The 67,167-nt window shown below is 35.4% G+C and overlaps 1 protein-coding gene and 3 non-coding genes across 4 annotated transcripts; 3 read left to right on the forward strand and 1 right to left on the reverse strand.

Annotated features, from left to right (window-relative positions):
• Positions 1-7,086: 7,086 nt before the first annotated feature.
• Positions 7,087-7,194, forward strand: LOC112719454 (small nucleolar RNA R71). Its single transcript, XR_003161755.1, has one exon. It is a non-coding gene; the product is annotated as a small nucleolar RNA R71 (small nucleolar RNA).
• An 18,661-nt stretch (positions 7,195-25,855) lies between these two features.
• LOC112718269 (uncharacterized) lies at positions 25,856-26,700 on the forward strand. The gene is made up of 3 exons (XM_025770092.3): positions 25,856-26,126; positions 26,196-26,330; positions 26,433-26,700. The coding sequence occupies exons 1-3, from the start codon at positions 25,962-25,964 to the stop codon at positions 26,529-26,531; spliced, it is 399 nt and encodes a 132-aa protein (XP_025625877.1). The 5' UTR covers positions 25,856-25,961; the 3' UTR covers positions 26,532-26,700.
• Positions 26,701-46,960: 20,260 nt separating this feature from the next.
• On the reverse strand, positions 46,961-47,068 carry LOC112719414 (small nucleolar RNA R71). The gene has a single exon (XR_003161717.1). It is a non-coding gene; the product is annotated as a small nucleolar RNA R71 (small nucleolar RNA).
• Positions 47,069-60,445: 13,377 nt separating this feature from the next.
• Positions 60,446-60,549, forward strand: LOC112719479 (small nucleolar RNA R71). Its single transcript, XR_003161780.1, has one exon. It is a non-coding gene; the product is annotated as a small nucleolar RNA R71 (small nucleolar RNA).
• The last annotated feature ends 6,618 nt before the right edge of the window (positions 60,550-67,167 follow it).

Below are 67,167 nucleotides of genomic sequence, written 5' to 3' on the forward strand. Positions count from 1 at the left end.
ACACCAGTTTGGCTAAGAGCAAAAAAATATTTACTCAAACATTCAGAAAGATAGTCATGTACACAACTTAACCAAAAGCAGGCATAGGACTCGGAAGAAAATCAAGTTGCCTCATGTCAAAACAATTTCTAAGTTAAAGACAAAATAGGTAAGTTTTGAAAAAGAAAAGTCAATCAGGTTAAGGCCAAAACAATTTTCCGAAAATCCTGAAAGACATTTAGGTACTCAATAAAATAAAGGTATACAGTAAAATCGTAGCAGGGTTGGAAGAAAATCAAATGTTTGTTCAAAATTCTCAAGGTTTATATTCAAGCAAGCGTATATAAAAATTATAACAAACATGGAAGAAGAAGTTAAACTATATTTAGATAAGAAAATCCAAGGTAAAATTTTGCTTATAAGTCAGTAAAAGAAATAAGTGGTGCATTGCAAGCAGACATGTTTCTATTAAATAAGAAAGCTTTTCAAAACTTCATTTAAAATAGTGCATGCCAACTTCAGAACAACTTTATCAAAGTTTAGAGAATGGTTATGAATACAACCGAGTAAGAGAAAGGTTAGTTTTTGAAATTTCTTTAAAAAGAATCCAAAACTTCTTTAAAAAGGTTTGTATAAAAATTCCGAGTGTAACCTTAAAATTGTACCCTAACGAGGATACTCCGAATGCACTAGAAAGGAATTTGTAATTAAATTTAAAATTAGTTTATTAATTGAATTTAAAATTTAAAATAAAAAAGCAAGATACAAATGGCGACCAAATTATAAGTTAATTTTCATTTAACGAATTTGATAATTTGGAGTTTAGATACTAATTAATACTTCATTCATTCATTTTTTTTATCACTTTGCACTAAGAATCTTAGAATTATTAATGAAGAGATACAATTAGAATAATTTTTGATACTTTTATAAACTAAAAGCATAATGATACTTCAACAATAAATTAAAAGCATAATTCTTTCTTATGACCTGTGAATAGTACAATTAGATTATCAATTTGCAGATCAAGCATATACATAGAAAAAAAGACCAATATCCCATGAAAAATGAAGCCATTCCAATTTCATTATACATGCATATCAAAGAGAAGCTACCAAAAATACTTCTTTCATGGTAGTAGCAATATCAAGTTTCTATGCAATTCATTCAGTGAATTTTATAAAACCTTTGATGCCAAAATAATTTCACTGGGAACAATTTCAGCAGCTTGATCAGCATCATTTGGATATTCAATAGTCACAGCCTTAAGTGTTCTGGTATGAACAAAAACTCTTTAAAATAATGGAACATTGTTCATTTTGAAATCTTGAACGAGACATTCTTACATGTTGGTTGCGTGTGGTGCACGAAATTGTGATCTCAATGGTGCCAACAACTTGGTACGCACTATTGTAATATCACTCTTTTTCACAACTTCGCACAACTAACCAGTAAGTGCACTGGGTCGTCCAAGTAATAAACCTTACGTGAGTAAGGGTCGATCCCACGGAGATTGTCGGTCTGAAGCTAGCTATGGTCATCTTGTAAATCTCAGTCAGGCAGATTCTAATAGTTATAATGGTTTTCGAATATAAAGATAAATAAAACTTAAAGTAGAGATAGAGATACTTATGTAATCCATTGGTGGGAATTCCAGATAAGCGCATGAAGATACTGTGTTCCTTCTGAATCTCTGCTTTCCTACTGCTTTCATCCAATCATTCTTACTCCTTTCTATGGCAAGCTGTTTGTAGGGTGTCACCGTTGTCAATGGCTACTTCCCATCCTCTCAGTGAAAATAGTCCAAATGCGCTATCACAGCACGGTTAATCATCTGTCGGTTCTCGATCATGTTGGAATAGAATCCAGGAATTCTTTTGCTTCTATCGCTACGCCCAACATTGGCGAGTTTGAAGCTCGTCACAGTCATCCCATCTCAGATCCTACTCGGAATACCACAGACAAGGTTTAGACTTTCCGGATCTTAGGAATGGACGCCAATAATTATAGCTTATACCACGAAGACTCTGATCTCACAGAATCCAAGAGATATTCATTTAAGCTTATTTGCATGTAGAACGAAAGTAGTTTCAGGCACACGTTCATAAGTGAGAATGGTGATGAGCATCACATAATCATCACATTCATCAGGTTCTTGGGTGCGAATGGATATCTTAGAATAAGAATAAGCGTAAATTGAATAGAAGAACAATAGTACTTTGCATTAATACTCGAGGTACAGCAGAGCTCGACACCTTAATCTATGGTATGTAGAAACTCCACCGTTAAAAATACATAAGAATAAGGTCTAGGCATGGCCGAATGGCCAGCCTCCCCAAATGGCATATGAATTTGAAAATAGGGAATAAAGACTCCTTCCAAGATGATCTAAGGATATTCCAAAGATGTCTAATACAATAGTAGAAAGTTTTATTTATACTAGACTAGTTACTAGGGTTTACAGAAATAAGTCTAAGTGCAGAAATCCACTTTCGGGGCCCACTTTGGTGTGTGCTTGGGCTGAGCTTGAGCTTTACATATGCAGAGGTTTTTCTTGGTGTTAAACGCCAAGTTGTAACGTGTTTTTGGCGTTTAACTTTGGTTTGTGACGTGTTTCTGGCGTTTTACTCCAGAATGCAGCATGAAACTGGTGTTGAACACCAGTTTGCATCATATAAACTCGAATAAAGCATGGACTATTACCTATTGCTGGAAAGCCCTGGATGTCTACTTTCCAACGCACTTAAGAGCGCACCATTTGGAGTTCTGTAGCTCCAGAAAATCTATTTCGAGTGCAGGGAGGTCAGAATCCAACAGCATCAGCAGTCCTTTTTCAGCGTCCTATCAGATTTTTGCTCAGGTCCCTCAATTTCAGCCAGAAAATACCTGAAATCACAGAAAAACACACAAACTCATAGTAAAGTCTAGAAATGTGAATTTTGCATAAAAACTAATAAAAACATCCCTAAAAGTAGCTAGATCCTACTAAAAACTACCTACAAACAATGCCAAAAAGTGTACAAATTATCCGCTCATCACAACACCAAACTTAAATTGTTGCTTGTCCCCAAGCAACTGAAAATCAAATATGATAAAAAGAAGAGAATATACTATAAATCTCAAAATATCAATGAATATTAGTTCTAATTAGATGAGTGGGACTTGTAGCTTTTTGCTTCTGAACAGTTTTGGCATCTCACTTTATCCTTAGAAGTTTAGAATGATTGGCATCCATAGGAACTCAGAATTCAGATAGTGTTATTGATTCTCCTAGTTAAGTATGTTGATTCTTGAACACAGCTACTTTTATGAGTCTTGGCCGTGGCCCTAAGCACTTTGTTTTCCAGTTTTACCATCGGATACATAAATGCCACAGACACATAGCTGGGTGAATCTTTTCAGATTGTGACTCAGCTTTGCTAAAGTCTCCAGTTAGAGGTGTCCAGCGTTCTTAAGCACACTCTTTTTGCTTTGGATCACGACTTTAACCACTCAGTCTCAAGCTTTTCACTTGGACCTGCATGCCACAAGCACATGATTAGAGACATCTTGATTTAGCCGCTTAGGCCTGTATTTTATTTCCTTGGACCCTCCTATCCATTGATGCTCAAAGCCTTGGAATCTTTTTACCCTTGCCTTTTGGTTTTAAGGGCTATTGGCCTTTTTTGCTTCCTTTTTCTTTTTCATTCTTAAAATTTTTTCGCCACTTCTTTTTTTTCGCAAGCTTTATTCTTCACTGCTTTTTCTTGCTTGAAGAATCAATTTTATGATTTTTCAGATCATCAATAACATTTCTCTTTTTCATCATTCTTTCAAGAGCCAATAATTTTAACATTCATAAACAACAAGATAAAAAATATGCACTGTTCAAGCATTCATTCAGAAAACAAAAGGTATTGTCACCACATCAATATAATTAAACTAATTTCAAGGATGAATTCGAAACTCATGTACTTCTTGTTCTTTTGTATTAAAAACATTTTTCATTTAAGAAAGGTGAAGGATTCATGGAATTATTCATAGCCTTAAGACATAGTTACTAAATACTAATGATCATGAAGCTCAAAAACCAAAAACAGAAAATAAATAGACAAGGAGATTAAGGAATGAGTCCACCTTAGTGTGGGTGGCGTATTCCACTTGAAGAACTAATGGAGCGCCTAAGCTCCTTTATGTCTCTTCCTTGCCTTTGTTGCTCCATCCTTAGTGATTTTGGTGCTCCTATTCTTAGTTGCTCCCAATAGTTGTGTGGAGGAAAATGTATCCCTTGAGGCATCTCAGGGATTTCTTGACTTGTTAAGGTCTATGAGTGGGCTCTCTTGTTTGCTCCATCCTTTTCTTAGTGATGGGCTTGTCCTCTTCAATGAGGATGTCTTCCTCTATGACAATTCCAGCTGAATTGCATAGGGATCACCTTTTTCTTAGCCATAACTTCATAGAAGTGGTCTTGATGGACCTTTGAGATGAATCTTTCCATCTCCCATGACTCGGAGGTGGACGCTTTTGTCTTTTCTTTCCTCTTTCTAGAGATTTCTCCGGACTTAGGTGCCATAAATGGTTATGGAAAAACAAAAAAGCTATGCTTTTACCACACCAAACTTAGAATGTTGCTCGCTCTCGAGTAAAAGAAGAAAGAATAGAAGAAGAAGAAGAAGAAGATATGTAGGAGAGGGAGAGAGGTGTGGGTTTCGGCCAAGGAGGAGAAGAGAGGGTAGTGTTGTGTGAAAATGAAGAAGGATGGAAGGGTTTATATAGTGGAGGAAGAGGGGTTTTGGGTTCGGTCATTTAGGGTGGGTGTGGGTGGGAAAGAGATTTTGAATTTGAAGGTAGGTGGGGTTTATGGAGAAGAGTGGATGGATGTGATTGGTGAAGGGTATAGTGTTATTGGATTGTGTGAAGAAGAGAGAGGTGGGTTAGGTAGGGATCTTGTGGGGTCCACAGATCCTGAGGTGATCTTGTGGGGTCCACAGATCTTGAGGTGTCAATGATTTCTCTTTCCTGCACCTTTTAGGCGTGTAAAACGCCCTCTATATACAATTCTGGCGTTTAACGCAAGATTATAGCTTGTTTTTGGCATTAAATGCCCAAATGTAGCTTGTTTCTGGCGTTTAACGCCAGCCTGATGCTTGTTTCTGGCGTTAAACGCTAGCTTGGTGCTTGTTTCTGGCGTTAAACGCCAAACAGATGCTTGTTTCTGGCATTTAAACGCCAGACAGCTCTTCCTCTAGGGTGTGCTTTTTCTTCTGCTATTTTTGATTTTGTTTTTAATTTTTGTAATTGTTTTGTGACTCCACATTATCATAAACCTAATAAAACATAAAAGAACAATAGAAATATAGATAAATAAAAATAAAAATTTGGTTGCCTCCCAATAAGCGCTTCTTTAATGTTAATAGCTTGACAGTGAGCTCTCATGGAGCTTCACAGATGTTCAGAGCATTGTTGGGACCTCCCAACACCAAACTTAGAGTTTGAATGTGGGGGTTCAACACCAAACTTAGAGTTTGGTTGTGGCCTCCCAACACCAAACTTAGAGTTTGATTGTGGGGGTTTTGTTTGACCCTATATTGAGAGAAGCTTTTCATGCTTCCTCTTCATGGTTGCAGAGGAAGATCCTTGAGCTTTAAACACATGGTAGTCCCCATTCAATTGAAAGACTAGCTCTCCTCTGTCAACATCAATCACATCTCCTGCTGTGGCTAGGAAGGGTCTTCCAAGGATGATGCATTCATCCTCATCCTTCCCAGTATCTAGGATTATGAAATCAGCATGGATGTAAAGGCCTTTAACCTTCACTAACACGTCCTCTACCAATCCATAAGCTTGTTTTATTGACTTGTCTGCCATTTCTAATGAGATTCTTGCAACTTGTACCTCAAAGATCCCTAGTTTCTCCATTACAGAGAGTGGCATAAGATTTATACTTGACCCCAGGTCACACAAAGCCTTCTCAAAGGTCATGGTGCCTATGGTATAGCGTATTAAGAATTTACCAGGATCTTGTTTCTTTTGAGGTAAAGTTTGCTGAACCCATGTATTTAGTTCACTAATAAGCAAGGGAGGTTCATCTTTCCAAGTCTCATTACCAAATAACTTGGCATTCAGCTTCATGATGGCTCCTAGATATTGATCAACTTGCTCTTCAATTACATCTTCATCCTCTTCAGAGGAAGAATAGTTCTCAGAGCTCATAAATGGCAGAAGTAAGTTTAATGGAATCTCTATGGTCTCTATATGAGCCTCAGATTCCTTTAAGTCCTCAATAAGGAACTCCTTTCTGTTTGGGGGGCGTCCCATGAGGTCTTCCTCATTGGAATTCACGTCCTCCCCTTCCTCCTTGGATTCGGCCATTTTGATAATATCAATGGCCTTGCACTCTCTTTTTGGATTCTCTTCTGTATTGCTTAGGAGAGTACTAGGAGGAGTTTCAGTGATTTTCTTACTCAGCTGACCCACTTGTGCCTCCAAGTTTCTAATGGAGGACCTTGTTTCATTCATAAAACTTAAAGTGGCCTTAGATAAATCAGAGACTATGTTTGCTAAGCTAGAGGGGCTCTGCTCAGAATTCTCTGTCTGTTGCTGAGAAGATGATGGAAAAGGCTTGCTATTGCTAAGCCTGTTTCTTCCACCATTATTAAAGCCTTGTTGAGGCTTTTGTTGATCCTTCCATGAGAAATTTGGATGATTTCTCCATGAGGGATTATAGGTGTTTCCATTGGCTTCACCCATGTAATTCACCTCTGCCATTGCAGGGTTCTCATAAGCTTCTTCTTCAGAAGATGTCTCTTTAGTACTGTTGGATGCATTTTTTAATCCATTCAAACTCAGAGAAATCATGTTGACTTGCTGAGTTAATATTTTGTTCTGAGCCAATATGGTATTCAGAGCATCAATTTCAAGAACTCCCTTCTTCTGAGGCGTCCCATTACTCACAGGATTCCTCTCAGAGGTTTACATGAATTGGTTATTTGCAACCATGTCAATGAGTTCTTGAGCTTCTGCAGGTGTTTTCTTTAGGTGAATGGATCCATCTGCAAAATGGTCCAGTGACATCTTGGAAAACTCAGATAGACCATCATAGAATATATCCAAAATGGTCCACTTTGAAAGCATGACAGAAGGACACTTTTTAGTCAACTGCTTGTATCTTTCCCAAGCTTCATAGAGGGATTCACCATCTTTTTGCTTGAAGGTCTGAACATCCACTCTAAGCTTGCTCAGCTTTTGAGGAGGAAAGAACTTGGCCAAGAAGGCCGTGACCAGCTTATCCCAAGAGTCCAGGCTATCTTTAGGTTGTGAGTCCAACCATGTTCTAGCTCTGTCTCTTACAGCAAAAGGGAAAAGCATGAGCCTGTAGACTTCAGGATCTACTCTATTAGTCTTAACAGTATCACAGATCTGCAAGAATTCAGTTAAAAACTGATAGGAATCTTCTGATGAATGTCCATGAAACTTGCAGTTCTATTGCTTTAGAGCAACTAGTTGAGGTTTCAGCTCAAAATTGTTTGCTCCAATGGCATTGATTGAGATGCTTCTTCCATAAAAATTGGAAGTTTGTGTAGTATAATTACCAAGCATCCTCCTTGCATTATTATTGTTGTTATTATTTTTGGCTGCCATCTCTTCTTCTTTTTCAAAAATTTCTGTAAGGTTTTCTCTGGATTGTTATATTTTAGCTTCTCTTAGTTTCTTCTTCAAAGTCCTTTCAGGTTCAGGATCTGCTTCAACAAGAATGTTCTTGTCCTTGCTCCTGCTCATATGAAAAAGAAGGGAACAGAAAATAATAATAGGGATCCTCTTTACCACAGTAGAGAGATTCCTTTATGTGAGTAGAAGAAAATAAGAAGAAAATCCGAACACAGGTAGAATGGAGAAGAGGGTTCGAATTTTGAGTAGAAGAGAAGTGTTAGTAGATAAATAAATAAATAGAAGAAGATGAGAGAGAGAGAATTTTCGAAAATTATTTTTGAAAAATAGTTAGTGATTTTCGAAAATTAAGAGAAGAAATAAAATTAAAATTAAAATTTGAAGCAATTAGTTAATTAAAAGAAATTTGAAAAAGTGGATGGTAATTTTCGAAAATTAGAAAGAGAAAAGTGGTTAGGTGGTTTTGAAAAGGATAAGGAATAAACAAAAAGTTAATTAGTTAGTTAAAAAAGATTTGAAAATCAATTTTGAAAAGATAAGGAGTTAGAAAAGATTTTTGAAATTGATTTTGAAAAAGATATGATTTAAAAAATATATGATTAAAAAGATATGATTGAAAAGGTATTTTGTAAAAGATTTGAAAAGGAAATTAAAAAGATTTGATTTTTAAGATTAAAATTGATTACTTGACTAAAAAGAAACTAAAAGATATGATTCTAGAATTTAAAGATTGAATCTTTCTTAACAAGAAAGTAACAAACTTCAAATTTTTGAATCAATCACATTAATTGTTAGTAAAGTTTTCGAAATTTTGAAATGAAATTAAGAAAAAGATTTTGAAATCACTTTTTAAAATTTTTGAAAATAATAAAAAAATGAAAAAGATTTTATTTTGAAAAAGATTTTGAAAAGATAGGATTTTTAAAAATGAAATCTTGACTTGACTAACAAGAAACAACTTATTTTAAAAATTTTTGACTAAGTCAACCCAAAGATTTCGAAATTTATGAGAGAAATAAGGAAAAGATATTTTTTTGATTTTTTTGAATTTTTAATGTGGAAAGAGAAAAACAACAAAATGATTCAAGACATAAAAATTATGAATCAAAACAACTAATGCATGCAAGAACACTATGAATGTCAAGATGAACTCCAAGAACACTTTGAAGATCAAGATGAACATCAAGACTTATTTTTGAAAAGTTTTCAAGAGAGGAAAACATGCAGGACACCAAACTTAGAAATTTTTCATGCTTAGACACTATGAATACAAAAATGCATATGAAAAACAACAAAAGACACAAAACAAGAAAATATGAAGATCAAACAAGAAGACTTACCAAGAACAACTTGAAGATCATGAAGAACATCATGCATGAATTTTTTGAAAAAATGCATAAATTTTAAAAACATGCAATTGACACCAAACTTAAAAATTGACACTAGACTCGAACAAGAAACACAAAATATTTTTGATTTTATGATTTTATAATTTTTTGGATTTTTTTCAAAAATATCTTTTTGAAAAAAAACGAAAACAAATAAAAATTTTTGAAAGATTTTTGAAAATTTTTTTAAAAAGAAAATTACCTAATCTGAGCAACAAGATGAACCGTCAGTTGTCCAAACTCAAACAATTTCCGGCAACGGCGCCAAAAACTTGGTGCACGAAATTGTGATCTCAATGGTGCCAACAACTTGGTACGCACTATTGTAATATCACTCTTTTTCACAACTTTGCACAACTAACCAGCAAGTGCACTGGGTCGTCCAAGTAATAAACCTTACGTGAGTAAGGGTCGATCCCACGGATATTGTCGGTATGAAGCAAGCTATGGTCATCTTGTAAATCTCAGTCAGGCGGATTCTAATGGTTATAATGGTTTTTGAATATAAAGATAAATAAAACATAAAATAGAGATAGAGATACTTATGTAATTCATTGGTGGGAATTCCAGATAAGCGCATGAAGATACTGTGTTCCTTCTGAATCTCTGCTTTCCTACTGCTTTCATCCAATCATTCTTACTCCTTTCTATAGCAAGCTATATGTAGGGCGTCACCGTTGTCAATGGCTACTTCCCATCCTCTCAGTGAAAATAGTCCAAATGCGCTGTCACAGCACGGCTAGTCATCTGTTAGTTCTCGATCATGTTGGAATAGAATCCAGTGATTCTTTTGCGTCTGTCACTACGCCCAACACTCACGAGTTTGAAGCTCGTCACAGTCATCCCGTCTCAGATCCTACTCGGAATACCACAGATAAGGTTTAGACTTTCCGAATCTTAGGAATGGCCGCCAATAATTCTAGCTTATACCACGAAGACTCTGATCTCACAGAATCCAAGAGATATTCATTCAAGCTTATTTGCATGTAGAATGAAAGTGGTTGTCAGGCACACGTTCATAAGTGAGAATGGTGATGAGCGTCACATAATCATCACATTCATCAGGTTCTTGGGTGCGAATGGATATCTTAGAAAGAGAATAGGCGTGAATGGAATAGAAGAACAATAGTACTTTGCATTAATACTCGAGACACAGCAGAGCTCCACACCTTAATCTATGGTGTGTAGAAACTCCACCGTTGAAAATACATAAGAACAAGGTCTAGGCATGGCCGAATGGCCAGCCTCCCCAAATGGCATATGAATTCGAAAATAGGGAATAAAGACTCCTTCCAAGATGATCTAAGGATATTCCAAAGATGTCTAATACAATAGTAAAAAGTTCTATTTATACTAGACTAGTTACTAGGGTCTACAGAAATAAGTCTAAGTGCAGAAATCCACTTCTGGGGCCCACTTTGGTGTGTGCTTGGGCTGAGCTTGAGCTTTACAGGTGCAGAGGTTTCTCTTGGTGTTAAATGCCAAGTTGTAATGTGTTTTTGGCGTTTAACTCTGGTTTGTGACGTGTTTCTGGCGTTTTACTCCAGAATGCAGCATAGAACTGGCGTTGAATGCCAGTTTGCATCATCTAAACGCGAATAAAGCATGGACTATTATATATTGCTTGAAAGCCCTAGATGTCTATTTTCCAAAGCAGTTGAGAGCGCGCCATTTGGAGTTATGTAGCTCCAGAAAATTCATTTCGAGTGCAAAAAGGTTAGAATCTAACAACATCAGCAGTCCTTTTTCAGCATCCTATCAGATTTTTGCTCAGGTCCCTTAATTTCAGCTAGAAATATCTGAAATCACAGAAAAACACACAAACTCATAGTAAAGTCCAGAAATATGAATTTTGCATAAAAACTAATAAAAACATCCCTAAAAGTAGCTAGATCCTACTAAAAACTACCTAAAAACAATATCAAAAAGCGTATAAATTATCCGCTCATCAGCGTGCACAGATTAATGCACACAAAAGTACTCAGAAATTTGGCAATCATAGGCTAAAAGAACTCTTTCAAGCTTGTTCTCATGTAAATGGAAACTACCAATGTTAGTTTCTGAAAATTTGAAAGGGAAAGTACTTTTTAACCAATCACAATGTTAAACAACTAATATCAAAAATTGTTCAGGTGAAATTAGTAGTCTTTTGTAAGGATTTTCAGGTGAAAATCTCAATATATAAAGCTACTCATTCATCTAAAAACATGCAGCTACTATATGTTTAATATGCAGCTAGAATCTCCATCACTTAATCTTGAAACCCATTATCAACGAAAATTATCTGCAAAGTTTATGTGATAAAAAAAAAAGTGGGTTAACATAATAAAGAGGAGAATCATTTTAATAATGTTAATAGAATCATGTGATCATGCAATTACAGATAGAGATACACAAAATACACAAAAAAATAAGTGATCAAAACTCCAACAATTGCAAGATTACAATTCACAATTTATTCAAATCATCCATTTGCAAAATTCACTCATAAATCCTAAAAGAATCTCTTCCTCGCACAAAAAATGACCATGTAGATAGAAAACGGAGAACACGGAGTAAAAGGAGCATCTTTTTTTCCATAAATTGAGAAATTTTTTTATCTTTTAATTGAAAATATTAAAAGTTCTTTCTCTCCATCAATAAGTAGGACACAACTATAACCCATTAACCACAATTATTAGGAAGCTAAGGTAACATAACTATATAATGCTAGATCTACAGTTTATAGTTCAACCAACCAATAAAGCAAGCAAACAGCATAAGCATATGCAACGTTCTCAGCAACAAAAACAACAATTAAATTAAAATGAAAAGATAAAATGAAGCAAATCATCTTAAACAAATCAAAATAAAATTTTAGGTAAAGAAATAATAGTGCATTATATCCCATCAGCATAAGAAATGAGAAAAAGATATAAATGTACTTCTTTAGTGGCTTGCCTCTGCAAAGAGCTCCTGCTTTGATTTGACTTAAACCCAAAAACATAAACACGAAACATACTAAAAGAAGGGAAACAAATGTTTTGAAATGAAAATAGAAGAAAATTAGAAAAAAATACACAGTAGTTTTTTATTTTGAAATAAAAAAGCCTACCTTTGCCTTACAGCCGATAACATCTTCAATGGCAAGATATCCACCACCATTCTTCTCTTCCATCTACAACGGTGAATATCCACCAATTAGCTTTCAAGAGTCACCGAGCTGCTGCCTCTTCGCTGACAGTAGCAAGATTTAATGCATTTGAAACCGACAACGGTTAAGAAAAAAGAAACCTAAAAAGTTATATCCAAATTGGTTGAGCCTTCTAAATAAGAATAATATAGTGAAAGAGAATGATGACTGAGAAGCAGTAGAAGAAACACATACCGCAGTAACCATATTTGACATTGGCATGAGTGCTTCTTCTCCACTGTGAAAGCTTTGCTCGCCTCTGCTCTTGAAGCTCACTTCTCCTTGTCTGTCTCCTCTTCTCTCAGATCTTGCTCTCATCTTCTTCTCTTGTCTGCCTCCTCTGTCTCCTCTTCTCGATACGAACCAAGATGATAGAGACAACAAATCCGAGAGAGAGCACGAGAAAAGAGAGAGAGAGAGAGAAAATCAAGAAAAGATTTGATTTTTAAAATCCTGATTTAACATTTGTTCACTCTTGCTCTAGTTTCAATGCAAGTTCAAATCCTGATCCTAAAAAGGAAAAAACGCGCTCAATATGCAACTGATTTGCATTTACAGATTTACTTCTAATGCTTTTACAGGTGAGAGTTGTGCGGAAAAATTGCTATCTTGCTTGCTTTTTGTCTATATCTATTATTTACTATATTTTATGTTTGAATTTTGAATTAACAAGACACTTGTCAGCCATTCAAATAAAACACATATCTACTACAGAATATATCATTTGTTGATCAATTAGCCTATACACTTGTCAAATATTAAACCTATTACTACTCTCCTATTATATATTATAGATGTGTAGGAACAAATCCTCTCGTTTTTTTTCCTCTCCTAAAAGTGTAATTTTTTTAGCATACACCTTTTAAATAAGGGCAAAAAAAATATTTAAAAATATTAAATAATATTAAATCACACTTTATAAAAAAAATTTAAAAATTAAAAAAATTTATCTTTCTATATATGTGTATACCTATAAATGTTTGAATTAATTTATTTGAATAAAAAATATTTTTATTAAATTTTAAATATGTTCAAATATATTATTTAAAAAATATTTTTATTAAAAAATTAAGGATCAATTTAAATTAGCTTTTAAAAAAATATTTATAAATTTTTTAAAGAGAAATTTTAAATATAAAAAATACTTTTGATTTTATTTGGATAATACAAAAAATACTTTTTTATTTTATTTATATAAAATGATAAAATCAAAACATAAAACTGATAACTAACATCCACAACACTTTTTTTATATGTTTCAACTCTTACATGACATAATATGTCTCTCTAAAATATAAATCAGTATACAATCTCCCTTAATAATCTAATATCTTTTATATAGTCATGCATCCGTTTTCCTCAATTTGATTATATAAATAAAATAATACTAGATGACTAGTAAATATTATTATTTTTTTGTTAATATTTAATCAATAATAACTTATACTCATATTTATCAGAATTTTGCATATAAAAAATATATAATTTGTACCTATATTTACCAAAATTTATACACATAAATCAATACAGTTTGTATCTATATTTTTTAAAAATTTCATATATAAATTAATAAAATTTATTTATTAAAAATAATTTAATATTTATACTAGTCAAATAATAATAAAAAATACTAAAAATTACTAATCCCAAAAATTTTTTTATATAAGTAAAAAGAAATATAAATTGATACATATTCATAACTTATAAAATACTAACGACACATAAGTTGCAGTGATTATATATGATTTCTTAATTCCTTTGTCATTCTTACTTTTTCTTGAGTTAGTTCTTCTCACATAGTTCTACCATTATCATCAGCGTTATCGTTATCAACATTATCATCACCATCACATGTTCTTTTAATGTTTTTTGTCTTTGAGATATATATATCCTTAAATTGCTGAAGAATATTGACATTTTTTAAATATGTTCTTATATAATTGTGCACAGTAAAACAAGCTCATATGATTTGAAATTGAGTCTTGAACTTGAAATTAGTCATATTTTATAAAATCTTTCACCTTATTTTGCAAACTCAAAAATTCACTTAATAAGACTCTTCAGACTGAATGATAGAAATTAAAACCCTTATCACGTCATCAAAAAAAAGTATTTTGTGATCTATATGATTTCCTAAATTTAGGAAAGTGATACTCTATATTCTTATAAAGTCCTAAAAATTCTTTAAATACGCAGTATTCAAAATCAACAAAATAATATTTATCTATAAATATCAACAATAATAATAAATTAAATTGGTCAAAATACACTACAATAAGATTAAAATATTTTTAATGCAATGAAATTTCTTTTTTAAAATAAAATTTGCAAGAGGAAAAAAATTTGTAAATCTTACCTTCGCAAACTTCTATAAAAATTCTAGTATCATGTGTAATACCTTTTTTCAGGCTATGTAAATATAAAATATATATTAAAAGTCACAAACAGCTAAAATATTAATGCATCTATTGTCTCTTTTATAGAATCTCGTCCTAAACCAGTCTGATTCTCAACAAGCTTTGCCCAAAGAATAAAATAACTTTCTAGAGAATCCCACTTATTTCTTAATTTATTTTTATCATACGAAGGACTCGTAATATTCTTAAACTTAGTTATTATGTTCTTCCAACTTTTTCTATTAGAGTATATACGAGCTTGTTTTCAACAACAATTTTCTTCACATTCAGTAAAAAAAATTTCTGATCATTCTATCTAACTTCTTTAATCATTTGTATTTCGGTTATTTTTTTATTGGCTCTTCTAAAAATTAGTTTAGAGGCATGTTTTTTTGTGTAATCATAAAATAAGATAATATTAAAATTATATGTAATATTTACCAGTATTTTCAATAACACAAAACAAAAAAGTAAGAACCAACTAATCAATAAAATAAGTGTCATAAGAATCAAACTTATTAAAATACAAACAAATGGCTAATCAAACAAAAAATATTTAAAAAATTTAAAATTATAAGAGCAAAATAACTTGATAAAAATAAAATGCAAAAATATTAAAAAATAAATTTATAATTGACCACAAACAAATAATAAAAAAAAATAAAACTTTAAAATTATCTTAGATTAATCAACACTCTTAAAGCTTTGCGTTAATCTTTATGAATAAAACTTAAATTAGCTTAACAATATGTATATATCTTATATGATTAATTGAACGTGTAACAAAAATCAATAATAATATGCAAAAAGTATAGCAGCAGCTTGATGAGTCATTCCAACATAGTGATGGAAATTAGGAGGGGTACTAACAAATATAATAAAATTAAACTCTATTTTTTTGAATATTTGAAAATTTGATAAATTAATAAATAATTAATTAATAAATTAATTATGAGTTAAGGATATTAGAAAATTAAATTTTATAATTTGGAGAAGTAAAAATATTTAGAATAAGAATTAAAACACTAATTTTAAAAATTTTGACTTGAAATTAGACTAATGAACCAAATTGATTAAATCGGGTCCATATTGGGCCAGGGTTCATATAAAGAGAACTCAGCCACTCCTTCCCCTCATTATTACATTCCATGCTGAGTTGAAGAATGGAGAAGCAAACCCTTAACCCTTTATCACTTCCAAAATTCAATCCACCATAACTTTCAATTCGAAGTTTTGATTGACGAGCCGTTAGTAGCCATGCGTTTGTCTCATCGAGCTCTTCGATTCTAAGTGAACAAATTGGTAAGAATATCATATTTTGATGTCCAGTTCTCTGTTTCTCTCTTTCCACATTTTTGGTTTGGGTATTGAGAAATTTTGATGATTTTGGTGGTTTAGGTGCAATTTAACATTGGATAATTGCTAAATTTTATCCTAATTATCAATGGATAAGATAAGAAAAGTCTAAAACCTTGTGGGTTATCCAATTTTGTGAATCCTAGTACTAATTTTGATGAATTGTATGAATTAGATTGAAATTGTGTTGAATTTAGTGTTGAATCGGTGAATTGGAGTACTTGGAACTCAGCTTTGGGTGGCTGAAATTTATTGGGATTGATTTGGAGTCTTTGAAGCTTGAAGTTTGATGTCTTTGGCTTAGGGAGGAATCGGCTAAGGTATGATTTTGGTTTCTCATAGTTAATATATAATGTTGTGTGAAAATTTAGGTTAGTGGCCCTAAGATAGGTTGAAATTGTATAAATTGAATGATTGAATGTGCGTGTGTAATATATGTGGTGATTTTTGATTTGGAAGTTGAATTTGAGTATGTGTAGGAAGATGATAATGATGATGTGATATAAGTCTTGATTATGGTTGGTGATGTTATGATGCATAATGAGTATGATGATGAGTATGAGAAATTTTGGGCCGGAGGCCAGGACCAATAAGTATAGTAAATTGAGATTTATGTGGTTGTGTTTGGATTAGTGATTATTGAGTTGTGATGAATGATTGATAGAATGTGGATAGGCATATTGAGTGGGGTTAATAAATATTGAAAGAGATTGTGGAATGGAGGATAGAGTTAATGATGAACCGATACTGCTGAATGAGGTGATGATGATGAGGATTATGTGTGTGAGCATATCTATAAATATTGAGATGTTGAGTTATGATGGAGATAATTATGATGATGAGAATGATTGATTGTGATTATGAGTATAATGTGAATAATTATAAGATTGAGCTATGACGATGAACATGATTATGATTACGAATGGAGTTGATTGAGTGATAAGGAATTTAATATTAATGTTTGAGACACCTTGGCAGTAGTAAGGGTTGTTGTTCGTCCCACTTGCTCCGGGTTAGTAATTGAGATACCTGGGCAGTAAAAAGGGTTGTGGTTCATCCCACTTGCTCCGGGTCAGTGGTTGAGATATCTGGATAGTAGCAGCAGTAGTGATTTATTCCACTCGCTCTGGGTTGAGTTTGTAAACACCCACCTGGGTAGTACGCAGCAGTAGTGGATCATTCCACTTGCTTTGGGTTAAGTGGATAGTAGCAAGGGTTGTGGTTTAGTCCCACTTTCTCTATGTTATGGTGTTCTGTCCAGGGGTCGCTATTGGACATGTCGAGTTTGGCTATATAACCGACAGATGAAACTCATCGGCCATAGGGTAGACATACATCATGTGCATTTGTGTGATTTTTTTGAGTATACATATTTTGGCTTGCCTATTTGATTATCTGTATTTATCTGCTAACTGACTTAACTGTTGTATCTACTTCTTAATTGTGTTATCCTTGATTGTATTGTATGTGTTTGCAACTGAGAGACCCTTATATGGCAGAAATATGATGATGGTTGTTCTATATATGGTGGTTAAAAGGTTTAAAGGAGACAGAAAGTGAATAGTTAGATTAGAATTAGAATATCTTAAATAGATTATCAAAATTTCTAGTTTAGTATGAACTTTAAGTTTGATTTGGATTGTCAGAGTTCTAGGAATGCCTTTAGCTTTCTGGAGACCTTATATATTATCTATATGAGCACCTTAACCATACTGAGAACTCCCGGTTCTCATTCCATACATATTCTACTATTTTTAAATGTAGGTCGAGAGACACCTCGTTGAGCGTTTGGAGATCCTCTATGCAAGTGAAGATTATATTTTGGGTTGTTATGTTTTGTACTTAGGCTATGTATATATGTATATATATTTTTCACTGTATATTGTGTGCCTCTAAGAGGTTGACTTGGAGAAACAGGTGTTTTGTCTTATATTTTGGGTTATATATATGTGAATTCTACCCAATCCCCTCTAAAATAACATATAAGTTACCCTTTATGATGTGTCACACTTTAATTGGTCATTATCTTAACCATAGTTGGGTTATTTTGTAATTTATGGTTTGAGATGAGTAATGATATAATTTCTTAAAATATTAAAACTTCACTCCCGTTAATTGAAGCATATCTTCACTCCTCCATTCTTTTTTCATCATGTAACTTCCATCCTTCCAAGCATCGCCGTGGCGGTGGTGACAAGAAGCAGCGCCGTCGTTGCAATCTAGTGCCCTCTCACGCAATCTCTCTCTTCAATACATCATTCCTTAACGACGTTGTTGAATTTCCATTGCCCGTTCTTCTCCGTCACCGCTATCTCCTGTCGTCTCACTCTATCCCTTTGTTTATTGTGGATCACTTCTTACCAACATAATTAAGATTAATTTTTTTCATTAAAAAACATATTTTTATTTAATTACATAATAAAATATAAATTCATAGATAAAATATAATATAATAAAATAAATCTATTTAAAATACTTAGAAGTATAATTAAAATCATGAACATATAAATATAATAATAAATTTGTACTCTAAACAAGTAAACACATTTTTTATCATACATAAATTATTTAAAAATAAATATATTTTTAAAATTAATAATACAAATTTAAAATGATAAAATCCAATTTTCTTACCGTATTCTTTTTATAGCATTTTATTTTTTTTTAATTTTCAATTTATTAGTACTTTATTATTTAATTAATGATTAAAAAAATTATTTTTATGAGAAATTATTTTTTGTATTATCTTAAAGAAGAGACCAATATAACAGTTTAAAAAAAATCTAAAAATGATATTTTAAATAAAAAGTATTTAATATTAAAACTTTTAAATACAAAAATAAATTGTATAAATATTTAAGAGATAGATATAAAATATATGCCTAAAATAAATAAAACAGATAAAATGGAGTACTCATGAAAAATAATGAATTATTTTTGCCTGTTTTATTTATTTTAGACATACTCACGAGAAATAAAGAATTATTTTTATCTGTTTATTTATTTTAAACATGTATTTCATTTTATATCTTAAATATCTATACAATTTATTTTTGTATTTAAAATTTTTAATATTAACTATTTTTTATTTAAAATGTCATTTTTACATTATTTTTTAAACTGTTATATTGGTTTCTTTTTTAAGATAATACAAAAAATGATTTCTCATTAAAATCATTAATTAAATAATAAAGTACTAATAAATAAAAAATTAAAAGAATAAAAATACTATAAAAAATATTTGTAAGAAAGTCGAATTTTATCATTTTAAACTTGTGTTATTAATTTTAACAATTTATTTATTTTTTAAATAATTTATGTATGATAAAAGATATGTTTACTTGTTTAGAGTACAAATTTTATTATTATATTTGTATATTCCTCATTTTAATTATATTGTTAAGTACTCTGATTAGATTTATTTTATTTTATTATATTTTACATATAAATATATATTCTATCATATAATTAAATAAAGATATTTTTTAATGACAAAATTTAGTAACCAAACTAACCATTCTACGACAGAAAGAGGGATTGAGTGAGAGGAGTGAGAGGACCAGGAGATGACGTCAGCGCTGGCTATGTTGGGAAGGACGGCAAAATTACGGACGAAGGAAATTCAACGATGTCGTTAAGGATGATGCATTGAAGAAAGAGAAATTGCGTGATAGAGTAGTAGATGACGACTATCGCTTCTGGTCACAAACGTCGACGACATGCATGGAAGGATTCGGAGCTACGTAATGAAGAAAGAATGAAGGAGTTGGAAAGGTGCTTCAACGGGAATAGAGTTTTTGATATTTTAAGAAATTATACCATTACCCATCTCAAATAGTAATTACAAAATAATCCAACTACGGTTAAGATATGACCAATTACAGTGTGTGTATGTATATATATATATATATATATATATATATATATATATATATATATATATATATATATATATATATATATATATATATACTCTGGCTGGTCTTAACTTCACAGGTCGAGTCTAGAGCTTGATATTTTATATCATTTGGAACTTTGATCTATATATATGTTGTCCTTTCAATTTGATCTTGTTTATTTGCTTACCTGTATCCGGACAAGTGTGATGCGAGTTTCTGTTACGCTTTTGCTTAGCTTCTTTTCAAAGCTCCTAGTTATAATTTTTTTTTAACTATATTTAGATACGTCTTTTCTTTTAGAGGTTGTAATACCTTGCCACCTCTACTTTACGACTTAAGTATAAGGCTCTGTGGGGTTAGGTGTTACAAATATGATTATTTAATTTGGATTGAATAAAATAAAGATGATATACGAGCAAATCGAAAGGTGTAAAATTAGTAAAGAACACCTTTAGAATGTGTTTTTCCTAAATTAAAATGATGATAGATGTAAAAAATATTAAGAGAATATATAAATATAAATGTGGAAGAAAATTAGGATAGAAAATTTAGAATTTAGAGAAAAACTAGGATTTAAAGAGAAATTAAAAATTTGGAGGAAAAATTAGAATTAAGGGTATAAATTGTAATTACTAATTATAATAAAGGATATTTTTGGTAAAGAAATAATTAAAAGATGCTTTTGTTTTTACTTTTTTAAAAAACAATGTGTTGTTGGCTTTTAGAGAAAGCAAATTATTTGCTTTTTGAGACATGTATGATATTTTGGTTGTTGAGTTCATAGTTTATCATAAAAAGAGTAATAATTAACTTTTGAAGCCATTGTAGATGGCGATGTGGTTCCATCATCACAGGGAGATATGTTCGTTCGTGTAAAGGATATAGAGATGATGCTTCTTCAAGCATGCTCCATCCTCAAGATTGGGAACCCCGTGTTTGTCCCACAAAATGTTGCATTAGATGATATAGGTGTCGTGTTCCACTTTACGATATTTCTCCTGCATAACATCAAGGGGCTAAAGCTGGTGGCATAGGTCCCATATCGTTCGAGGAATGTCATGCTTGGTAGGAGGTTGCCTTTATGATATTGGAAAAACTGTTGAATGCAACTGGTTTTAAGATTTTGGACTACAATTATTAGATGATGGCTGAGATTCATCATGGAATGGAGCAAGCGACAATGGATGAACTCATGTCATTAATGGACAAGTGAAGAGGTTGGAGGTGGAGAATGATTATCTGAAAAAGCAAGTTGCATTGATTAAGCAGATGTTAGATGTAACACCCTTCCACACAGAGCTTTATGCCTAGGACGTAAATCAGAGGTGGTGAGGCGCTACGACCTCTAAAAATAAAAATACTTATATAATATAGTTGAATGAAATTGTAACTAGGAACCTTGAAAAAGAAGCTAAACAAAAAACAAGACCAGACAATTGTGTCACACTCGAAAAGCGTTATGATAGACGACTTATACAAAAATACCGAAGAGACATATATATAACTAGAGTTCCAAAAGATAGGTACATATCAAGTTCTAGACTCAACTTGCGAAGACAAGGCCAGCCAGAATATATATATACATACAACCCAAGATAAACCAAAAGACAATTACAAATCCTAATTCTCCAAAGTCAGACTTTAAAAGGGACAAAATATAATAGATACAAGGTGGAGAATCCATATACATATATAAACATAAACAAAATACAACATAAAGTCCCAAGAGTGCTTTGCTTACAAAGAGTCTCCAAAAGGCTCAAATGGGTGCCTCTTGACCTGCATATGAAAATAACAATATATATATATATATATATGGAATGAGAATTGGGGGTTCTCAACATGGTAAAAATGCCCATATAGATAATATATAAGGTCTTGGAAAAGTCAGCGGCATTCCTAGAACTCCAACACTCAGAATCAAATTAAAGGAATATACTAAACCAGAAATTAGGAAAATTATCTAATGTATTTAAGTTCTAAATCTAACTTTAACTCAGTACTTTACTTTCTGTCTCCTCTAACTCTTCAAAATCACTGGTGGAACTACCCTCAGCATCTCCACCGCTAGCATGAGGACAAACACATACAATACAATCAACAAAAATAAATAGATAACAGTTACAACAAATAGATCAGATAGCAAATAGTCACAGATAAACAATTAGACAAACCGAAACAAATGCAAACTCAAAGAAATCATACAAATGCACATGATGCATGCTTGTTCTATTGGCCGTGAGCTCACGTGTCGGTTATATTGCCAGAACCCAACACATTCGGTAGCTAACCCAAATACCGTCTCTTAATTGCTCATTTCTGTGAGGCATAAAATCAGAGCATTAGTATCCTACCACCTTCTCCTGGAGGCATACACCAGGGGAAATAAATCGGGAGATTAGTCCCCTACCACCTTTCCCTAATAAGGCCGTGCCATACCGGTCGGAGGATTAGTATCCTACCACCTTGCAGAGAGAGAGAGAGAGAGAGAGAGAGAGAGAGAGAGAGAGAGAGAGAGAGAGAGAGAGAGAGAGAGAGAGAGAGAGAGAGAGAGAGAGAATAAGAGGAAAAACGTTGGGGGATTAGTGCCCTACCACCTTCCTTACATCCCACAAAACACAATCAAAAGGAATGCAGAGGAACGAATCGAGGGATTAGCACCCTACCACCTTCTCCACATCCAACACAACACAATCACAGATAATGCGGGAGAAAGAAATCGAGGAATTAGCGCCCTACTGCCTTCCTCACATCCAACTCATCAATATCATCATTGTCATCATCATATCTCATCAAGTCAATCATTCTCTCTTTAATTCTCCTTCAACAACATTTTTACCTTCCCCAACATACTTACCCTTACTTAATAGCTTAAAAAACCTAGCTTCTGAACCTTAAACAGAGTTTTCAGAGGTTTGAAAAATTAAAGGAATTGTCAATATTTAAAAAATGGTGAATTTTCATCAAAACAGTGATTTCAGAGATTTACAAGCTTGCCGAAAAGATCAAACAGTGAAAAATAAAGTTTTAGTGTAAAACAGAGCATCGTGCGTATGCATCATAGTGTGCGTACGCACGCACTAGACAAGTTCTCCCATGCTTTTGCGTACGAATCATAGTGTGTGTATACACAACTTGCAAATTCTCAAGGTGTGCGCACGCATACCCCCTCATGCGTACGCACGAGCTTAGCCACATGCTCTGGTATGTGCATGTGCACGATAGCGTGTGTACGCATGCACACCAGAAATCCTGCAACTTAGAAAAATTCAGTTTTTTGCACCTAACTTCCGGTGTCTATAACTTCTACAAAACTTCGATTTCTTCAATCTTTAAATCGTTTTAAAGCTTTTGAAATTATCTTCATTTTGACATAAAATCCACTCATTTCCAAAATCCAAGGCTCAAGTTATGGACTATCGAAGTTGATTAAAAATCAAGTTTTACCAAAAACACCAAACCTCTATTTTTATCCAAAACCTCAATTCAAAACCAATGTGTGACACCCCAAAACAACATCATTTATATTCAAAACAATTTCACATCCAATCCACCTCTCTCACAACATACCGACACTCAATTTTTTATTACTTTCATCCCAAATAGCCCAACATTAAAAACCACACAATATATTATTCATCTATCTATCATCATCACAACACATTATCATCATCAATCATCATAAACATCATTGTCCAACACATTCTCATAATCTACTTCAATATTTTCACCAAAGCCACTAAACATTAATAAGTTCACATAGTTCAACTTATCCTATGATCAACTAGCCTAAGTTTTTACATAACATTACACATTATCTACGAGAAACCAAAACCATACCTTGGCCGATTCCTCTCTAAGCTCAGAACACCTCAAATTCCACCGTTTCTCAAGCTTTCACTTCACCAAGACCACATCAAAATTGGGTTCCTAGCCTCCAAGGTTCAAATCAACAACTCAACCACCAATTTAGACTTCAAATCAATATAATTCAATCTATTTCCACATTATATCACTATAATCAACACCAAAGCTTATTAATTCAATAATTTCATAAGAGTTAAAGACTTCTCACCTTACCAATGAAAGATTGGGGTAAAGCCTAATGATTTTCCAAAGTTAATTCACACCTAACATCACCAAAACACAAATTTTCTCAACATATATCACTCAAAATTACGAAACTAAAAGGGTAAGAATTGGGTACAAAATATCAATTTTCTTACCAAATTGTTTGATAAATTTTGTAGAGAATTCTGAGACGAACGTGTGGCCACTGACGGCTCATCAATCGGAGCACCGGATTAAAAGTTACGTGGAAATGAAATTTGAAAGAGGTTAGGGTTCTTGATTCTTGCCCCCTTTCCACAAAATGCAGCATGAATCCCTTTTTTTAAGGGAGAAGTGGCTGAAGCCATTAAGTAAGAGTGAATGGGTTGGGTCTTGGACTCAATATGGGCTCAGTTCAACCAGTTTGGTCCATTGGCTTAATTTTGAGCCAAAAACTTTAAAATTAGCGTTTAAATTCAAGTTTTAAATATTTTTATTTTTTTATATTATAAAATTTAATTTTCTAATTTCTTGGGATCATAATTAATTTATTAATAAATTAATTATTAGTTTTCATGGTTTTACATTAGAGGGGTAATGGTTGAGAGGTATTGGTTTGTATTTTGTAATAAACTAAGGATGATGGATCGATGGTACAGTTTAAGGTACTTGTTCAAGGTTTATTGTTGTCAAGTTTAAGATCAAGTGCAGTTTGAAAAAAAAAACACTAAAGATGTGGTAGACTAACAGAAGAATAGCATTATGAGGTTGATGGTCTGAAGGAGAAAAATAATATTTTCATAACTAAATCATAGGAAAAAGAACTATTTCACAAAGCATTAATAGAAATGGAAAGTTTTTTGTTAATTGAATAATAAAAGGGTGGGTTTTCTCTATGCATAATATTAATGATGATTTGATGTCATTAATAGATGCTAGGAGGATTAGAAAGAGAAAAAATTATATGTAGTTTCCAAGGTATTTACACCTTGGGTGGCTTTGGAGAGGTAGATTAGATAGGACTTTTGAATTAGACTATTATATCAAAAAACTTTTGAATTTTTATTTTAAGATGTAATTATTAATAAATTTTTTCTATTTTCTTTGAAGAAAATAGTTTTTAAAGAAAGACATATTAGAGTGGAGAAATAGTAATATAATTTTTTGAGGTTTTTTTAAGATGTAATTCTTAAGAATTTTTTCTATTTTCTTTGAGAAAAAAATTTAAAAAAATTATCTATTTTGTTGCAAAACCTTTTTTTTAACATTTTTAAATTATAAGCAGTACATTTGTAGAAGGTTAAAAGTCTAATGTCATGATTTAAACATCAAATCAATCAATAGTTTTTTAAAGGAATTTTCTAACAAGTTATCCTTGTGTAAAAAGAAAGGGTCATTTGTTAGTTTATTCATTAGTCAAACAATATATTTGGTGCTGGGGTGGAGATAGTAAACTAACCATGATTAATAAAAAACACAACTAGAATTTGGCCTAGATAGTACTCAGGCTATATTTTTCAATGGTCCCATATATTAGCGTCTAAGCTTTAAGTTGGGGAGATTTTTATTTTTTTTGGTATAAAGATATCATTTTTCAAGAAAAATACATAACTCCAACTTTCAGGTAACATCATGAGTGAGTCGAAGCAGGGTAAGGATTTGTAAAAAACCAAACTTTCGTCAGTGAGAGACTTTGTTATGGATTTCATTAGGTTTGTTAGTAGTCTGTACATGTAGTGATATTTTATTCTCGTTATGCAACAAAGACATTTTAAAGCTCAATATGAAGGACATTACTGGGGAAGAGGATGTCCTTGTTGCGATTTTTAATAGGCTCTGTGAGGTTAATATGTTGTTGGAGCTGTGACTATTTTTGTCATTAAGGAAAAGTTAGTTGTGATGATGTTTTAGACCAACACAACATCTACTTTTGAGAACAAAAAGAGCATGAGATCCATCTTTTAATCACAAGCAAAACAAAGGTAACATTAACTGACATCATTTTCGAGCATGAAAAGCTATTAAAGATAATGTGGATGCATCACGTGGAGAGGAAAAAGATAAACAAGAGGAAATGAAAACAAAGGCGGCCAATGTCTCCTCCAAGGCGAAGAATGCTCCTCCTTCCTACGCTGTGAAGATGCAAAGTGTTCGTACGGGGATTGATGTCGTTACTATTGACAACATAACGAAGAAGAACGGAGCCAAGAAACCTCACGAAGCATCACGCCTATTGAAGGTATGAAGATTGTGTTGTGTTCTTTTTTTTAAGGATTTCATGACTAAAGTAGTATGTCATCGGTCTTAGGCGAGGCGTTTAGACTTTGAGAGAGGAGATGAACCTGACCCAGAGTGTGACAAAAGAGGGCCTGATGTAGGCACAAAATCTATTGTTGTTGGAGGAATCAAGCTAGGCTACATGACTACTGAAGATTTTGCTATGGTAGTCACTTGATAAAATCTCATCCTTCTTTATTTTCTTGTTTGGACAGTCAACAGCTAAGTTTCTTACAACATATAGTTATATGTTTCTCTTTGTATGAAGCGTTTCAAAGTTGTCTTTCGCCTTCCAATAGGAATGCAGTTCTTGGCTACAAAGATGGTGCTTGGAACTTACATCTTTGCCAAAAGGCATGCACAATGAGGAAGTCTTGCTTCTCTCGGAGTGCTGTCAAAGGGACAGGGAGGCGTTCTAGACGCTATGCCCATAGAAAAAAGTGATTTATGATGTACAATATCATGTTTTATTCATTGTACAATAGTGTAGTTGAAGATTTTAGTTCTATCTATATGATGATTAATGTTTTGGTATATTACTAAGGAATTGTTTGGCATGTTCTCCGATGAAGTAGATTCTGAACTTGGTTGTGGCCATGTTGATGGATGAAAGGAGCGACTCGATATGGTGGTTGACCACAACATTATAGTAATGCACCAATATACTTGCTGAATGTTTGGTTCGAGTTTAGTTGATTATTTTGTTTTGTTTTTTTTTTTTTTTTGCTACTCCTAGAGTTGTAGCAAACAACCTTCAACTCCACAATATATTGCAAGAAAACGGTAAAGTTCATTCAAACAAGATCCATGTGATACGTGGATCAGACCTCTAAGATTTAAGAACAACTCCTTCATTATATCACTGATTAACAAAAAGTTTCTGTATTTCAAATTAGTAGACTTGTAACCTTTGAAATTTTACAACTTAGATTTATATTCCTCTAAACGAGAATCGCCACTGGTACCTTATGGTTGTGGACCTCTGAAAAGGCAAGTTAGTGTATTTCAACTTCACCAAGAATGTTGATGCACAGTAAGGAAGAGTGGAGCAAATGGATTATGTAGTACACATTGCCTTGTTTGTGGTTCATAATTTGTTTCATACATATGGCTGACTAGTTAATCATTGAAAGAAACTTACTTCGCCGAATTATGTTGCAAGCTTTCTTCATATGTGGATCATCCCATATGTAATACTTAGCATCACTTCTCGACTTTTCTTTTTTATGCTTCAAAAAATTTGGAGGAAAAATGTGTGCGACCAAATAATTAGCAATCGGGGGGTAAACCAAGGAGTGTTTTGGGAAATTGCATGCAAGGTGTCTAAAGGAAATGAATCATTCATAGGAGTAGGATCCAAGGCTAAATGCTCAAGCCGACTTAAATGGTCTGCCACTAAATTTTAGGATCCACTCCTATCCTTGATTTCCAAATCAAATTCTTGCAAGAGTAATATCCATCTAATCAACCTAGGCTTTGACTTTTTGTTCTTCAAGAGATACTTTAGAGCAGCATAGTCTAAATACACCACTACCTTGGAGCCTAGCAAATATGGTCGAAACTTATCAAATGCAAAAACAATAGCTAGGAGCTCCTTCTCAGTAGTAGTGTAATTCGACTGGGTCGAGTCTAAAGTTTTCGAAGCATAAGCAATAGTGTAAGGGACATCACGTGGTGCTAGGCGGCACCCACGGCATAATTTGAGGCGTCACACATGATTTCAAATGGACGACTCAAATCCAGGCCTCGCACAATAGGTGCTATGGTTAATGCACCCTTCAACTTGTCAAAAGCCTCTTTGCAATCCTCATCAAAATTGAATTCCACGTTATTCTGAAGTAAACGGGAGAGAATGAAAGTGACTTTGCTGAATTCTTTAATGAGACCGGTAGAAACCTGCATGAAAACGACTCAGCTCAATCAATAAAACTCACATAATCACCAAATATATTATTTGCATCAATATCAATTTATAATAATTCTTGAGAATAAAATAAGTTTAAGGAAAGTGCCCCAATCTCGATTGCAACTCAACTACATGACAAAACTCCGTTTTCTCTCGGCCCGCAGTGGCGGCAGCCACAGCTTCAACTCCAAACAACTTTTACAGTAACCACAGTAACTCTAATTGCAACATGTAATAACCGAAACTCAACCCTATTGCAATAACACCGTAAAAACCTCAACGACATATATTGAAATATCGACAAAAGGGGTTTTGTCAACGGTTGACTCTAGCGAGCTCCAGCAGCGGCGGTGGCTAATCTAACGGCGACCACCACGACGGCTGATAAACCACTATTTTATGGTTTATATTGTATTTAATTGAGTTGTTTTATCAAGCTTTTCACCCACTTATTCATATGATTTACATGATTTTACAATTCCTTCCTAGTTTAGTTCTATGATTGAAAACATGCTTCTTTGGTCTTAATTTAGCTAATCTTAATCTTCTCCTATTATCATTCGATGCCTTGATCTGTGTGTTAAGTGTTTCAGGCTTCATAGGGCAGGAATGGCTTAGAGAATAAAGAGGAAGCGTGCAAAAATCGAAGGAACACAAGAAATTGAGGAGATGACCAGCGAGAAGTCGCGTGGTCGCTTGGCTCACGCGACCACGTGAAATGGAAGAAATCAGAGTGACGCGATCGCGTGCCTGACGCGACCGCGCAGATTGGAAGCTGCACGAACGAAGCGAATGCGTGGATGACGCGCACGCGTGATACGAAAAACGCTGAGTGACGCGATCACGTGGACGACGCAGACGCGTGACGTGCGTGATCTGCAGAATTACAAAAGTCACTGGCAGAGATTCTGGGCTGCATTTCAACCCAATTTTTGGCCCAGAAACACAAATTAAAGTCAGGGAACATGCAGAGACTCAACATGCTCTCATAATTCATAATTTTAGTTTAAGATGTAGTTTTTAGAGAGAGAGAGGCTCTCCCCTCTCTCTTAGGATTTAGAAATTAGGATTTTTAGAAATTAGGATTTATTTCAACTCTTCATCAGGTTCAATAATTTATGTTTCCCTTCTACTTTTATTTACTCTGATGCTTTCATTTGCAGTTGATTTATATTGCCCAATTGGCTTATGAACTTTTTCATGTTAGGATTATACATTATTGAGATGTTTTCAGATTTATGATTTTAATTCAGCTTTTTACATTCTTGGCTTTGGTTAAGAAATTAGTAACTCTTGAGTTATCAAACTTAACATGATCGATAACCGCTATCTTTGCCAATTAGCTTGAACTTCTATGATCCCAATCGTTTTCTAGGAATTAACTAGGATTTAAAGATCAATCTAATTAGCCACTTGACCTTTCTTTGCACCAACAGAGGTTAACTAAGTGAAATTAAGATTCAATTTTCATCATCATTGATAAGGATAACTAGGATAGGACTTCCAATTTCTCATACCTTGTCAAAAGTTTATTTTACAGTCAATTATTTATTTTACTTGTCATTCATCATAATTGTTCCTCATTCTTAAAACTCCCAATTTACAAACTCATAACCAATAATAAGAACATACCTCCCTGCAATTCCTTGAGAAGATGACCCGAGGTTTAAATACTTCGGTTATAAATTTATTTAGGAATTTGTTACTTGTGACAACCAAAATGTTTGTAAGAAAGGTTGATTGTTTGGTTTAGTAACTATACTTACAACGAGAGTTTACTATACTTTCTAAACCATCAATCTTCAGTTCTTCAACGGCTCCTGCTCTCCTTCCTTGTAGCGGTTCTTCCTCCCCCACTGAATAGCGTCAACGACGATAGTGGTAGTGACTAGGGGTGGCAAGTAGGGAAGCTCGCCCCGCCCCGCCAGAAGCTCGCCCTTTGGCAGGCTGGTCCGCCCTGCGCCGCCTAGTGAGGTGATCTTAGAATCTCGCCCCGCCCCGCCTAACTACGGGCTAGCGGGCTAAGCCCGCCAAACCTCCTCTTTTTTTTACTATTAAGTACTAAATAATATGTATAATTTCACAACCATATTAATAAATTTATAATTTCTAAAGACATAAAAAACTATATTTTTTATATTCACACACATTAAAGTCTTTGTAATTATAAATATCTAATAAATATAATTATAAACCAAGTTTTCATCCAAAATATAATTATAAATATTGTCTCCAAAGCAAAATAAACATAATCCAAGCCATAATTATAAATATTATCTCCAAAGCAACATAAACATATCCAAAACACTCAATTTTCATCTTCATACTCTTGTAAGTTGGGTTGGGAGAAGTTGGATTTTGGCCAAAAACTTACAAAAATACACCCTTGCAAAAAAAAAAAACTAAGTCCGACGGAGAAGCCCGCTCTGCCCCCACCAAAACCTGCGATTTAAGCGGTGCGGGTTAGGCGGGCTTTTGCTCTTTGGCGGTCCCAATTTTCCATCCCGACCCACTTTTTTTGTTGAGTTACGCGGGCCGACCCAGTAGGTTTAGGCACGTTTATCACCCCTTAGTAGTGACACCCACCGCCGCTATCATCCTCTCCTCCTTGTCGTGTTTCTCTCTCTCTCTCTCTCTCTCTGAACCTGATTCCCAACGGCAGTGGATCTCTCTGCCTCTCGCTCGCTCTTGACTTCCAACGGTGATGGTGGATTGCAACGAGCTAAACGACGGCGACGCGGGCATGACTCGATGGCGACGGGAGGTGTAACACCCTAATATTCAAATCCTTATGCTCGAGTCATAAGTCAATGATATTATGGTGGTACGACTCTCAGGTGGATTTTTAATATTTAAACATAGGTAATTTCGAAAGGAGTATTAATCGAGAAGCCTGAAAAGAGTAGAAATAAAATCGCGAAGACGTATCACTCACGATTCGACAACGAAAAGATAAAACGTGAAGCCGAAAGCGATATATGGACAAGGCATAAAGGAGATTAAGAGATAGATAACAGATAGATATATATAACATAAGTAAATAGCCACTAGTCGCGACCCGCGAAGTTTAGGCCGGCTAGGGTACAGTATGAAAGTAGTTGACAACAGAACATCCTAATCTCTCCCAAAGGAAACATAAGAGCCTCTATAGGCAAGTTCCAAAAGAGTTCAACACATAATATAATATCTTCAAAACAAAGGTGGAGAGATTCTAAGCAAAACACAAAGTAGAGAAAATAAAGATCTTCGCCGGCTCTCAGACAAACCACAGCTCACTTCTGAGCACCTGGACCTGTATCTGAAAAACAAGAGATATATATGGAATGAGAACCCCGGGCCCATGGGTTCCCAGTACGGTAAAAGTGCCAAATAAATACAATGCACTGCAATAAAAACTCACTAAGCATCCTAAACTCCTTTTCACCAAGTATCCAGCCTAGATTCTCACTAATCCATAAATAGGCATCTGCCGTAAGGGGATACTAAATCTAGTTCATGTTACACATGTTTCCCCAACTCGCTGATTCTTACACGAATTAGACTCAGAATCATAAGCAAAACCATCACCAGTTGTTCTGTCTCAGCAACTCTATATCAATACATCATACCCTCGTCTGGAGCTAGTGAAATCACATCACTGCGTCTACCCAGGGGACTCAAATTATCTCATTCAAAAATCATCATCATCATCATGCAATCGCATTATCAATTCATCTCATCAAGAACAGCCACCAACATCCACTGACACCAACATGAGGGATCTCTCAGTTGTACAAACACAAGCAATACAGACAAGTAATACACAAATAAGGTACAAGTAGAACAAGTAGCACGTAATCAGGTAACATAGCATGTATGATATAGAAATCCAAAACAAATAGGCAAACCCAAACAATTCAAACATATGCAAATGATGTATGCCTGCCCTATGGCTGATGATATCATCTGTCGGTTATATAGCCAACCCGACATGTCCTGGTAGCTAACCATTGGACAGAAACACCCCTTGCGGAGCAAGTAGGTTTGAGCTACAACTCCCTTGCTACTACCCGCTCAGCCCAGAGCCAGTGGAACAACCACTACTGCGGCTACTACCCAGGCGGGTGTTTAACAGCTCAACCTGGAGCGAGTGGATTCACCACTACTGCCGCTACTACCCAGGCGTCACAATCTCTGACCTGGAGCAAGTGGGACGAACCACAACCCTTGCTACTACCCAGGTATCTTAAGCATTAACCCGGAGCAAGCGGGACGAACCACAACCCTTGCTACTGCCCAGGTATCTTAAGCATTAACCCGGAGCAAACGGGACGAACCACAACCCTTGCTACTGCCCAGGTATCTTAAACATATATTCATTCAATCTCAATTCATATTATCAATCTTCATCGTTATCAAATCTCAAACATTAACCTGGAGCAAGTGGGACGAACCCCAACCCTTACTACTGCCCAGGTATCAGAGTTACATTCATTCAAAACTCCATAATTAAACTCATTTATCATAAACATCCTTTTCCGTCTCACACCCGGAGCAAGTGGACAACGCCACTGCCTACTACCCGGGGTTACACATCACATTTCAACATCTTCCATTATTATCCATTTAACACATTCATTCATTAATCATATATGCAATTATTCTCAGCCATAATCAATAATGGCTTTGCCGTGACCTGGCAATAACTCAGCCATCCGGCTCATGGTCCAATCAAGAACCAGCCATTTATCAATAAATATAGCCCTTCAGCTCATGGCATACACGGTACTCCCATCGTCATCCTCCATATCTCATATAATCATCGTTGATCATCATTGATCATAACTTTTCCCCTTGCTTCACTCGCAAGTTACCACATCCCCTAGCTCCGTTCTCATTGCTAGGCATATCATAATGATTTAATACATAAGGGGTGAGATCGGAGGCTTAGAAGTATGAGATTTGGCTTTTAATACTCAAAAATCAACTTTGGGATGAAAACAGGGCCACGCGTACGCGTACTCCACGCGCACGCGTGGATGGCCACAAAACTCATCGGCGCATACGCGCCATTCACGCGGACGCGCGGATTGAGAAATAGATAACGACGCGTACGCGTCAGCCACGCGTACGCGTGGGTACACTTGCGCCCCAGGCACAAGACTGGCACAACTCTCGGGACTGGCACAACTCTCGAGAAAATGGCTGGGCAATGGGTGCAGCGCATCGACGCGCACGCGCACACCACGCGCACGCGTGGATGGTGCCTTCTCGAAGAACGACGCGTACGCGCCAAGTGCGCCTACGCGTGGAGGGTCATTCTGCTAAAAATTTTCTAAGTTAAAAGCTGTAGAATTTACAGATTCAACCCCCAATCTTCCGACGGACATAACTCTCTCATTTTAAATCGTTTTTTACCCGTTCTTCGAACGACATGGACATCCCGGATCCAATTTCATTTCTAAACAGATTTGGCACAAAACAGAGATCCGTAGTCCAAGTTATGTCCCGTCAAAGTATGTCCAAAAACCATATTTTTCATACAAAACCACAAAGTGCCATTTTCAAAACAAGTCATTTTCAACTCTTTTCAAAATCAACCAAAACATGCCAATTTTAACCCTTTTTGAAATCAATCAAAATATACCAAAATCAACATCAAGCCTCCTCAACTCATACATTAATACTTTCCCACGATTCACAGAACCGCCATATGACCATTTTTACCCATTTCAACAAATGGCAAAATTACAACACATTAACATGTCATGCATCCTTCCCTATCCCAATTTCCAACAATACTATTTCCAATTGGTCATCATTATACATAATCAATATCATACTCACTATCACGTGGTTTCACCCACAAATCAACCTTAATCATTCCTCAAGCATATATCACAACATACATATCTCTCATGCATCATCATATCCTCAAGGCATCAATAATCGTAATTACATATATGACCACATAATATATCTCAACCAAAACCAAACATACCTCATCTACATAATTTCACCCAAAATTACCAAATTCCACACTTCAACTCCTCAAACCTTATTATTCAATAACCAACCCAATCATTCATACATTCATTATTTAAAACTCATCCAATCACTTGTGTCATCATACAATGCACATATCAACTTACCTTCCTTACCTCTTCTCGGCCTCCGGCCCAAAATTCACGGCCTCCGGCCCAATTTCACAATTTAAAAGCATAAACCACAAATCAATACTCATTACCCCATACATTCAATTCTCAATACACCAAACATACAAGGCCACACAATTCTTAACCCAATCATTAATTCACATTACATACCACTATGCATATTAGCACCAACCATTTACACAATCCAAACTTAATCCTAGGGGCATCTAGCCTAGGAATTCTCATCACACCACACGGTACTTAAATGAAACTTAAACCGTACCTCTTGTAGCCAAATGAATTGAGCCTCTTCTTTGGGAGTCTCCACCAACCTTAGCTCTAAGCCTCACCAAAGCTCCTCAAGCAACACCAATCTCCCAATCGTGCACCAAAACCATCAAATGCACTAACATAACCAATATTACATACATACATCAACCTAGGGCTCATAAAGATGATAAATCACAAGGGTTTGAGCACTTCTTACCTCAGCCCATATGAAGTAGGGATAGAACCCACTTAGAATCCATGTTGGAGTATCCCTAAACACCCAAAATCACAAGATTTCAACACTAACTTCCCAAAAACGTGTAACAGTGGGGAATTTCGAAAACTGGGCAGAGATGAATGGAATACTCACCACAAAACTTAGATAGAATTGTAGAGGATGAGAAGAGCGACGCGTGACCGCAAACGGCTCGTCAATCAGAGCTCCGTAGCTCAAGTTATGGTGGTTTGAAGATCAAAGAGAGTTAGGTTTTCTCTCTTCTCTTCTCTCTTCTCAATTCAGCGCCCCACACACCTTTTTTAGGGCAAAATGAGCTGAAATGCTCATAACTAATGTTTATATATGTTGGGTCTTGGGCCCACTTAGACCCGGTTCACTTATTTTTGTCCGTTGGCCCAATTTTGGACCAAAACCTTTAAGATTAGCGCTCTAAATCGCACTTCAAATATTTCTACCTCCCCTAATTATAATCCCTCATTTCTTAATCTTATTTACTCATAATCAATTTTCTCAGCTGCAGTACTAGACAGGTCTCAGCCGGTACTGCCGGTCAAAATTCCACTGCGCGCTTTTACGCAGAAAACTATGTCTTCCGACTCGGAAAAATTCACTGAATCCAAAAATCATATTTAAATCATCAAATTCCAATTGCCAAATATTCCAACCATATTCGCTCCTACTTAACTTATTATTTAATTAATTTCGGTTAGATCGGGTATTACAGGAGGCACGAACGGTGGCGACTCCTCTGCAAACCCTCTATCTCTCTCTCTCCGACACATCTCTCCTCCGCGACGGGGCAGTTGACAGAGATAAGGACGAACGGCAGCAAAGTAGGTTACGAGTTCGGCGGCGACAAGCTGCGCTAACTCCCTCGCCCTCCTCTTCTCCCTTTCTACCTTCTCTTCCCTCTCCTTCTCTTCCCATTTCTTTCTTCCCCTTTCCCCTTTTCTTTTCCTTTTCTTTTCCGTTGGTGTGTGTGTGGTTTGTGGGTAGCGACAGTAAGAAAGGAAAATGTGAGGGTGAGTGTGTTGTGTTAGAATTAGGGTTATGGTTTGGGTAGTTTGGTAATTTAAATAAAATTAGAGATAATAGAGTAATAGAAGACCAATTTTAATCTAATACTAATATTTATAAAAATATTATTTAATTATTAATTTATAAATTATTTTTAAATAAATACTCTAATTCAATAATTAGAGATAATCAAATTAATTTCTCTTAAAATCATAAAATAAAGTTCAAAATATAATTATTCAAATTAAAACATATAAAATCCTCATTATTTTCGATTATTAAAGCTTTTAAATTAATAATAAAAAATACTTAATTAATATAAAAATTTCTATAAATATATTCTCAAATAAATCAAATAAATTATTAAATAATTTATTATTTATTTTTTAAAAATTCGAGGTCTTACATGTTTTGCAACTCATTTTGATATAATTTGGCACGATTTGAATTATATTGATATACTTTGATTTGTACGAATAATCTGATTTACTTGAAATAATTTAAAATTATAAATTTAAAATTAACAATTTAATTTAATTTCATAAAAATTACTAATATTATTGTTCTCGTATAATTAATTATATTTATTTGATTTTGAAAAAAATAATTGTTTAAAATCGTTAATTTTAAATTAAAAAATAAGCGTACTAGTATATTTTGAAATGATAACATTTTAAATGGATGTATTCGTTTTATTATAAAAAATTTTAATTTAAATGAACGTACTCGTATTATTTTTAAATTAAATTTTTTAAGTTTAAATATTTTAAATAAACGTATTCATATTAATTTTAAAATATTTAAATTGAGTTGTTTATTTTAAAATAAGTCGAGAATATTTATTTATTTGATTTAAAATTATCCATTTTAAACATTTAATTTTTTAAAATTAAATAAATATAGTTAATCATACAAAAATGATAATATGAGTATGTTTATTATTATTATTAAATTAAATTAAATCTTTGGTTTAAAAAATTTATAATTCTAAAATTAGAAATTATTTGAATAAAACTGCATTAATTGAAAAATAAAAATATTGTAATATGAACCAAAACATGCCAATTTATATCAAACAGACAGTTCACCTCATCACTGCGTAAACTGTATGGTTATTGAGCAGTTTGCCTTATCACTAGGTGAACTAGCATAGTTCGTCTGCTCATCAGACAAACTACATCCAATGTTAAAATATAAAAAATTATATCTCGCTAAATAATTATTTTTTATTTTCTTTTTGAAAATGATTTTTTTTATGTTATATGTTTTTGAAATATTAATTTTTTACTATTTCTTAAGCCTTTTCATTTGTGAATCATTTTCCATTTTCCGCATAATATGAAACATTATTATTTTCTCCTAAAATTAGACAAACTAATTTTCTCATTTTAATGTTACTTTATGACTTTTTAATTTGAATATAGATGCTGGATTAGAGTAGAACGGAGGTATGGGGAGTAGGGATGCTTAACAAGGGTGTGGTGTCCGTAAGGATGAAATCGGACAGTCCGTGTTGATAGTGAATAATTGGATAGTCCGATTTAAGCTACATAAATCGGACCGTCCGATTTGATCCTCCTGCCACGTGTCACACATGCAGCTAATCGAGATGATGATTCCCTTTAAACCAACAAAACCCACCTGAAGCCCCACTCTTCATTGTGTCCTTTTCCTCACTTCGTTCTCCATCCATCCAGCAACCAGTTTCCTCTATTTTACCACCTTCTTCAACCTTTGAAAAAAAATCAATTACAATATTAAAAAAGAAAAAACATAAAGATGTTGATCGTCCTAAATTTCATATTATCTACTACCTATACCATTCTGATTATGTAAGTTTGTTTTTAAATTTTTGTATATATCTAAAATATTATAAATAATGTTAAGAATGAAGATTGTTAATGATAGTTAGTGTAGTAGTTTAAAATATATATTTAAATTTAGTTAGTCAATATATTAGCTATTGAATCTGTTTAAATTAGACTAATATAGTAGATTGGTAAAAAATATATGTTTAGAAATATTTGTTATAATTTAAGAAATTATAATTAATTATTATTAGTTTTAGTTATTAATAGTTAGACTAATATATATATTTGGATTTAATTATTAATAAATTAGATTAATATATATTTAGATTTAGTTAGTAAATATTTTAGTAGATAATAATATTTGAATTAGACTAATATGATTGATTAGTTAAAAATATATGTTTAGAATTTTTCGTAATAATTTTTAGAATTATATGTTTAGAGTTATGTTAATTGTTTGTAATAATTTTGGAAATTATGGTTAATAGTTAGGTTTTATAAAATATAATATATTATATTTTACCGATAATAATAATTTATTTATTGTTAGATATTTAAATTGATATAAATATATTGTTGTGGTTGAGATTTTAATAAGTAAAACATGATTAGTTAAGTTAAATAAGAGTTGGATTTATTTAGTTATTAATTATTATTAATAGTTAGTTAGTAATTATGATTATTTGTGATGATATAAGAATTATTATTATTATCCGTTAAACTATGAATATATAAATAAATAATTATGTAAGAAACAATTGAATGAAAATTATTAATATTTGGAATTAAATTATTAGTAATAATATCTAGTTGTATTTATATGCATGCATGCTAGTTACTAAATTAGTATTAGTCTAATAAATTAGTTACTATTATTATGGAATTGTTAACTTTTAGTAGTGAATTAGTAATTATTATTAATTTACTAATAATTTGTTATGTTTTTGTAGAGTTTATAGAATTTGATATGTAACCACTTATTGCTTCTAGATCGGTACAATTATGCTGTGGAGGAGCATTTATGGTTAACTGGTTTTTATCATGTCTCCCAGATTAGAATAGTTTAATGCCAAAAATCACTGATAAATGTTTTAGTCGAGAGGTCGCACCCAAACACACATACGTTCCACCTTCTAGTTAGTGAGTGTGCCATGACACTGGAAGATGTGGCTTTGATTCTTGGTCGTCGGATAAACGGTCTTCCAGTGACAGGAGTGACTATGAGTAGTTACGAAGCCTTGGAGTGGGAGTGTTTGCACCAGTTTGGGGTTGCACCAAGAATGTTAGACTGTAGAGGAAGTTGCATAAAATTGACGTGGCTTCGGAATTTAAAAGAAAATTTATAGTGCATTGACGAAGACAGTATTCAGAGGTACGTGAAGTGCCACATTATATTGTTATTTGGTACTATCTTGTTTGGAGACAAATCAAGGGCAGCAGTCCACTGGAAGTCTCTGCCTTTGCTTCGTGATTTTGGTAGTATTGAACAATATAATTAGGGATCAGCATGTCTAGCACACATGTACAGGTTGTTATGCAGGGCTTCTCGTTTTGATTGCAAGAAAATCGACAGTCCACTAACACTTCTGCTAGCTTGGGCTTGGCTCCGTCTACCACATCTTGCGCCGGTTCCTAGGGAACCCTGCCCTTATTCGGGAACTTTTGGAGGGGTAGTATTTGGAGACTCTAGTAGGAGTGTGGGTGGTCGAGGAATTTTTAACAGCCAAAATCCACGACGTTGTTTCAATGGGTTTAATTGAAGAAAATACTAAGGCAATTGAGCATGAGACTAATCACTTTCTATTAGATGAACCAGATGATGAGCATGACGAATATGAGGATATGGATGATGATCAAGAATCCGAACACGACGATGCTGATCACGGTGATGATGTAGGTTTACTTTTGTAATGATTGGTTATTATGTTAGACTGATTATGTTAGATTCATGGTTAGAGGTGCTATTGAATGATTATGTTAGATTCATGGTTGGAGGTGTTGTTGATTGATTATGTTTACTACTTGGATGTCGTTGATTGATTATGTTATGTACAGGTGAAGCACGAACTCTAGATGAGACAAGTAAAGGCTACAATCTTAGGGTTGATCTGCCACTCGTAATGCTAATCGATACACCCCATTTGTGTTCGAAAAGGTCGCCAAGAAGTGCAAGAATTTTGTGAAAGATGTAAAGGCGTCCATGAGAAAGTAGTATTTGTGTACTTAACAAGTTATGTGTATCATTTAACTTTTCCATGTATGGTTTAAGTTTTGTTTGTATCATTACTATGTTTGTGAAAGAGTACTTGATAAAGTCGCAAATGTAATAGACTGGTTTTTATAAAATGTTATGTTTCTAATGTCATTGAGTGTTTGGATAAAACATAAGCAGGGTACACATTCATCGAGTACTGAATATAAGAATGTAAAATGTGTAACTCTACTGAGCATTATTTTCGGCATTTGCACCTCCTGATTGACGGCATCAACTACGGCTGTGGCCCTCGACCCCACATTGACTACATTGCCTAGGACCAGGTAACATTCATGTGTCCATCTCGTTAAAGAAACGCGTCATCCTTGGACGACCTTTGGTAACTCATCTAAGGAACGGATTTGGCATGAATCGAGGCCCGTTGTAAGCAGGCCATGTAGTAGGATTCCCCAGTGGCCTAAACCTAGCTCGGCATACCCGTCGAACTTGGTCCATTTTATAAACATCATGAACATACATTTGCCAATCTAGCCATTGATTCGCACAACATGCAAACACATGTCGACATGGAATTCAATCCACCTGGAACTCACTACGGTCACATCAGTGTCAACGGAGGTCGACGGCATACTCTATTCCACTTGACACCTCACGCACTTCAAAGACCTCATTTTGCCTGTCGAAGCAATTAACCTGGATGTTTTCTGATGCAAGTTGATTTGCATGCAATTTGGAGGTGACAATCTAAAAAAAACATGTCCAGCATTAATCCGAGCCTCCACCTCGACTCTTTTTCAGGTGAACAACTCATTAATCCTGTAGAATATTGCTTTGACATGTGCAGTGATAGGGAGATTGCATGCACCCTTTAAGACTGAGTTGATGCGTTTCACTAGGTTCGTAGTCATGTGACCCCATCGATAACCACCGTCGAATGCCATTGCATACTGTTCGCGGGGGATTCGGTTCAACCAGTTAGTGTAAGCCTCGCCCCGTTCTCGTAAACGCTGGTAACACAATTCGTACTCGCAAACCGTCCTTGAATAACCTATGGAATAAGAAAAAACAAAGAGAAAAAAATAGTTGAGAAGCACGGATTTTCATGAAAGATGACTCCTCAAACGAATTTTCAGTTGCCAATGCAATTGCCACGTCTGTCACATTTGCCTTCATAGTACCGTCACCTTACTCTTCGTCTCCGTCTAGACCAAAAACGTCGTAATTGCTCTCAAAATCTTCTTCACGGTCCCTATTGTAATCTTCTCATTCAATATTTTGGTCGGTTTCAGATTGTTCAAATTCAATATATAACTCAATGAACGACGACATCTAAGCGCGACTTTCAATATACATTGAAAGCATCTCTTGCATGCTCGCTTCATCAATTATATATTTGGTTTGAAATTGAACAAATCCGCCAAATATCGGTATAGGATACCTGTATAAAATACATGATATTTTCCTTGACATTTCAGAATCTATCTTCTCACAGATCACACCTTTTAGTTCTTCGAATAAGATTGTGAATGGAACAACAACATCTAACAAATTTTCACAAACAAATTTCACTCCTTCAGATGTTTGTAATGAAATCTGACCAAAATAACATATTTTCGATAAGACTCTATCATCCATATTTTTCACTCACATAAATATAAACTCTACTGTCAATTTTTTTGCACTCAAACAAAATAATGGAGATACAAGTGTGTGAAAGAGCTCAGGAAAGAAGAAGAAGAGCACGAAGGAGAAGATGAGATATGGAATCTCGTAACATACACAGCTATATATATACATATGAACATCACAAATCATACTCTCCGAGTTGTGTTTGTCTGTTGAAATCATATATATTATAATCAAATCGGACGGTCCGATTTGATTTTTTCAAATAAAAAAAAAATTTAACCCTATTGAAATCGGAGGTCCGATTTTCATTGCCAAATTTCAAAATTTTCCTCCACACAAATCAGACCATCCGATTTGTGAAGCCTGATTTCAATAACAAAGAAATTGAATGGTCTGATTTCTTCATGCCAATGTTCAGATAAAAATGTCCCACATTCCTGTATAACACCCCACAACTCCATATCCAAGCACAACACACACCCAGTTTCAATATAAAAAAATGAGCCTTACTTTATTCATCTACGGATATTAGTTTTTTGTGCTTTTAATTATTGTCTTCAAATACTGTTATGCAACGGTTGTTAATTGATATTTAAAAAAATTAATGTTGTCACTATTTATTGAAGAAAAGTAGAATAATTGTGGTAGATCGGTAGCAAGAAACTACTTTGCACCCATCATATGACAAACATGCACAAATCTGATGATGATCAATGGCAAATGTGAGAATGCCCACTCACATAACATGAAAGTTTTTATGCAATCTTAGATCGAAACATATAGCTTAATTACCGTATGATGGGTGAAACTTTAGTAGTAACAACTAACAACACCACATCAAGTAACGAGCAAATGCTATGAAGATCTATCAACATCTCTTATTGGTGCCATAGGGGTAACGCCTATAACCAGACAATAATGTGCTGCTATGGAATACCCACACTAAAATAAATATAGACTTTAGCAACATACTAAAATCTGCAATGCCTTAAAATTGTTCTCTTAGATGATTTTAGACAATAATTTTTTATAGTATTACTGTTGAAGTTCAATTTTTCATTATTTTATAGCAACAAAATAAAACCATTCTCTTTTACTATTTTAAAAAATGGTTTTAAAACCGTTACAATGATTTGTTTTAAGCAACAATTTTTTAATGTTGTTTAAATAATTGTACAAAGATATGCTTAAAAATCGTTCCCAAATTACTACACTTTAAAATCGTTCTATTAGATGTTTTTAGACAATGATTTTTATAGTGTTACTGTTGAAGTTCAATTTTTCATTATGTTATAACAATAAAATAAAATTGTTGTCTTTGACTATTTTAAAGAATGATTTTATAACTATTTCAACAATTTTTTTTATCAACCAGCAATTTTCTAATATTTAAATAATTATGCAAATTAAAAGATACACATAAAAATAGTTCTCTATAAATATTAAATTGGTATAACACTAAAAAATTATTGTTTTAAATAAATAAAAATATTATTTATCAAGGAAATAAATTTATAACATTATTTTTTGTTTCATTACCACTCTATCAATACCACTCTAAAATTTAATTTAACATATTTTTACACTTAAATAAATTTTTGAGAAACTCCCTTAAGAACAAAAACAGAGCTCTGGTTTTTTCCCTTCCTCTACTAGCCCTAACTCACCATAACGCACTCATCATCAAACCTGGCCATCATCGCACAAAATCAGCTTCATGTAGCCCTCACTATCTAGCCATATCCCACTGGCGAAGGAAGCAGTTCATGGGGTGCCATCACTGCATCTCCGCTCTCCTCGCAGCGTGGGTCGTCGCTTGATGAGCGGATAATTTATACTCTGTTTGGCATTGTTTTTATATAATTTTTAGTATGATTTAGTTAGTTTTTAGTATATTTTTATTAGTTTCTAAGCAAAATTCACATTTATGGACTTTACTATAAGTTTGTGTGTTTTTCTATGATTTCAGGTATTTTCTTGCTGAAATTGAGGGACCTGAGCAAAAATCTGATTCAGAGGCTGACAAAGGACTGCAGATGCTGTTGGATTCTGACCTCCCTGCATTCGAAGTAGATTTTCTGGAGCTATAGAAATCCAAATGGCGCGCTCTCAATTGTGTTAGAAAGTAGACATCCAGGGCTTTCCAGAAATATATAATAGTCTATACTTTGCGCGAGTTTTGACGACGTAAAATGGCATCAAAACGCTAGCTCTCTGTCCTTTTCTGGCGTCAAAACGCCAGAACTGGCATAAAAGTTGGAGTTAAACGCCCAAAATGGCACCAAAGCTGGTGTTTAACTCCAAGGAAGACCTCTACATGTGAAAGCTTCAATACTCAGCCCAAGCACACACCAAGTGGGTCCGGAAGTGGATTTCTGCATCACTTACTCATTTCTGTAAAGCCTAGTAACTAGTTTAGTATAAATAGAACTTTTTACTATTGTATTTTCATCTTGGAATCTTGGCATAGGTCTTTTTCCCTATTTTCAAATTCATATGCCAATTGGGGAGGCTGGCCATTCGGCCATGCCTGGACCTTGTTTTTATGTATTTTCAACGGTGGAGTTTCTACACACCATAGATTAAGGTGTGGAGCTCTGCTGTTCCTCGAGTATTAATGCAAGTACTACTGTTTTCTATTCAATTCAAGCTTATTCCTATTCTAAGATATTCGCTTACACTTCAACATGATGAATGTGATGATCCGTGATACTCATCACTATTCCCAACCTATGAACACGTGTCTGACAACCACTTCCGTTCTACCTTAGATCGAGCGTATATATATTAGCCTCCATTCCGAAAGATCGGAGTCTTCGTGGTATAAGCTAGAATTATTGGCAGCCATTCCTGAGATCTGAAAAGTCTAAACCTTGTCTGTGGTATTCCGAGTAGGATCTGGGAAGGGATGATTGTGACGAGCTTCAAACTCGTGAGTGTTGGGCGTAGTGACAGACGCAAAAAGATCACTGGATTCTATTCCAACATGATCGAGAACTGACAAATGATTAGCTGTGTGGTGACAGCGCATTTGGACCATTTTCACTAAGAGGACGGGAAGTAGCCATTGACAATGGTGATGCCCAACATACAACTTGCCATGGAAAGGAGTATGAAGGATTGGATGAATGCAGTAGGAAAGCAGAGATTCAAGAGGGATGAAGCATCTCCATACGCTTATCTGAAATTCCCACCAATGAATTACATAAGTATCTCTATCTTTATTTTATGTTTTATTTATCTTTTAATTATGAAAACTCCTTAACCCATTTGAATCCGCCTGACTGAGATTTACAAGGTGACCATAGCTTGCTTCAAGCCGACAATCTCCGTGGGATCGACCCTTACTCACGTAAGGTTTATTACTTGGACGACCCAGTGCACTTGCTGGTTAGTTGTGCGAAATTGTGAAAAAAGAGTTGAGATTACAATTGTGCGTACCAAGTTGTTGGCACCATTGTGTATCACAATTTCGTGCACCAAGTTTTTGGCACCGTTGCCGGGGCTTGTTCGAGTTTGGACAACTGACGGTTCATCTTGTTGCTCAGATTAGGTAATTTTCTTCTTGTTTTAACCATTATTTTATTCTCAAAAAGTTTTCAAAAATCTTTCAAAAATTTTTCTTCTTTTTCGTTTTTCCAAAATTATTTTCGAAAAATCCAAAAAAAATTAATAAAATCATAAAAACTCAAAAATATTTCATGGTTCTTGTTTGAACCTAGGGCCAAATTTTAATTTTGGTGTCAATTGCATGATTTTAAGTGTCTTGCAATTTTCGAAACACATGCATTGTGTTCTTAATGATCTTCAAGTCGTTCTTGATGAATTGCCTTGTTTGATCTTCATGATTTATTGATTTGCACTGCATGATGTTCTACATATGCATTCTTGCATTCACATGGCCCAAACATGAGAAAGTTCTAAGTTTGGTGTCCTCCATGTTTTCTTTCATTAAGAAAACTGAGTTCTTGATGTTCATCTTAAGCTTCAAGATTGTTCTTGGTGTTCATCTTGATGTTCATAATGTTCTTGCATATATCTTGTGTTTTGATCCAAGAATTATATGTTTTGACTCATTTTGTTGTTTTTCAAAATTGAAAACATATCTTCTTGAATAAAGGATTAAGCAAAATGAAGATCCAAGAACATAAAGCAGAGGAATTACAGTGAAAAAGCTGAGCGTTCAAAACGCCCAGTGAAGAAGGAAAACTGGCGTTTAAACGCCAGCCAGGGTACTTGGCTAGGTGTTTAAACGCCCAAACCATGCAGCAATTCAGCGTTAAACGCCCAAAACATGCAACTCTTGGGCGTTTAACGCCAGGATGACGCAAGGAGAGGAATTTTGTTTTCAAATCAAATCTTTTTCAAATCTTCATAGTTTTTTTCAAAATCAAATCTTTTTCAAATCAAATATTTTCAATCATATCTTTTTCAAAATCATATCTTTTCAAACATATCTTTTTCAAAAATCAAATCTTTTCCTCATATTTTAAAAAATCTTGATTCAAAAATTTCAAATTTGTTATTTTCTTGTTAAGAGAGCTTCCATATTTGAAATTTAGAATCATATCTTTTAGTTTCTTATTAATTAAGTCATTAATTTTAAAAATCAAATCTTTTTAATTTGTTTTTCAAAAATATCTTTTTTTAAATCATATCTTCTTTTTAAAAATCCTTGATTTCAAAATCTTGCTCTAACTTCTTATCTTTTTCAAATTTATTTCTTATCTTTTTCAAAACCACCTTTTCACTCTTAATTTTCGAAAAACATTTAACTTTTTTTAAATCCCTTTTAATTAACTAATTATTTTAAAATCTTAATTTTCAAAAATTTCTTCCCCTCTCTCATCTTTTTCTATTTAAACACTAAGATTCCTCCTCTATTGTCAATTCGAACTCCATCTCTCTTTGAGTGTTTGAATTCTTTCTTACCTACCTCATCCTTCCATTCTTGTTTTCCTCTGACACCTCAAGAAATCTCTATACTGTGACATAGAGGATTCTATATTTTCTTTGTTTTCTTCTCTTTCATATGAGCAGGAACAAAGATAAAGGCATACTTGTTGAAGCTGATCCTGAACCTGAAAGGACTCTGAAGAGGAAGCTAAGAGCAGCTAAAGCACAAAACTTTTAAGAGGAACTCACTGAAATTTTTGAAAAGGAAGCAGCAAAAAAAAATAATTATGGCCGAACCAAATAATAATGCAAGGAAGATGCTTGGTGATTTTACTACACCAACTTCCAACTTCTATGGAAGAAGCATCTCAATCCCTGCCATAGGAGCAAACAATTTTGAGCTAAAGGCTCAATTAGTTTCTCTACTACAACAGAATTGCAAGTTTCATGGACTTCCATCAGAAGACCCTTATCAGTTCTTAACTGAGTTCTTGCAGATCTGTAATACTGTTAAGACCAATGGAGTTGATCCTGAGGTCTACAAGCTTATGCTTTTCCCTTTTGATGTAAGAGACAGAGCTAGAACATAGTTGAACTCACAACCTAGAGATAGCCTGGACTCTTGGGATAAGTTGGTCACGGCTTTCTTAGCCAAGTTCTTTCCTCTTCAAAAGCTGAGCAAGCTTAGAGTGGATGTTCAGACTTTCAGACAAAAAGATGGTGAGTCCCTCTATGAAGCTTGGGAATGATACAAGCAACTAACCAAAAACTGTCCTTCTGACATGCTTTCAGAATGGACCACATTAGATATATTATATGATGGTCTGTTCTCAATTTTCCAAGATGTCACTGGACCATTCTGTAAGTGGATCCATTCACCTAAAGAAAATGCCCGCAGAAGCTCAGGAACTTATTGAAATGGTTACAAATAACCAGTTCATGTATACCTCTGAGAGGAATCCTGTGAGTAATGGGACACCTCAAAAGAGAGGAGTTCTTGAAATTGACGCTCTGAATGCCATACTGGCTCAAAACAAAATATTGACCCAACAAGTCAATGTGATCTCTCAGAGTCTGAATGGATTACAAAACGCATCCAACAGTACTAAAGAAGCATCTTCTGAAGAAGAAGCTTATGATCCTGAGAACTCTGCAATGGCAGAGGTGAATTACATGGGTGAAGCCATTGGCAACACCTATAATCCTTCATGGAAAAATCATCCAAATTTTTCATGGAAGGATTAACAGAAGCAAGGTTTTAATAATAACAATGGTGGAAGAAACAGGTTTAGCAATAGCAAACCTTTTCCATCATCATCTCAGCAACAGATAGAGCATTCTGAGCATAATCCTTCTAGCTTAGTAAACATAGTCTCTGATCTATCTAAAGCTACTCTTAGTTTCATGACTGAAACAAGATCCTCCATTAGAAATTTGGAGGCCCAAGTGGGCCAACTGAGTAAAAGGGTTACTGAAACTCCTCCTAGCACTCTCCCAAGCAATACAGAAGAAAATCCCAAAGGAGAGTGCAAGGCCATTGATATAATCAACATGGCCGAAACCTTAGAGGAGGAGGAGGACGTGAATCCCAATGAGGAAGACCTCAGGGAACGTCCAATGGTCAATAAGGAATACCCTAATGAGGAACCAAAGGAATCTAAGGCTCATACAGAGACAATAGAGATTTCCTTGGACCTTCTTTTACCATTCATGAGCGTTGATAACTATTCATCTTCTGAAGAGGATGAAGACATTGTTGAAGGGCAATTTGCCCAATATTTAGGAGCAATCATGAAGCTGAATGCCAAGTTATTTGGTAATGAGACTTGGGAGGAAGAGCCTCTCTTGCTCACCAATGAACTAAATACATTGGTTCAGCAAAATTTACCTCAAAAGAAACAGGATCCTGGTAAATTCTTAATACCCTGTACCATAGGCACCATGACCTTTGAAAAAGCTCTGTGTGACCTGGGGTCAGGGATAAACATGATGCCACTCTCTGTAATGGAGAAACTGGAAATCTATGAGGTACAGGCTGCCAAATTCTCATTGGAGATGGCAGATAAATCTATGAAAAAGGTTTATGGACTAGTAGAGGACGTGCTAGTAAAGGTTGAAGGCCTTTACTTCCCTGCCGATTTCATAATCCTAGACACTGGGAGGGATGAGGATGAATCCATCATCCTTGGAAGACCCTTCTTAGCCACAGCAAGAGCTGTGATTGATGTTGACAGAGGAGAGTTGATCCTTCATGTGAATGAAGAATGCCTTGTAGTAAAGACTCAAGGTTCTCCATCTGTAACCATGGAGAGTAAGCATGAAGAGCTTCTCCCAATACAGAGTCAAACAGAGCCCCAACATTCAAACTCTAAGTTTGGTGTTGGGAGGCCACAGCCAAACTCTAAGTTTGGTGTTAAGAGATCTAAACCATACTCTGATCATCTGTGAAGCTCCATGAGAGCTCACTGTCAAGCTATTGACATTAAAGAAGCGCTTATTAGGACGCAACCCAATTTTATTTTAATTTTATCTATATTATTTTGTTTTCTTTTAGGTTAATGATTGATGAGCGGATAATTTATACGCTTTTTGGCATTGTTTTTAGGTAGTTTTTTAATAGGATATAGTTACTTTTAGGGATGTTTTCATTAGTTTTTATGCTAAATTCACATTTCTGGACTTTACTATGAGTTTGTGTGTTTTTCTGTGATTTCAGGTATTTTCTGGCTGAAATTGAGGGACCTGAGCAAAACTTTGATAAAAGGCTGACAAAGGACTGCTGATGTTGTTGGATTCTGACCTCCCAGCACTCAAAATGGATTTTCTGGAGTTACAGAACTCCAAATGGCGCGCTCTCAATGGCGTTGGAAATTAGACATCCAGAGCTTTCCAGAAATATATAATAGTTTATACTTTATTCGTGATTAGACGACGTAAACTGGCACTCAACGCCAGTTCCATGCTGCATTCTGGAGTCAAACGCCAGAAACACATCACAAACCAGAGTTGAACGCCAAAAACACGTTACAACTTGGCGTTCAACTCCAAAAGAAGCCTCTGCACGTGTAAAGCTCAAGCTTAGCCCAAGCACACACCAAGTGGGCCCCGGAAGTGGATTTCTGCTTCAATTACTTACTTATGTAAACCCTAGTAGCTAGTCTAGTATAAATAGAACATTTTACTATTGTATTCAGTGTCTTTTGACCACGTTACATCTTTGGTCTCGGTTTTATTCCATTATTCATCTTAGGAGACTATTGATCACGTTTTGGGGGCTGGCCATTCGGCCATGCCTGAACCCCTTTCACTTATGTATTTTCAACGGTGGAGTTTTTACACACCATAGATTAAGGATGTGGAGCTCTGCTGTACCTCGAGTTTTAATGCGATTACTACTATTTTCTATTCAAATTCAATCTTATTTCCGTTCTAAGATACTACTCGTACTTCAACCTGATGGATGTGATGATCCGTGACACTCATCATCATCCGTCCCTATGAACGCGTGCCTGACAACCACTTCCGTTCTAAAAGCGAAAGCTAGGGTGTGTATCTCTTGGATTCCTGATGCATGACGCATGGTTGCCCTCGCCTGACAACTAAGCCTTCCATTCCATGAGATCAGAGTCTTCGTGGTATAAGCTAGAATTGATGGCGGCATTCATGAGAACCCGGAAAGTCTAAACCTTGTTTGTGGTATTCCAGTAGGATTCGGGGATCGAATGACTGTGACGAGCTTCAAACTCGCGATTGTTGGGCGTGATGACAAACGCAAAAGAATCAATGGATTCTACTCCGACATGATCGAGAACCGACAGATGATTAGCCGTGCCGTGACAGAGCATTTGGACCTTTTTCACTGAGAGGATGAGATGTAGCCATTGACAACGGTGATGCCCTACATATAGCTTGCCATGAAAAGGAGTAAGAAGGATTAGATGAAGGCAGTAGGAAAGCAGAGATTCAGAAGGAGCACAGTATCTTCATACGCCTATCTGAAATTTCCATCGATGATCTACATAAGTATTTATATCTTTATTTTCAGTTTATTTATTATTATTATTCAAAAACTCTATAACCATTTATTATCTGCTTGACTGAGATTTACAAGATGACCATAGCTTGCTTCATACCAACAATCTCCGTGGGATCGACCCTTACTCACGTAAGGTTTATTACTTGGACGACCCAGTGCACTTGCTGGTTAGTTGTGCGAGGTTGTGAAGAAAGTGCTGAGTTAGTAAATGCGCACACCAAGTTGAATGCCATTATAAGAGATCACAATTTTGTGCACCAAGTTTTTGGCGCCGTTGCCGGGGATTGTTCGAGTTTGGACAACTGACGGTTCATCTTGTTGCTCAAATTAGGTAATTTTCTTTTTGTTTTGTTTTAAAAAAATTTTCAAAAAAAATTTATCCCTATTTTTGAAAAAAAAATTAATTAAAAATAAATCATTCTATGGCTTCAGAATTTTTAAGAATGGACTCTAGAGTTTCATGAAGCATGTTGAATCCTAGCTGGCTGTAAAGCCATATCCAAATCCTTTTGGAATGAGACTTCAACTAATCACCTCAATGCATGTAATGCCATCCTAAAGCTGGCTGGCTATTAAGCCATGTCCAACCCTTGGATTGGAGCTTTAGGCTAACATGGAAAGATTCCTGAAATTCTTCTTAAAAAATTTTGAATTTCTTATTTTCTTTTTCCTATATATTTTTTGAAAATAATAAAAGAAAACACAAAAAAATCATAAAATTATAAAAACCAAAAATATTTTGTGATTCTTGTTTGAGTCTTGTGTCATGTTTTAAGTTTGGTGTCAATTGCATATTCATCTTGTTCTTGCATTTTTCGAAAATTCATGTATTCATAGTGTTCTTCATGATCTTCAAGTTGTTCTCGGTAAGTCTTCTTGTTTGATCTTTAAATTTTCTTGTTTTGTGTTGTATGATGTTTTTCATGTGCATTTTTGCATTCATAGTGTCTAAGCATTAAAGATTTCTAAGTTTGGTGTCTTGCATGTTTTCTTTGCATAAAAAATTTTTCAAAAATATATTCTTGATGTTCATCATGATCTTCAAAATGTTCTTGGTGTTCATTTTGACATTCATAGTGTTCTTGCATGCATCATATGTTTTGATCCAAAATTTTCATGTTTTGGGTCATAATTGTGTTTTTCTCTCTCATCATTAAAAATTCAAAAAAAATAAAAAATATATCTTTTCCCTTTTTTTCTCAAAATTTCAAAAATTTGAGTTGACTTAGTCAAAAAAATTTTTAAAATTAGTTGTTTCTTATAAGTCAAGTCAAATTTTCAAATTTAAAAATCTTATCTTTTTCAAAACTTTTTCAAAAATCAAATCTTTTTCATTTTTCTTTTATGATTTTCGAAAATTTCAAAAATTATTTTCAAAATCTTTTCTTAATTTTATTTCAAAATTTTCGAAACTTAACTAACAAGTAATGTGATTAGTTCAAAAATTTGAAGTTTGTTACTTTCTTGTTAAGAAAGGTTCAATCTTTAAATTCTAGAATCATATTTTTTAGTTCGTTGTTAGTCAAGTAATTAATTTTAATTTTAAAAAAAATTAATTAAATATTTTCCAACCATATCTTTTTAATCATATCTTTTTCAAAATTTTATCTTTTTCAAAAATTTGATTTCAAAATATCTTCTTATCTTCTTATCTTTTCAAAAATTGATTTTCAAATATTTTTTCAACTAACTATTTGATTTTTTTTGTTTATTTCTTATCTTTTTCAAAATCACCTAACAACTTTTCTCTCTCTAATTTTCGAAAATACCTCCCTCTTTTTCAAAAATTCTTTTTAATTAATTAATTGTTTTAAATTTTAATTTTAATTTTATTTCTTATCTCAATTTTCGAAAACCATTAACTCCTTTTTAAAATTATTTTCGAAAACTTCTTTCTCTCATCTTATTCTATTTATTTATTCATTTACTAACACTTCTCTTCATCTCAAATCATTGCCCCTATCCTCACCCTTGTGTTTGGATTATTCATTCTTCTTCACTCTTATTCCCTTTCTTCTTCTACTAACATAAAAGAATCTCTATACTGTGACATAGAGGATTCCTCTTCCTTTTCTGTTCTCTTCTTTCTCATATGAGCAGGAACAAGGAAAAATGTATTCTTGTTGAAGCTAATCCTGAACCTGAAAGGACTCTGAAGAGGAAACTAAGAGAAGCTAAATTACAATAATCCAAAGACAACCTTACTGAAATTTTCGAACAAGAAAAGGATATGGCAGCCGAACCCAACAACAACAATGCAAGGAGGATGCTTGGTGATTATACTACACCTACTTCCAAGTTTGATGGAAGAAGCATCTCAATTCCTGCCATTGGAGCAAACAATTTTGAGCTGAAACCTCAACTAGTTGCTCTAATGCAACAAAACTACAAGTTTCATGGACTTCCATCAGAAGATCCCTACCAATTTTTAACTGAGTTCTTGCAGATCTGTGAGACTGTTAAGACTAATGGAGTAGATCCTGAAGTCTACAGGCTCATGCTTTTCCCTTTTGCTGTAAGAGACAAAGCTAGAACATGGTTGGACTCACAACCTAAAGATAGCCTGGACTCTTGGGGGCCTTCTTGGTTAAATTCTTTCCTCCTCAAAAGCTGAGCAAGCTTAGAGTGGATGTTCACACCTTCAAGCAAAAAGATGGTGAATCCCTCTATGAAACTTGGGAAAGATACAAGCAGATGACGAAAAAGTGTTCTTCTGACATGTTTTCAAAATGGACCATGATAGATATATTCTATTATGGTCTGTCTGAGTTCTCTAAGATGTCACTGGACCATTCTGCAGGTGGATCCATTCACCTAAAGAAAACACCTGCAGAAGCTCAGGAACTTATTGAAATGGTTGCAAATAACCAATTCATGTACACTTCTGAGAGGAATTCCGTGAATAATGGGACACCTTAGAGGAAAGGAGTTCTTGAAATTGATGCTCTGGATGCCATATTGGCTCAGAACAAAATGTTGACTCAGCAAGTCAACATGATTTCTCAAAGTCTGAATGGATGGAAAAATGCATCCAACAGTACTAAAGAGGCATCTTCTGAAGAAGAAGCTTATGATCCTGAAAACCCTGCAATGGCAGAGGTAAATTACGTAGGTGAACCTTATGGAAACACCTATAATTCTTCATGGAGAAATCATCCAAATTTCTCATGGAGGGATCAACAAAAGCCTCAACAAGGCTTTAATAATGGTGGAAGAAACAGGCTCAGCAATAGCAAGCCTTTTTCATCATCTTCTCAGCAACAGACAGAGAATTCTGAGCAAAATACCTCTAACTTAGCAAATATAGTCTCTGATCTGTCCAAGGCCACTTTAAGTTTCATGAGTGAAACAAGGTCCTCCATCAGAAATCTAAAGGCACAAGTGGGCCAGCTGAGTAAGAAAGTCACTGAAACTCCTCCTAGTACTCTCCCAAGTAATACTGAAGAGAATCCAAAAAGAGAGTGCAAGGCCATTGATATAATCAACATGGCCGAACCTAGAGAGGAAGGAGAGGACGTGAATCCTAATGAGGAATACCTCATGGGACGCCTCTCAAGCAAGAAGGAGTTCTCTATTGAGGACCTAAAGGAATCTGAGGCTCATATAGAGACCATAGAGATTCCATTAAACCTCCTTCTGCCATTCATGAGCTCTGAAGACTATTCTTTCTCTGAAGATGATGAAGATGTAACTGGAGAGCAAGTTGCTCAATATTTAGGAGCTATCATGAAGCTAAATGCCAAGTTATTTGGGAATGAGACTTGGGAAGGTGAACCTCCCTTGCTCATTAGTGAACTAGATACATGGGTTCAGCAAACTTTACCTCAAAAGAGACACGATCCTGGCAAATTCGTAATACCCTGCACCATAGGCACCATGATCTTTGAAAAAGTTCTGTATGACCTAGGGTCAGGTATAAATCTTATGCCACTCTCTGTAATGGAGAAGTTGGGGATCATTGAGGTACAACCTGTCATATTCTCATTACAAATGGCAGACAAGTCAGTAAGACAAGCTTATGGATTAGTAGAGAACGTGTTAGTGAAGGTTAAAGGCCTTTACATCCCTGCTAATTTCATAATCTTAGACACTAGGAAGGAGGAGGATGAATGCATCATCCTTGGAAGACCTTTCCTAGCCACAGCAGGAGCTGTGATAGATGTTAACAGAGGAGAATTAGTCCTTCAATTGAATGGGGACTACCTTGTGTTTAAGACTCAATGGTGTTCTTCTGTATACATGGAGAGGAAGCATGAAAAGCTTCTCTTAGTACAGAGTCAAACAAAGCCCCCACAATCAAGCTCTAAGTTTGGTGTTGGGAGGTGGTGGACGAAATTGTGATCTACGTTCTTTGGATTTTGAATGAAAACTTTATTATGGCACTGGTTGGATTCACAATTCCGTTCAACTAACCAGCAAGTGTACTGGGTCGTCCAAGTAATAAACCTTACGTGAGTAAGGGTCGATCCCACAGAGATTGTTGGTATGAAGCAAGCTATGGTCACCTTGTAAATCTCAGTTAGGCAGATTAAAGGGTAATTGTGATTATTGGAATAAATAATAAAAAGGAATAATAAAAGGGGTAGAATACTTATGCAGATTCATTGGTGGGAATTTCAGATAAGCGGATGGAGATGCTGTAGAGCCCAAGGACGCCTGCTCTCCTACTGCTTCTACTCAATCCTTCTTACTCCTTTCCATGGCAAGCTTTGTATAGGGGTTCACCATCAACTGTGGCTACTTTCATCCTCTCGGGAAAATGATCCTATGCGGTTGTCAGTCGCACGGCTAATCGTCTGGAGGCATCACCCATGGCTGATGGCTACATCCCATCCTCGCAGTGAAAACTAATGCTCACGCACTCTGTCACAGTACGGCTAATCACCGGTTGGTTCCCGCTCCTACTGGAATAGAATCCCTTGATTCTTTTGCATCTGTCACTAACGCCCAGCAGGTTACAAGTTTGAAGCACGTCACAGTCATTCATTACCGGAATCCTACTCGGAATACCACAAACAAGGTTAGACTTTCCGGATTCCCAGGATCCTACTCGGAATACCACAGACAAGGTGAGACTTTCCGGATCCTCATAAATGCCGCCATCCATCTAGCTTATACCACGAAGATTCTGTTGGGAAATCTAAGAGATACGCATTCAAGCTCTGTTGCATGTAGAACGGAAGTGGTTGTCAATCACGCGCGTTCATAAGTGAGAATGAGAATGAGGGTAATCTGACTCATAACATTCATCATGTTCTTGGGTACGAATGAATATCTTGGAATAAGAATAAGAGAGATTTGAATAAAAGATAATAGAATTTCATTAATACTTGAGGTACAGCAGAGCTCCACACCCTTAATCTATGGTGTGCAGAAACTCCACCGTTGAAAATACATAAGCAAAGGGTTCAGACATGGCCGAATGGCCAGCCTCCCTAACGTGATCAATGATCTCCTAGGATGAAGAATAAAACAAAACTGAGACCAAAGATGAAACTTGGTCAAAAGACGACTAATACAATAGATAAATGTTCTATATATACTTAGACTAGCTCCTAGGGTTTACATGAGTAAGTTATTGATGCATAAATCCACTTCCGGGGCCCACTTGGTGTATGTTTGGGCTGAGCTTGATCAATCCACGAGCTGAGGCTTCTCTTGGAGTTGAACTCCGAGTTATGACGTGTTTTGGGCGTTCAACTCCGGATCATGACGTTTTTCTGGCGTTTAACTCCAGACAGCAGCATGAACTTGGCGTTCAACGCCAAGTTACGTCGTCATTCTTCGAATAACGTATGGACTATCATATATTGCTGGAAAGCCCTGGATGTCTACTTTCCAACGCCGTTGAGAGCGCGCCAATTGGGGTTCTGTAGCTCCAGAAAATCCATTTCGAGTGCAGGGAGGTCAGATTCCAACAGCATCAGCAGTCCTTTTGTCAGCCTTCTTCAGAGTTTTGCTCAAATCCCTCAATTTCAGTCAGAATTTACCTGAAATCACAGAAAAACACACAAACTCATAGTAAAGTCCAGAAATGTGAATTTATCATAAAAACTAGTGAAAACATCCCTAAAAGTAGCTTAAACTTACTAAAAACTATATAAAAACAATGCCAAAAAGCGTATAAATTATCCGCTCATCACAACACCAAACTTAAATTGTTGCTTGTCCCCAAGCAACTGAAAATCAAATAGGATAAAAAGAAGAGAATATACTATAAAGTCCAAAATATCAATGAATATTAATTTAATTACATGAGCGGGACTTGTAGCTTTTTACTTCTGAACAGTTTTGGCATCTCACTTTTTCCTTTGAAGTTTAGAGTGATTGGCTTCTCTAGGAACTTAAAATTTCGGATAGTGTTATTGACTTTCCTATTTAAGCATGTTGATTCTTGAACACAGCTACTTATGAGTCTTGGCTGTGGCCCTAAGCACTTTGTCTTCCAGTATTACCACCGGATACACAAATGCCACAGACACATAACTGGGTGAACCTTTTCAGATTGTGACTCAGCTTTGCTAAAGTCCCCAGTTAGTGGTGTCCAGAGCTCTTAAGCACACTCTTTTGCTTTGGATCACGACTTTAACCACTCAGTCTCAAGCTTTTCACTTGGACCTTCATGACACAAGCACATGGTTAGGGACAGCTTGATTCAGCCGCTTAGGCCTGGATTTGATTTCCTTGGGCCCTCCTATCCATTGATGCTCAAAGCCTTGGATCCTTTTTACCTTTGCCTTTTGGTTTTAAGGGCTATTGGCTTTTTCTACTGCTCCTTCTTTTTCTTTCTATTTTTTTTTTCGCACAAGCTTTTGCTTTTCACTGCTTTTTCTTGCTTCAAGAATCAATTTCATGATTTTTTTTTCAGATCATCAATAACATTTCTCTTTGTTCATCATTCTTTCAAGAGCCAACAATTTTAACACTCATAAACAACAATATCAAAAGACATATGCACTGTTCAATCATTCATTCAGAAAACAAAAAGTATTGTCACCACATCAATATAATTAAATTAAATTCAATAATAATTTCGAAATTTATGTACTTCTTGTTCTTTTGAATTAAAACATTTTTCATTTAAGAGAAGTGAAGGACTAACGGATTTTATTCATAGCTTTAAGGCATGGTTACACACTAATGATCATGAAATAAAGACACAAAACATAGATAAACACCATACTAAAAACCGAAAAACAGAAAGAAATAAAGAACAAGGAATGAATCCACCTTTAGTGGCGTCTTCTTCTTGAAGGACCAATGATGTTCTTCAACTCTTCTATGTCCCTTCCTTGCCTTTGTTGCTCCTCCCTCATTGCTCTTTGATCTTCTCTTATTTCTTGGAGAATGATGGAGTGCTCATGATGTTCCACCCTTAATTGCTTCCAATATTTGTGTGGAGGACAACTTATCCCCTGAGGTATCTCAGGGATCTCTTGATTTGCAGCCACATGTTCTAACCAACTGAGCTATTCCAGCTTATATATAAGTCTTTCCATCTCCCAAGACTCAGAGGTGGAAGCTTTTTGTCTTCCCTTTGAGGTTTCTTTGGCTTTAGGTGCCATTAATGGTAATGGAAAAGCAAAAAGCTATGCTTTTACCACACCAAACTTAAAATATTGCTCGCCCTCGAGCAAGAAAAGAAAGAAGAGAAGAAGAAGAAGATGGAGGTGAGTGAGGGGAGATGGATTCGGCTATATGGGTGGGGTTGGGTGGGAAAGAGGAGGTTGATGTGAATGGTGAATGGGGTGATTGGGAAGAGGATTTGAGGTGATTGATGAAGAAGATTGGGAATTGTGACATGGGGAATTCAAATCACAAAAATAGGATTAGGAGGGAAGGTGGGAATATGGTGGGTGGGGATCCTGTGGGGTCCACAGATCCTGAGGTGGGGATCCTGTGGGGTCCACAGATCCTGAGGTGAAAAGAAATACCATTCCTTCACCATATAGGCATGAAAAATGCCTTCATGCAGCATTCTGGCGTTCAAACGCCCATTGGTGCATGTTCTGGGCGTTCAACGCCCATGTGATGCATGTTTCTGGCGTTGAACGCCAGTTTCATGCTTGTTCCTGGCGTTCAGCGCCAGTTTGTCCTCTCTGTGCACCATCCTGGCATTTAACGCCAGGTTGTTGCTTGTTTTGGGCGTTCAGCGCCAGAATGGTGCTCTGTTCTGGCGTTAAACGCCGGCCAGATGCACCTTCTGGGCGTTGAACGCCAGCCCGTGCGTCCTCCAGGGTGAAAAATTTTTTCTTCTGTTTTTGACTCTGTTTTTAATTTTTTTGATTTTTTCGTGACTCCTCATGATCATGTACCTAATTAAACACAAAAATAACAAAGAAACAAAATAAAATAAAATTAGATAAATAAAATTGGGTTGCCTCCCAACAAGCGCTTCTTTAATGTCAATAGCTTGACAGTGGCTCTCATGGAGCCACAAGGTGATCAGGTCAATGTTAGTGTAGTCCCAACACCAAACTTAGAGTTTGGATATGGGGTCTTAACACCAAACTTAGAGTTTGGTTGTGGCCTCACAACACCAAACTTAGAGTTTGACTGTGTGGGCTCTTCTTGACTCTGAACTGAGAGAAGTTCTTCATGCTTACTCTCTTCTGTCACAGAGGGATGACCATGTGCCTTAAACACAAGGTAGGCCCCATTCAATTGAAGGACTAACTCACCTCTGTTGACATCTATCACAGCTTCTGCTGTGGCTAGGAAAGGTCTTCCTAGGATGATGGATTCATCATCTTCCTTCCTAGTGTCTAGGATTATGAAATCAGCAGGGATGTAAAGGCCTTCAACCTTTACTAACACGTCCTCTACTGTCCCATAAGCTTGTCTTACTGACTTATCTGCCAATTGCAATGAGAACAAGGCAGGTTGTACCTCAATGATCCCCAGTTTCTCCATTACAGAGAGTGGCATAAGATTTATCCCTGACCCCAGATCACATAGAGCTTTTTCAAAGCTCATGGTGCCAATGGTACAAGGTATTAAGAATTTGCCAGGATCTTGTTGCTTTTGAGGTAGAGTTTTCTGAATCCAAGTATCTAGTTCACTAATGAGCAAGGGAGGTTCACTTTCCCAAGTCTCATTACCAAACAGCTTGGCATTCAGCTTCATGATAGCTCCTAAATATTGAGCAACTTGCTCTTCAGTCACATCTTCATCCTCTTCAGAGGAAGAATAGTCTTCAGAGCTCATGAATGGCAAGAGGAGATTTAATGGAATCTCTATGGTCTCTGTATGAGCCTCAGATTCCTCAGGATCCTTAATAGGAAACTCCTTCTTGCTTGAAGGACGTCCCAGGAGGTCTTCCTCACTGGGATTTTCGTCCTCCTCCTCCTTAGTGCATTCGGCCACTTTGATTAAATCAATGGCTTTGCACTCTCCTTTTGGATTCTCTTCTGTGTTGCTTGGGAGAATACTGGGAGGAGTTTCAATAACTTTCTTACTCAGCTGGCCCACTTGTGCCTCCAAATTTCTAATGGAGGATCTTGTTTCATTCATGAAACTGAAAGTTGCCTTTGACAGATCAGAGACTATATTGGCTAAATTAGAAGTGTTTTGTTCAGAATTCTCTGTCTGTTGCTGAGAAGATGATGGATATGGCTTACTATTGTTCAGCCTATTGCGTCCACCATTGTTAAAGCCTTGTTGAGGCTTTTGTTGATCCTTCCAGGAGAAATTTGGATGATTTCTCCATGATGGGTTATAGGTGTTTCCATATGGTTCACCCATGTAATTAACCTCTGCCATGGCAGGGTTCTCAGGATCATAAGCTTCTTCAGAAGCTGCCTCTCTAGTACTGTTGGATGCATGTTGCAATCCATTCAAATTTTGAGAGATCATGTTGACCTGTTGAGTCAACACTTTGTTCTGAGCCAATATGGCATTCAGAGCATCAATTTCAAGAACTCCTTTCTTCTGAGGTACCCCATTATTCACGGAATTCCTCTCAGAGGTATACATGAACTGGTTGTTTGCAACCATGTCAATGAGTTCTTGAGCCTCTTCAGGCGTTTTCTTCAGGTGAATAGATCCACCTGCAGAATGGTCCAGTGACATTTTCGAAAATTCAGAGAGACCATAATAGAATATATCTAACATGGTCCATTCTGAAAACATGTCAGATGGACATCTTTTGGTCAACTGCTTGTATCTTTCCCAAGCTTCATAGAGGGATTCACCATCTTTTTGTTTGAAGGTTTGAACATCCACTCTCAGCTTGCTCAGCTTTTGAGGAGGAAAGAATTTATCCAAGAAGGCAGTGACCAGCTTATCCCAGGAGTCCAGGCTATCCTTAGGTTGTGAATCCAACCATATTCTAGCTCTGTCTCTTACTGCAAAAGGGAAAAGCATGAGTCTGTAGACTTCAGGATCAACTCCATTCGTCTTTACAGTCTCACAGATCTGCAAGAATTCAGTTAAAAACTGATAAGGATCTTCAGATGGAAGTCCATAAAACTTGCAGTTTTGTTGCATTAAAGCAACTAGTTGAGGCTTAAGCTCAAAGTTATTGGCTCCAATGGCAGGAATGGAGATGCTTCTTCCATCAAACTTGGATGTTGGCTTTGTGAAGTCACCAAGCATTCTCCTTGCATTATTATTATTATTATTTTCGGCTGCCATGTCCTTCTCTTGTTCGAAAATTTCTGAAAGGTTGTTTCTGGATTGTTGTAATTTAGCTTCTCTTAATTTTCTCTTCAGAGTCCTTTCAGGTTCTGGATCAATTTCAACAAGAGTGCCTTTTTCCCTGTTCCTGCTCATATGAAAGAGAAGAAAACAAGAAAAGAAAGAGGAATCCTCTATGTCACAGTATAGAGATTCCTTTATGTTAGTAGAAGAAGATAGGGGTATAAGGAAGAAGAGGGAAGGATTCGGATTTTTGGATGAAGAAAGGTGAAGAGAAGTGTTAGTAATTAAATAATTGAATAGAAGAAGAGAGGAGAAGAAAAAAATTCGAAAATAATTTTTTTGAAAAAGAGTTAGTGATTTTCGAAAATTAGAGACAAAATATAATTAAAATTAAAATTTAAAACAAAAAGAATTTTTGAAAAAGAGAGGGAGAATTTTCGAAAATTAGAGAGGGAAAAGTAGTTAGGTGGTTTTGAAAAAGATAAGAAACAAACAAAGAGTTAGTTAGTTGATTGAAAAAGATTTGAAATCAAATTTTGAAAAAGATAAGAAGATAAGAAAAAGATAAGATATTTTGAAATCAAATTTTGAAAAAGATAAAATTTTTGAAAAAGATAAGATAAAAGATAAAAAGATATATTTGAAAAAGGATATTTTGAAAAAGATTTCATTTTAAAATTGACTTAACTAACAAGAAATTACAAGATAAGATTCTAGAACTTAAAGATTGAATCTTTCTTAACAAGAAAGTAACAAACTTCAAATTTTTGAACCAATCACATTAATTGTTAGCTAATTTTTGAAAATTTGATATAAAGATAAGAAAAAGATTTTTGAAAATATTTTGAAAAATAATTTTGAAATTTTCGAAAATTATATAAAAAATGAAAAAGATATGATTTTTGAAAAAGATGTTGAAAAGATAAGATTTTTAAAATTGAAATTTTGACTTGACTTGTAAGAAACAACTAATTTTAAAAATTTTTGACCAAGTCAACCCAAAATTTCGAAAATTTGGAGGAAAATAAGGAAAAGATATTTTTTTGATTTTTGAATTTTTTAAAGAAAAACACAAAATGACCCAAAACATGAAAATTTTGGATCAAGACACAAGATGCATGCAAGAATGCTATGAATGTCAAGATGAACACCAAGAACACTATGAAGATCATGATGAACACCAAGAACATAATTTTGAAAAATTTTTTTTGATGCAAAGAAAACATGCAAGACACCAAACTTAAAAATCTTTAATGCATGAAAAATATGAATGCAAAAATGCACATGAAAAACAACAAAAGACACAAAACAAGAAATCATCAAGATCAAACAAGAAGACTTGTCAAGAACAACTTGAAGATCATGAAGAACACTATGAATGCATGGAATTTCGAAAAATGCAAGAAAAAAAATTTTTAAAGCATGCAATTGACACCAAACTTAAAAATTGACTCTAGACTCAAACAAGAAACACAAAATATTTTTTATTTTTATGATTTTCTAATTTTTTTGTATTTTTATTATTTTTTTTTCGAAAATATTTTTTGGAAAAACGAAAAATAAAAGAAAAAATTTTGAAAAAGATTTTTGAAAAGAAAATTACCTAATCTGAGCAACAAGATGAACCGTCAGTTGTCCATACTCGAACAATCCCCGGCAACGGCGCCAAAAACTTGGTGGACGAAATTGTGATCTACGTTCTTTGGATTTTGAATGAAAACTTTATTATGGCACTGGTTGGATTCACAATTCCGTTTAACTAACCAGCAAGTGTACTGGGTCGTCCAAGTAATAAACCTTACGTGAGTAAGGGTCGATCCCACAGAGATTGTTGGTATGAAGTAAGCTATGGTCACCTTGTAAATCTCAGTTAGGCAGATTAAAGGGTAATTGTGATTATTGGAATAAATAATAAAAAGGAATAATAAAAGGGGTAGAATACTTATGCAGATTCATTGGTGGGAATTTCAGATAAGCGGATGGAGATGCTGTAGAGCCCAAGGACGCCTGCTCTCCTACTGCTTCTACTCAATCCTTCTTACTCCTTTCCATGGCAAGCTTTGTATAGGGGTTCACCATCAACTGTGGCTACTTTCATCCTCTCGGGAAAATGATCCTATGCGGTTGTCAGTCGCACGGCTAATCGTCTGGAGGCATCACCCATGGCTGATGGCTACATCCCATCCTCGCAGTGAAAACTAATGCTCACGCACTCTGTCACAGTACGGCTAATCACCGGTTGGTTCCCGCTCCTACTGGAATAGAATCCCTTGATTCTTTTGCGTCTGTCACTAACGCCCAGCAGGTTACAAGTTTGAAGCACGTCACAGTCATTCATTACCGGAATCCTACTCGGAATACCACAGACAAGGTTAGAATTTCCGGATTCCCAGGATCCTACTCGGAATACCACAGACAAGGTGAGACTTTCCGGATCCTCATAAATGCCGCCATCCATCTAGCTTATACCACGAAGATTCTGTTGGGAAATCTAAGATATACGCATTCAAGCTCTGTTGCATGTAGAACGGAAGTGGTTGTCAATCACGCGCGTTCATAAGTGAGAATGAGAATGAGGGTAATCTGACTCATAACATTCATCATGTTCTTGGGTACGAATGAATATCTTGGAATAAGAATAAGAGAGATTTGAATAAAAGATAATAGAATTTCATTAATACTTGAGGTACAGCAGAGCTCCACACCCTTAATCTATGGTGTGCAGAAACTCCACCGTTGAAAATACATAAGCAAAGGGTTCAGACATGGCCGAATGGCCAGCCTCCCTAACGTGATCAATGATCTCCTAGGATGAAGAATAAAACAAAACTGAGACCAAAGATGAAACGTGGTCAAAAGACGACTAATACAATAGATAAATGTTCTATATATACTTAGACTAGCTCCTAGGGTTTACATGAGTAAGTTATTGATGCATAAATCCACTTCCGGGGCCCACTTGGTGTATGTTTGGGCTGAGCTTGATCAATCCACGAGCTGAGGCTTCTCTTGGAGTTGAACTCCGAGTTATGACGTGTTTTGGGCGTTCAACTCCGGATCATGACGTTTTTCTGGCGTTTAACTCCAGACAGCAGCATGAACTTGGCGTTCAACGCCAAGTTACGTCGTCATTCTTCGAATAAAGTATGGACTATCATATATTGCTGGAAAGCCCTGGATGTCTACTTTCCAACGCCGTTGAGAGCGCGCCAATTGGAGTTCTGTAGCTCCAGAAAATCCATTTCGAGTGCAGGGAGGTCAGATTCCAACAGCATCAGCAGTCCTTTTGTCAGCCTTCTTCAGAGTTTTGCTCAAATCCCTCAATTTCAGTCAGAATTTACCTGAAATCACAGAAAAACACACAAACTCATAGTAAAGTCCAGAAATGTGAATTTATCATAAAAACTAGTGAAAACATCCCTAAAAGTAGCTTAAACTTACTAAAAACTATATAAAAACAATGCCAAAAAGCGTATAAATTATCCGCTCATCAGGAGGCCACAGCCAAACTCTAAGTTTGGTGTTGAATCCCCACATCCAAACTCTATGTTTGGTGTTGGGAGTCTACAACATTGACCTGATCAACTGTGTGGCTCCATGAGAGCCCACTGTCAAGCTATTGACATTAAAGAAGCGCTTATTGGGAGGCAACCCAATTTTTATTTATCTAATTTTATTTTATTTTTATTGTTCTTTTATGTTTTATTAGGTTCATGATCATGTGGAGTCACGAAAAAAAATACTAAAATTAAAAATAGAATAAAAAAATAGCAGAAGAAAATCACACCCTGGAGGAAGGACTTACTGGCGTTTAAACGCCAGTAAGGAGCATCTGGCTGGCGTTCAATGCCAAAACAGAGCATATATCTGGCATTGAACACCAGAAACAAGCAGCATCCTGGCGTTTGAACGCCAGGAATATACCCTGAGGAGAGCTTGCGCGAACGCCAGAAACAAGCATGGAACTGGCGTTCAACGCCAGAAACATGCTGCAATTGGGCATTGAACGCCCAACATAAGCATCACTTCGGTGTTTAAACGCCAGAATTGTATGCAAAGGCATTTTACAAGCCTAATTGGTGCAGGGATGTAAATCCTTGACACCTCAGGATCTATGGACCCCACAGGATCATCCCAGGATCTGTGGACCCCACAAGATCATCCCAGGATCTGTGGACCCCACAAGATCCCCACCTACCTCCACTCACCTTCTCTCCTCTTCTTCACATTCATCCTCTCTTCCCCATAAAAACCCTTCACCAATCACCTCAATCTCTCTTTCCAATTACTTTCCTTCACCACTCACATCCATCCACTCTTTCCCATAAACCCCACCTACCTTCAAAATTCAAAATTTCTTTCCCACCCAAACCCACCCTAAATAGCCGAACTACTCCCTCTCCTCTCACTATATAAACCCCTCCATCCTTCTTCATTTTCACACAATACAACCCCCTCTTCTACACCTTAGCCGAATACACCTTCCCCCCACTCTCCTCCATATTTTCTCTTCATCTTCTTCTTTTCTTTCTTCTTTTGCTCGAGGGCGAGCAATATTCTAAGTTTGGTGTGGTAAAAGCATAGCTTTTTGTTTTTCCATAACCACCTATGACACCTAAGACCGGAAAAACCTCTAGAAAAGGAAAAGGGAAGACAAAAGCTTCCACCTCCGAGTCATGGGAGATGGAGAGATTCATCTCCAAAGCCCATCAAGACCACTTCTATGATGTTGTGGCCAAGAAGAAGGTGATCCCTGAGGTCCCTTTCAAGCTTAAGAAAAATGAGTATCCGGAGATCCGACATGAGATCCAAAGAAGAAGTTGGGAAGTTCTGACCAACCCCATTCAACAAGTCAGAATCTTAATGGTTCAAGAGATCTATGACAATGCATGGATCACTAGGAACCATGATCAAAGTATGAACCCGAATCCAAAGAACTATCTTACAATGGTTCGGGGGAAATACTTAGATTTTAGTCCGAAAAATGTGAGGTTGGCATTCAACTTGAGATGCACGCCCATACACAAGAAGGGACAAATTTGATCAAAGGTTGGATCAAGTCCTTATGGATATATGTGTTGAAGGAGCTCAATAGAAAAGAGACTCCAAAGGCAAGCCAGTTCAATTAAGAAGACTGGACCTCAAGCCTGTAGCTAGAGGATGGTTGGAGTTCATCCAACGCTCCATCATTCCCACTAGCAACCGATCTGAAGTTACTGTGGATCAAGCCATCATGAATGGAGAGGAAGTAGAAGTTCATGAAGTCATCTCCCTTGAATTCTACAAAATTGCCGAAAAGTCCACCATGGCAAGGCTAGCTTTTCCTCATCTTATCTGCCATCTATGTTACTCAGCTGGAGTTATCATAGAAGGAGACATCCCCATTGAGGAGGATAAGCCCATCACTAAGAAGAGGATGGAGCAAATAAGAGAGCTCACTCATGGAACCCAAGAGACGCATGAGGAAGCTCATCACCAAGAAATCCCAGAGATGCCTCAAGAGATGCACTTTCCTCCCAACAACTATTGGGATCAATTAAGGGTGGAACATCAAGAGCACTCCATCATTCTCCATGAAATTAGAGAAGATCAAAGAGCAATGAGGGAGGAGCAACAAAGGCAAGGAAAAGACATAGAAGAACTCAAGGACATCATTGGTTCTTCAAGAAGAAAGCGCCACCATCACTAAGGTGGACTCATTCCTTGTTCTTATTTTTTCTGTTTTTCAGTTTTTATGCTGTATGTGTGTTTATGTTTTGTGTCTCTACCTCATGATCATTAGTATTGAGTAACTATGTCTTAAGGCTATAAATAATTCCATAAATCCTTCACCTCTCTTAAATGAAAAATGTTTCTAATTCAAAAGAACAAGAAGTACATGAATTTCGAAATTATCCTTGAATTTAGTTTAATTATATTGATGTGGTGACAATACTTTTTGTTTTCTGAATGAATTCTTGAACAGTGCATAATTTTGATCTTGTTGTTTATGAATGTTAAAATTGTTGGCTCTTGAAAGAATGATGAACAAAGAGAATGTTATTGACAATCTGAAAAATCATGAATATTGATTCTTGAAGCAAGAAAAAGCAGTGAAAAAGCAAAAACTTGCGAAAAAATGGCGAAAAAAATTAGAAAGAAAAAGAAAAAGCAAGCAGAAAAAGCCAATAGCCCTTAAAATCAAAAGGCAAGGGTAAAAAGAATCCAAGG

The sequence above is a fragment of the Arachis hypogaea genome, chromosome 10 (assembly GCF_003086295.3).
Source record: "Arachis hypogaea cultivar Tifrunner chromosome 10, arahy.Tifrunner.gnm2.J5K5, whole genome shotgun sequence".
NCBI lineage: Eukaryota > Viridiplantae > Streptophyta > Magnoliopsida > Fabales > Fabaceae > Arachis > Arachis hypogaea.

Excerpts from the sequence above, each read along its gene's own strand:
- LOC112718269 (XM_025770092.3), top strand. The coding sequence starts at position 25,962 with ATGAAAACAAAGGCGGCCAATGTCTCCTCCAAGGCGAAGAATGCTCCT. Across the intron at positions 26,127-26,195 it reads AAGCATCACGCCTATTGAAG|GCGAGGCGTTTAGACTTTGA; the intron begins GTATGAAGATTG and ends CATCGGTCTTAG. Across the intron at positions 26,331-26,432 it reads CTACTGAAGATTTTGCTATG|CGTTTCAAAGTTGTCTTTCG; the intron begins GTAGTCACTTGA and ends CTTTGTATGAAG.